This window comes from Papio anubis, chromosome 1 (assembly GCF_008728515.1).
Source record: "Papio anubis isolate 15944 chromosome 1, Panubis1.0, whole genome shotgun sequence".
NCBI lineage: Eukaryota > Metazoa > Chordata > Mammalia > Primates > Cercopithecidae > Papio > Papio anubis.
Window position 1 is genome coordinate 76,625,644 of NC_044976.1, and position 72,089 is coordinate 76,697,732.

Genomic DNA, 72,089 nt, shown 5'->3' on the forward strand with positions numbered 1-72,089 from the left:
TGTCGAGGCACTAGTTCAGCCATTCTCATAATGGATATTTTCACTTTTGTTTTAAAAACCATAGATAATGTCATGTTTTAAATGTCCTATACACTGAGAAATTCTTACTGCTGTAAATCTCTTGGCTCTAAGATGTAAAAGCAGCAGTGTAAGTGAAAATATCATTGCATATCATTTAATGTACTACAGAACAAGCCCTGCACTTAGAATTTCATTTTGGCAAGAAAATGTTATATAACATTTTAAAACTGAAATGTACAACATTTTCAGTTTTAGGAAAAGTCTGGGATTTCCTAAGCCTATCCCTCTTGACACGTTGTGGTGAAGGTTTTGGTATCTTTTTTTTTTTTTTTTTTGAGATGGAGTCTCACTGTCGCCCAGGCTGGAGTGCAGTGGTGCTATCTTGCTCACTGCAACCTCTGTCTCATGGATTCAAGTGATTTTCCTGCCTCAGCCTCCCGAGTAGCTGGGATTACAGGTGTGTGCCACCATGCCTTTCTAATTTTTCTATTTTTAGCAGAGATGGGGTTTCACCATGTTGGCTAGGCTGGTCTTGAACTCATGACCTCAGGTGATCCACCCACCTTGGCCTCCCAAAATGCTGGGATTACAGGTGTGAGCCACTGTTCCTGGCCTGGTTTTTGTATCTTATAGATTCCTCTTTCTGTAGGATCTGTAACATCCTGTAGATCTTATAGATTCCTTTTTCTTCTTTTTCAAGTCAGACTCTTTCACCATCTGTTACAGGTGAGAGAAACATTTGTAAACACATCCAATTAAATAATACAGTGAAGAATGGCAGAGAGAGAAATGGCTCATAATGGGAGACAACATTGCATTACAGGTAAGGGAATAGGTTGAATAAATTACTTAACTCCTCCAATATTCCATTTCCTCAACTCTTAAATGAGACTAATGCCACCTGCTTGTTATGAGGTTGTTGTAAAGGTTACATTAGGTAATGTACCTAAAGCTCTTAGCACAGTATCTGGAACATAGTAAATATTCAATACGTTTATTTATTACTGCTTTTGATACTCTCTGGGCAGACACTGAGTTTTCAAAAGCTGGTGGAGAAATTTCTGAACATGACGGCAGCTACCTAGAAGTGCCTGATTTGTCTTCTCCACTTTCTCACTTAAATAATCTTGAAATACATTGAAAACTAGAATATTCGGCAACAATTCACCTTACTTGAGAAGAAATTTTGACCAATAAACGACAGACAAAAAGCTATAATTTTCAAAAAAAATCCTCAAATTGATTCACTGTGAGTAGAAAACCTGAATTGTTCAATGACCCTGTGGGAATTTCCCCCCAACCTTCCTAATGATGCTGTGTGCAAATAGTTAGAAAAATGGCAATTTTTAAGTTTTGGAAAAAGATAATCTTGTTTTATAGAAGCTGTTGCAGAGCACAGATATGTCATGCTGAAATTTTATCAATTAATTTACAAATGTAGTGTGATGCTGACACAAAACTTGATAAAAAGGGGTTTAGAATACTTGAGCAGAAATTTGGGTCAAAGATGATCACTGGATTAGAATATCACTAAAATACTATGTTTGCAAGACGTTTAATGTCATGAGAAAATGTATTATGTTTAGTGAAAACGGATAACAAAATATCCTTATATTCAACAGGATCCTTTTTGTTAGTAAAAAAAAAAATATTAGCTTGCGCAAAAGTAACCGTGGTCACACATTTTGCACCAACTCAATATTGCCAATAAATAGTAAAACCCGTAGTACAATTGTGAGTGACTTTGTGTTTTCCTCCTTGTGCCTTTGTCTATTTTGAAATTCTATAATGATTGTGCATTATTTCTGTAATTAGAAAAGGAATATTATTTAACAAGAAGACTCTGGCCATATCAAAATGGAGGCAAGAATATAAAATTGAATTGTTTATGAAAAAGATTTTGCTAGACAATTTCATGGCTAACTTTTGTCCTTAGTAAGCTTTTTGGAGGTTTCACTTTTATTTCTTTTCTTCATTTTCGATTTAGTCCCTTAAGACATTTTTTAAAATGGGTGAGTTCTATCTGCTCAAGTTGTGAAGGACACCTAATTTGAATAGTAGCAGGCAGAATATTCCTAACTGGAATATTCCCTAGGTGATGTTTTAGTGATGAGCTTTCTGTTTAATTTTTTGTCTGGTTTCCTGTAATGGATCAAAAATGGAAGAAGCTGGTTTACTGAACATTCAACAAGGCAACTTATAACAAAAGTTTAAGGTATATAAACAGAAATTCAATAAATTAATCAGAAAAACATGGTTGACTTTAAAATAGGAAGCATTCTTACATGCTAACTTGTATTTTACATTAATTCCAAATAACATTGAATTTAGAACTATAGAGGTCTCTCTGCATACAACAGATACTCAATAGTACATGAAAAAATGAATTTGTTTTTAAAACTTTATTAATTGGTACTCCACTTATCTTTCATGTCCCAAAGAGATTTAATAAGGATTCTAGGCATTCCTTCTCCCTTTGTTCTCCTAGCCTTAACAGATAATATTCTTACTGTAAGATCATTGTACCATTCTCCAATGTTTACATCTTCAAAAATCCACTTATATCACCTGAATTTCAAAATAATGTAGTATTTTAAGGATTACTTAAAATTCTATTACTTAATTTGTGAAATAACGCTATCACATATATTAATTAAATATCAGTAATACATACATTTAGATATTGCTTTGTTGAAAGGAGAGAAAATTTAATGTATTAATTAATACAGTATTCAAATTCTGAAAGTATTGTGAAGCCGGAAGAAAAATCACTTTGGAGATTTTAATACCCAAAGATAAAATTAATATTTTGGTGTGCATAATTCTGGTATTATTCCTATCTGTTTGCTTATATATTTAACATATTGGGATCACATTATACATACTTTCATTTTTAGATCCTGATTTTTTCATTTAACCATATAGAAGGCATTTCTAATATAATAAATATTCTTTCTACAGCATGATTTTAATGATTTAATATTACCCCATCTGATGACTGTATCATGATTTATAGTCTTCATTGTCTGGGCTTATTTGTATTATCCTTCTTGGGAAGGATTTCCACATATTTGAAAGAACCTTGAGTGTTGTGATCTAAGCTGTTTCTCCTTTAGGGGCTACCCCAAGCCCAGTAATGCTATGGTTCCTGCAGACGGTAGAGGCCCGCCTTGATGCTCTTTACAAGATCCGGGAGAATTCTCTCTGTGTTGTCAGGCAAAGACTTTTTTCTCCCACCTTTCTCCCAAAACATACAGAGTCTTTCTAAAGCTGGGGATGAAAGTGACACAGCACCTCTGTGGCCACCACTGCTTTGACTGTGCTATCAGACCTTGAAGGCCAGCATAGCACTGGGTCTTGTCCAAGGCTCAAGGTAACCATTTCCCGTGGCCACTGTCTATGCTTCTGTCAAGTCTGGGGGCTCTACAATCAGCAGGTGGCAGTCAGCCTGGTCAAGTGTCCTCTTCTGCATGATGAGGTCCCCCTAAACCCTGGGTGGGTCCAGAAGTGCCATACAGGAGTCAGTGACTAGAGTTAAAACCTTAGAACTTTACCTGGTGTCTATTGTATTGTGGCTGAGCTGGCAGTCAAACGACAGTCCTTGCCACTCTTCCCTCCCCTTTTCCAGCGCGGAGCTCTCACTCCATAGCCACCACTACCCCTGACCATGAGGAGTACTCGTCAGACTATCACCACTGTTCCTTAAAGCCTAAGGTCTCTTAAGTCAGCTTGTCCTGAATCCTGCCTACCCTTAGAGTCACCCCTTGAGGGCAGGGCCCTGCCTGGTGCAGGGTGTGTCTAGAAATTCCATCCAAGAGTCAAGTGTTGAATCAGAGACCTCAAGAGCCTTCTTGGTGCTCTACCCACTGCATGCTGGTACCTGAAGCCAGCAAGACTGAGAGGCTCACCCAAGGCCCGATGTTTTGATGACGAGCGACTCTGGTTTGACTGGATCTGGAGCGCAAGCGATGAACTGAGCTGACGAGTGATTGAGAAGCGCCGCCGCTGCCGCCGCCGCTGCCGCCGCGCGCCGCCGCTGCCGCCACGCCGCAATGCAAGCGTGTTTCCTTTTTCCTTTTCCTGCCGCCGCAAGCCGCCGCGTGCTGCCGCGTCTTCCTTCCTTCCTTCCTTCCTTCCTTCTTTCTTTCCTTTTTTTTGAGACAGAGTCTCATTCTGTTGCCCAGGTTGGAGTGAAGTGGTGTGATCTCATCTCACTGCAACCTCTGTCCCTGGGTTCAAGCAATTCTCCTGCCTCAGCCTCCCAAGTAGCTGGGATTATAGGCACCTGACACCACATCTGGCTATTTTTTGTATTTTTAGTAGAGACAGGGTTTCACCATGTTGGCCAGACTCAGCTTGAACTCCTGACCTCAAGTGATCCACCTGCCTCAGCCTCCCAAAGTGCTGGGATTACAGGCGTGAACCACTACACTCAGCCAATAGGTGTTTTCTCTGTGTAGACAGTTGTTAACTTGGTGTCCTTGTGGGTGGTGGGAGGCATAATGGGTGGAGCCTTTTACTCTGCCTTTGTATCTGCCTCTGTATCATGATTTAGGTACACTGAAAATTTAGGTTTGTAAAAATAACTTGTTGGTATTACAAATGACATCAAAGTTTTTCCTTTTCCCACTAAAGGGATATAAGATTCCTCAGACATATACAACCCCCCAAATCCATCAATTTATCATCATAAAAAGATAATTCTTGAATGATTCATTTTTTCCCAAACTTTGAAGTGTAAAGCAGAACACTTGATTTTTATTGTATTATTTTTATAAATTTATAGACTGTGAAGGAAGGGAAATTGCAGGCTATAAAAGAGGAGGACTGATTCTAAGGTGTATCAGAGAAATGGAAAAAAGGGCTAATTGAAAAGCATGATGTGGTAGGCAGACTTCAAAAATAGTTCCTATCTTCTGGTATTCATGCCCTTGTGTAATCTTCTATCCTTGATTGCAAGCTGGACTTAACGACTTGTGTCTAGCCAAAAGAATATGGTGAAGGTGGTGGAATGTTGCTTCTGTGATTAGGTTATAAAATATAATGCCTTCTGTCTTGCTAGCAGATCCTCCCTGTTGTCTTTTCAGCTTGCATGCTTTGATGAAGCAAGCTGCCATGTGGAAGAGGTGCATTGTTAAGGAAATGAGGGCGACCTCCGGCCACCAGGTAGCCAGGAAGTGAGGTCCTTTGCCCAACAGCCTGTGAAGAACTGACTGCTATGGACAATGACTGCCTGAGCTTGGGAGGTTGCTCCTTCCTCAGCCAGAGCTTCAGATGAGACTGCAGACCCCACATCAACACCTTGACAGAGACTACAACACATAAGACCCTGATAAGCCATGCCTAGACTCATTTCCCATAGAAACTCAGATAGAAAATGTGTGTTGTTTTAAGCTGCTAAGTTTTGGGGGTAAATTGTTATGCAGCAATTCACAATAATACAGACTTAACTAGAAAAAGGAGGCAAGAGCAAATTCAAAGGCCATGAAAAAGATGTATATACTGAAGATTGTAGAAAATACTGAACTTTTACTTTTTCAGGATATCTTTTGCTGACTGGATGATAGTAACTATTTTCTTTATACAATTATTTTAAGTGTAATAAAATAATGTTCTTATAGGAAAGCTAAAAATATGGAAAAGTTCAAAGTAAAAGTAAAAATTACATAATTTCATCACCTAAATATAATTATAATTATTAATTATTATTTTGGTTTATCTTTGTCTTCTCCTTGCCTTTTTTTCCCTACAAAATCAGGATTGTACTCTAATAGAGTTTCTTATCTTGTCTTCTAATCTACCACATATTACAGACAGTTTCAATTTCATATTCTTCCACAACATCTTTTACATGGCTGTGTGGTTGCCCATTGTCTGATGTTTTATAATTTATTTAATCACACTTCTATTATTAGACACAATACTGCATTTAAATACACAAAATTGGACTACCCCAGAAAATCAAGGTTACATGGATGACAGTTGTGTTTTGTTTCAGGCTTTGCTTTATCTCAGAGACATGGTATATTTTCAGAGCTAAAGGAAGACATAATTTTTAAAGCCAGTTCTCCCAGGTAGACTGCACATTACTCTCTAGAAAGTCTCATCAGGGCCATTTCTGTCCTGTGTTAGATGACAGGACTCGATAATTGAACTAAGTGACTGACTAGTGGCAACAAGTTTGGGAAAATATTTAGCATCTATGACCTCATTATTTAAAAAGTCTTAGACTTCGGGGGAAAATATGTCACATTGTGAAATCTAGCTGTTGTAAAGCCATAGAGAAATGTCAGAATAAAATACCTGCCTCTTGTCTGCTTTAGTTGAACTTTAAGACTCAAGCAGCTGACCAGGCCAGTGGGATAGAGATCCCACTAGAATCAGGAGGACACGTGCCTGTGACCATGATTTTCACGCTTTGGCAGAGAAGTAATATTCATGTGATATTTTTCAGTTTTTTCTGATGTTTAATCTTGTCTTTTTCAGTGTTATCTAAAATCAGTTTCAAAACAGATGTTCAAAAATTTAAAAAACATATATCAGAATTTCCCAAATAACTATTTTCCTAAATATCATACTGTACCTCCTTGGTTTTTGGCAAGTAATTTTTGAATTGAAGTTGGATGTAAAATTACCAGCAACTTAACAAATGCTAAATTCAAACTTTCTTTGCTTATCTCCAAATACATTTCATTAAACATAAAAAATTGACAAAACATGGATAGTCAGGCACCTGGTGCAGTGTTTTGCTCTAGAATCTAGCTGATATGTTAATACCTGTCCATTTCTAAATTTCTGTGATTTTATAACTTCATCAGTAAGAGTGGTTAGAAACATTACTGGGTGACACCTAAGGCTCGGGTTAACAGTTTTCATTCATCTCTGACCACACTTCAGTGCTAATGAAGTGTCCCTTTTTATATCTGCTCCTAGTGAGTTGACTTTGTGTCCACGCAATTTGACTTTGATGATTCTTTCAAAAAGAGTAGTGGGATTTGAAGAATCTCAAGGCATTTTTTTCCAGATGCAAAGTTCTGGACCCTGTGTCCTGGGTTAGCAATTGTGCTCTTGTTCTGAAAGCTTTGAGATGAAGACTTTATTTAGTTGATGCGGTACATGTATTGATTGTGAAATTTTTGGGTTTCTTCCCAGGAAATGTACTATATGAAATGGAAAGATTTTTGTATTGCCATAAATATATCTATGTGGGAAGTCTTGTGGCTTTGAAGAGTGTCCGACATCTGATAGCATCGGAATTCCCATAATGCTATACATAAAGTAAAGTAAAGCTGACCTTGCATTTCTAATCAGAGCTGAAAGGAACAGAAATCCTAATATGTGTGTTTTAAAAAATATTTTCAAGCTGAAGACAAAGCCCAAATATTTGAAGGTGGTAGAAAGAAATATCAGAAAAGGACGATTTGAAATGAATATTATTTTCCCCTAATTAACCTAGAAAGGTTACACAGCTTTTTAGGGAAAAAAAAAGCCAGGTGAATGGGAGATGTATGTAGTAGGGGTTCTTAAACATCCAATTTTTGATATATTCTATTGCCATAGGGAAGAATTTAAGTATTTCTTAAACTAAAGAAACATTAGGCTTTGAGAACTTGCCAATTGATAATCCAAAGATAAAATCTTGGAGTCTCAGCTTCTGTGCCTACTAAGCCTGTAACCAAGCCACATGACATGCCTGGACATCACATGCCTTTCTTTTACCTTCTATTCCCTTCTGCCAAAATATCTTTCTAAAAGTATCCATTTTTTTTTCAGCTTAAAAACAATTTAATGAGCACTTATTATGTAGGTTTGCATTATACCTCATGCTGGGATCATAAATGTGTGATCCCTGCTCTCGGGGGAAGCCTAACTCAGACGTAAACTTAACTCTGACTGTTAGGTCTGAATGTAGGATATGGTCGTTTGTTTTAGACATCACTTTTACAACCCTGAAGTTTGATTTCTTTTTTTCACCAGCCATTTTATTTGCTGCTGCTTGTAATTTTGTCAATAATCATCACCACCTGATTTAAGTTGTCCTTTCTGCCTCCTCAGTACTCATTTCCCTCACTCAGGCATTTTTCCCTTGTCTTTGTCAATATAGTAAATGTGAAAAACAATAAACTTAAGTAAGATATTTTATCAGAAAGATTAACTCTGAAAGAATTAATGTCAGATTTATGTCTTAGTAAGTTAGAACATTCCTTGAGGACACAGTAATTGAAAGTCAACATTTAAAGTCTAATTTAAATGTAGACTTTCAATTCCTAACTTTGAAAATAAGACATACAAATGTAAATGACCTCCCTAATTGCTATAAAGGGAATTGTAGGTTCTTAAGAATTTGGGACTATAAAGTACTACTATTAAATTCTAGACAAGTAAAATTATAAGAAAAAGAGTTGAGAGAAAAGTTTATTTTAAAATGTTATGTATGGTGATCTTGGCTCACTGCTACCTCTGACTCCTGGGTTCAAGCAATTATCCTGCCTCAGCCTCCCGAGTAGCTGGGATTACAGGCACATGCCACCACACCCAGCTAATTTTTGTATTTTTAGTACAGATGGGGTTTCACCAGGGATCCATTCCAAGATGGCTGAATAGCTCTGGTCTGCTGTTCCCAGCGTGATCAACACTGAAGACGGGTGATTTCTGCATTTCCAACTGAGGTACCTGGTTCATCTCATTGGGACTGGTTGGACAGTGGGTTCAGCCCACGGAGGGTGAGCTGAAGCAGGACGGGGCATTGCCTCACCTGGGAAGTGCAAGGGGTTGGGGGATTTCCCTTTCCTAGCCAAGAGAAGCCATGACAGACTATACCTGGATAAACCAGGATACTCCCACCCAAATACTGTGTTTTCCCAAGGTCTTAGCAACCAGGAGACAAGGAGATTCTCTCCCATGCCTCGCTTGGTGGGTCCTGTGCCCATGGAGCCTTGCTCACTGCTAGTGCAGTAGTCTGAGATTGAAATGTGAGGCAGCAGCATGGTTGGGGGAGGGGCATCCACCATTGCTGAGGCTTAAGTAGGTAAACAAAGCAGCTGGGAAGCTTGAGCTGGGCAGAGCCCACCAAGCTCAACAAGGCCTACTGTCTCTAGACTCCATCTCTGTGGGCAGGGCTTAGCTGAACAAAAGGCAGCAGACAACTCTGCAGACTTAAACTTCCCTGACAGCTGAAGAGGGCAGTGGTTCTCCCAACATGGTGTTTGAGCTCTGAGAACGGTCAGACTGCCTCCTCAATTGGGTCCCTGACCCCCATGTAGCCTAACTGGGAGACACCCCCCAGTAGACAGACACTTCATATAGGCAAGTGCCCCTCTGGGACAAAGTTTCCAGAGGAAGGATCAGGCAGCAATATTTGCTGTTCTGCAATATTTGCTGTTCTGCAGCCTCCACTGGTGATACACAGGCAAAGAGGGTCTGGAGTGGACCTACAGCAAACTCTAACAGACCTGCAGCTGAGGGACCTGACTGTTAGATGGAAAACTAACAGAAAGGAATAGCATCAACATCAGCAAAAAGGTCATCTAACCAAAACTCCGTGTGTAGGTCACCAACATCAAAGACCAAAGGTAGATAAAACCACAAAGATGGTGAGAAACCAGAGCAGAAAACCTGAAAATTCTAAAAATAAGAGCACCTCTTCTCCAAAGGATCACAGCTCCTCGCCAGCAATGGAACAAAGCTGGATGGAGAATGACTTTGATGAGTTGACAGAAGTAGGCTTCAGAAGGTTGGTAATAAACTTCTCCGAGCTAAAGGAGCATGTTTGAACTCATCGCAAGGAAGCCAGAAATCTTGAAAAAAGATTAGACGAATGGCTAACTAGAATAAACAGTGTATAGAAGACCTTAAATGACCTGAGGGAGCTGAAAACCATGGCATGAGAATTTTGTGATGCATGCACAAGCTTCAATAGCCAATTTGATCTAGTGGAAAAAAGGGTATCAGTGATTGAAGATCAAATTAATGAAATAAAGTGAGAAGAGAAGTTTAGAGAAAAAAGAGTAAAAATAAATGAACAAAGCCTCCAAGAAATATGGGACTATGTGAAAAGACCAAATCTACGTTTGAAAGTGATAGGGAGAGTGGAATCAAGTTGGAAAACACTCTTCAGGATATTATCCAGGAGAACTTCCACAACCTAGCAAGGCAGGCCAACGTTCAAATTCAGGAAATACAGAGAACACCACAAAGATACTCCCTGAGAAGAGCAACCCCAAGACACATAATTGTCAAATTCACCAAGGTTGAAATGAAGGGAAAAATGTTAAGGGAAGCCAGAGAGAAAAGTCGAGTTACCCACAAAGGGAAGCCCATCAGACTAACAGTGGATCTCTTGGCAGAAACTCTACAAGCCAAAAGAGAGTGGGGGGACAATATTCAACATTCTTAAAGAAAAGAACTTTCAACCCAGAATTTCATATCCAACCAAATTAAATTTCATAAGTGAAGGAGAAATAAAATCCTTTACAGACAAGTAAATGCTGAGAGATTTTGTCACCACCAGGCCTGCCTTCCAAGAGTTCCTGAAGGAAGCACTAAACATGGAAAGGAATAACTGGTACCAGCCACTGCAAAAACATGCCAAACTGTAAAGACCATCAATGCTAGGAAGAAACTGCATCAACAAATGAGCAAAATAACCAGCTAACATTATAATGACAGGATCAAATTCACACATAACAATATTAACCTTAAATGTAAGTGGCTAAATGCCCCAATTAAAAGACACAGACTGGCAAATTGGATAGAGAGTCAAGATCCATCAGTGTGCTATATTCAGGAGACCCATCTCACATGCAGAGACACACATAGACTCAAAATAAAGGGATGAAGGAAGATCTACAAAGCAAATAGAAAACAAAAAAAGCAGGGGTTGCAATCCTAGTCTCTGATAAAAACAGACTTTAAACCAACAAAGATCAGAAGAGACAAAGAAGGCCATTACACAATGGTAAAGGGATCAATTCAACAAGAAGAGCTAACTATCCTAAACATATATGCACCCAGTGCAGGAGCACCCAGATTCATAAAGAAAGTCCTTAGAGACCTCCAAAGAGACTTAGACTCCCACACAATAATAATGGGAGACTTTAACACCCCACTGTCAACATTAGACGGATCAACAAGACAGAAGGTTAACAAGGATATCCAGGACTTGAACTCAGCTCTGTACCAAGCAGACCTAATAGACATCCACAGAACTCTCCACCCCAAATCAACAGAATATACATTCTTCTTAGCACCACATTGCACTCATTCTAAAATTAACCACATAATTGGAAGTAAAGCACTACTCAGCAAATGTAAAAAAACAGAAATCACAACAAACTGTCTCTTAGACCACAGTCCAGGACCAGATGTATTCACAGCCGAATTCTACCAGAGGTACAAAGAGGAGCTGGTACCATTCCTTCTGAAACTATTCCAATCAGTATATAGACCGATGGAACAGAACAGAGCCCTCAGAAATAACACCACACATCTACAACCATCTAATCTTTGACAAACCTGACAAAAACAAGAAATGGGGAAAGGATTCCCTATTTGATAAATGGTGCTGGGAAAACTGGCTAGCTATATGCAGAAAACTGAAACTGGACCCCTTCCTTACACCTTATACAAAAATTAATTCAAGATGGATTAAAGACTTAAATGTTAGACCTAAAACCATAAAAACCCTAGAAGAAAACCTAGGCAATACCATTCAGGACATAGGCACAGGCAAGGACTTCATGACTAAAACAACAAAAGCAATGGCAACAAAAGCCAAAATTGACAAATGGGATCTAATTAAACTAAAGAGCTTCTGCACAGCAAAAGAAACTACCATCAGAGTGAACAGGCAACCTATAGAATGGGAGAAAAGTTTTGCAATCTACCCATCTGACAAAGGGCTAATATCCAGAATCTATAAAGAACTCAAACAAATTTACAAGAAAAAAACAACCCCACCAAAAAGTGGGCAAAGGATATGAACAGACACTTCTCAAAAGAAGACATCTTGTAGCCAACAGAAACATGAAAAAATGCTCATCATCACTGGCCATCAGAGAAATGCAAATCAAAACCACAGTGAGATACCATCTCACACCAGTTAGAATGGCAATCATTAAAAAGTCAGGAAACAACAGATGCTGGAGAGGATGTGGAGAAACAGGAATGCTTTTATGCTGTTGGTGGGAGTGTAAATTAATTCAACTATTGTGGAAGACAGTGTGGCAATCCCTCAAGGATCTAGAACTAGAAATACCATTGGACCCAGCAATCCCATTACTGGGTATATACCCAAATGATTATAAATCATGCTACCATAAAGACGCATGTGCATGTATGTTTATTGCAGCACTGTTCACAATTGCAAATACTTGGAAACAACCCAAATGTCCCTCAATGATAGACTGGACTAAGAAAATATGGCACATATACACCATGGAATACTATGCAGCCATAAAAATGTATGAGTTCATGTCCTTTGCAGAGACATGGATGAAGCTGGAAACGATCATTTTGAGCAAACTATCACAAGGACAGAAAACCAAACACTGCATGTTCTCACTCACAGGTGGGAAATGAGCAATGAGAACACCTGGACACAGGGTGGGGAACATCACACACTGGGGCCTGTTGTGGAGTGGAGGGAGGGGAGAGGGATAGCATTAGGAGAAATACCTAATGTAAATGATGAGTTGATGGGTGCAGCAAACCAGCATGGCACATGTATACCTATGTATCAAACCTGTACATTGTTCACATGTACCCTAGAACTTAAACTTTAATAAAAAAAAAGTAAAACGTTTGTAACATTTCCATTTATTACCTGTGTAACATTAGTCAGTTTTGTGCCTCAGTTTCTTCATCTTAATTATTGAGATACTAGGGTTGTTGGGGGATTAAATTAGGTATAGCAAGGAAAGGAAAGCATTAATTTTGATGAAAGCTGTGACTGTTTACACCCATTTTGGGCCTTCCTTGTTGTCAGCATGCTATTCACCCAATAGCATGTGGGGTCGGGATGTAGTAGATGGATGCTCTCCTTAAAGACCATGGCCTGCAGTGGACTCAGCTCAATCTTCCCTCTGATGAGGTTAACAATTTTGTGTTCTTGACATCAACCATAATATGCTAATACTCTGAAAAATAATGGTTCTTAATTCCTTTTTTTTTTTTTGAGTCAGATTCTCGCTCTGTCACCCAGGCTGGAGTGCAATGGCGTGATCTTGGCTCAATGCAACCTCTGCTTCCCAGCCTCAAGCAATTCTCCTGTCTCACCCTCCCAAGTAGCTGGGGTTACAGGCACCTGCCACCACACCCAGCTAATTTTTTGTATTTTTAATAGAGATGAGGTTTTGCTATGTTGACCAGGCTGATCTCAAACTCCTGACCTCAGGTGATCCACCCGCCTTGGCTTCCCAAAGTGCTGGGATTACAGGTGTGAGTCACTGCGCCTGGCCAGTTCTTAATGCTTATAATATGAAAATGTTTTAAAATGTAAACTGTTAAAAATTATTCCATCAACTGAGAAAATAGTGGAAAAAAGCTTCCAAGATTTCAGGAACATTTTAAAGTGAATTTATTTCAGAAACTAAGGCTGAGTGCTGTGGTTCATACCTGGAATCCCAGCCACTGGGTGGGCTAAGGTGGGAGGACTGCTTGAAGCCAGGAGTTTAAGACCAGGCTGGGCAACATAGTAAGACCCTATCTATACAAAAATTAAAAAAATAATTAGCCAGGTGTGGTGGCATGCGTCTGTAGTCCCAGTGACTCAGGAGGCTGAGATCTTGTCTCTTAGACAACAGCTGGGCCTGGTAGCTCACACCTATAATCCCAGCACTTTGGGAGGCTGAGGTGGGTGGATCCCTTGATCCAGGAGTTTGACACCAGCCTAGGCAATATAGTGAGACCCCATCTCTACAAAAAATACAAAAATTAGCCAGGTGTGACAGAGACTGGAGGATTGCTTGACCCTGGGAGGTTGAGGCTACAGTGAGGTGAGATTACATCCCTGCACTCCAGCCTTGTTGACAGAGGGAGAACCTGTCTCAAAAACAAAAGCAACATCAGAGAAACTAAAGTATTACTCAAGGTCCCCATTCACCTCAGGTGAAATTTGGCTTGAACTCCATTTCCAGAGCCTTATAACGTGGTAGCACGCAAAGTGCTATTTGTTTTTCTTTGAGTTTCCCACTCTAATTCCTTATATTTTGCTTTATTCCTACTTTTTTTTTTTGTTGTTGTTGTCTAGGAGGAGCCCTGTGTCAAATCCAGAAGCTCAGCCTTTTAACCATTTTTCACAAAAAATTTAGCCATATGCAGAATTTTGATTGTGGAAATTTTCCTGAAGCCCCGAGACGTTCCATTGCTTCCTATACAGACTTAGTCTGCCTTACTGGCTTTTCCCTCTCTCTTCTACTCAGGGCCTTTCAAAGCCCATGCTCCTACCGTGATCCCTGACATTGATTATGTGCCTGCCCTGGAAAGTAAGGCCCCTCCCTCCCTCTGACAGCTTCTACCATGGAGTGTGTCCCTGGGAGATTAGCTTTGCCTGGCTTCCCTAGCCTGCTGACATTCTGTTACTCATCAGTAAAGTATCCACGTGTTCATGTCAAATGGTAGCACATATGAGTTAGGCATATCATTTGTACAATCCATAGACAAGGCTTGATGTGAGTATGTATTTCCAGGTCTTCTTGTAACAATTGCAGTGGCCTCTAGGCCCTGGAACCTAACCAATTCAGGATCATTCCCCCAAAAGTCTACTTTCAATAATTTTTTATGGAGACATTATGGATTTATCTTTTCATTCTTGTTTGCTCTTGTCTTAGTTAACTAAAACCTAAAGTTTACTCAAATGAGACAAAATTTGTACATATTTTTATGTACCCTAAATTTGTACTCATTTAAACATCAAGTGTATTTCTCCTTCTTTATTATATTCCAGATCTTAGTAAACAAATTTGGTTTACTTCAATATTTTATAAACATTGATCTTTTCTACTTTTGGCTTTGGCCCTTCTCTACTGAGTAATGCTGACTTGTCTATGTTGCAGCTTCCAGCACTCTTAAAGCACCAGTGTGAGAACATTACAGATAGTCAATATTTCTTCCCCATTCAGCTGCCCAAATATTAATACTGTTTGTTAATGGTGTTGATATTAGAAAGGGAGGCATCTGCCCATTTTCTCCTTGCTGGATTTTGTAAGAGAATGCTGACATGATGTTAATAGAGATTCTTTTATAAAAGATTTTTTTTTGCAATAAATAAGACTTGGAGATTTCTATCTCTTTTAATCAATAAGCTAAGATATTGGCTTATTGGATAGTTTTAATTTTTGTTATACAACTACACACTATTTGGAACATGGAGTGTAGCACTATTTTTACTTTCCTTGTGGACCCTCACTTAATTCCCTCATAAAATTGCCCTTCTTCCTTCCCCTGGAAAACATCCTATATCACCCAACAATGAAGCTCTTGGCCAAGGAGAGGGTTGCAGTGTTGTGTGTAGATTCAGTGTCTCCAGTGGCTTTTGAGTTTTACATTCCGACATTCAGAAAATACTTACTGAGCATCCACCATGTACCTACAAATTGCTATACTTGATACCAGAAGTATAAGACAGGAATAGAAACACTCCTGGTCTTCAGAGAGCTTATGGTTTAGCGTAGAGTTCAGACAAGACCAGCAAGTCAGAAAATATGATGCAAAGCAGAAAGTGGTAACTTCCTCAGAGACACAGAGAGAAGAGGAGACTCTAAAGAAGGGAAAAGATACACCCCACTGGAACCAGGGAAGATTTCCTGAATGGAATCTTAGTGGCACTGTAAACAGGGATTAGCGATAGGTCAGGGAGATAATTCGAGGCAGAGAGCAAAGCATGGAAATGCAAAAGTGCAGGATAGGTTTAAGAGCAAGAAACCATGTGAAGAAAAGTAATGGAATTTCAGCCTGAAAAGGTAGGTTGGGTCCGATCAAGAATGATCTTCAGGATCAGGTTAAGAAAGTTCAGTTACCTCGGATTCTCTCCTAACCTCCATGGATCTAGTGAGTCCTATTTTTATAGTAGCATGTGCCCTTATGGTTAACCTGTTTATGTGCCTGCCTCTTGCATTAATCTGGGAGTGATTTGAAGTCCTAGTTGAGCATTTATTTTTCTATCATATGCACCTATCAGAACACCTGTCACACAGAATGAGTTGGGTAAATGTGACCTTAATTGAAGCCCCATTTCAAATTTTGTTTTGTTGCATGAATACCATATATATATATATTTACAGGTAATAAATGGTAATAAATATATATATATATGTATCTCTCTCTCTCTCTCTCACACACACACACACACACACAGAGTTTCATGAAGATGCAAATATTACAAGTTGGGAGTTTTCTCTGATAGTTACTGATTTCTCAATGAATTTGGCAGGACCCATTTGCTACAAGTTGCAGCTTTAACAGACTGCAAAAGCTGTTGTCAGCCTGGCGATTACATTTTTCACATTTTCAATTTTGGGGGGCAATAGTGTGTGAAAGATTTGGATTCTTAATTGCTTTAGAAGAGGCAGATTACTGGCAGCATTTACTATAGCAATTTTAAATTGAAGGAAAAAACCTTTTTTTTTTAGTGGTCCCCATTTTCTGTAGAATAAAGTCCAAATCTTTGCATGGCATTCAAGACCTGCGGCAATTTTCCCAAAGGAATCCTTCAAGCTCATCTTCTGTCACTCTGTTCCTCATGTCTAGAGAAGTCCTCACTCTTCTCAGGCTATGTCATGAATTCCAATCTTCCTGTCTTTGCCCATGCTTTTCCTTCTGCTTGTATATAGATTAGGGTAACCTAGCGATAAACTCCCAAATCTCAGGGGTTTAATATGGTTAAAGCTTATTTATTTTTTGCTCAGATAGTAGTCAAATGCAGTCACTTCTAGAGGGTGGCCTTTCTCCACCCTCAGGGACTCAGGTTTTTAGGGACCCAGATTTCTCCATCTTTGGATCAACCATCTTCACACCAACTCCCAAGATTGTCCTAGTCATTTCCAGTGTAGCCTTTGGAAGAGAACGGGCACAGAAGGTCGTGAGTCAGAGGCTAAATGTACCAGGCCTGGTGCCCACATTTCATTGGTCAGAACAGAGACACATGGCATGGCAGCTGTAAAGAAGCCTGGGAAGCGTAGTGTAGCAGTGGGCCCGGGAGAAAAAGGAAGTGGTTTTTGGAGACTAGCTAACCACTAGACTAACCACTAAGACTGTGTCCTCCACAGTCTTGCCTTCTGTTCACAAATGATCTGTTCTTCCTCTCTTACACAGAACACACTCACACTTTCCCCAGGGAGGCAAACCCAAGACCCAGAGAGGCAACCCCAAAACTCATGAGGTCAGTGCAGCAGCAGCAGCAGCAGCAGCAGCAGCGCAAAGTTCAGGGTCTGCATATGATGCTCAGTCTTCTCCATGGTGTCTGGATGGGGCTTCCGGTGGCAACCTGTGAATAAAAAGGCTGTTCATCCCTTCTTCTCTCAATACACAGTGGTGGAGCAGGGACAGGAGGACTATTGTAAAAACTATCTTTTATTTTTATTTTTAAGACAGGGTCTTGTTCTGCAGCCCAGGCTACAGTGTAGTGTCAAAATCATGACTCATTGCAGCCTTGACCTCCCGGGCTCAAGCCATCCTCCCACTTCAGCCTCCCTAGTAGCTGGGACTACAGGCATGCACCACCACGCTGGCTAAATTTTTTCTATTGTTTTTGTAGAGATAGGGTCTCACTATGTTGCTAGGCTGGTCTTGAATTCCTGTGCTCAAGTGATCCTCCCACCTTGGCCTCCCAAAGTGCTGGGACTCTAGGTGTGAACCACCATGCCCAGCCAAAACTATCTTTTAGAAAAGAGAAGAATGAAAGACACTCAGCAATTACTGGTTGCTGGAACATATGGAATCCTATTAAGCAGGCATTATGAAGGCAGCCTGTCCTGTGGGTGGGGAAGTTCCTTAATTAGATTCTGATTCTGCTTTCTGGGATGGAATCCCTAGCCCACGGCCCTCGGTCCATCCCCTGGGAGGGTCTTCATGTCTTGTTCTCCATGGCCACATCTGAAGAGGCCCTTTGAGAGTGTATTCTTGAGGGCCTTCCTGTTTATGTAAGTGTGGGGTTCTGAGGATTGCTTTAATGCTCAAATAGTCAAAGGCTTTTTCAGGTTGGGATCATATTTATTTGGTGTACAATTTATTCAGAAACTCAGGAAATTTCTGACCTGTTGGCTTCCAGTCAGTTCCTCGTGCTGGTAAATATATCCAAAGTTTGACTGGATGTCCTTCTCAAGTCCCATTTATTTATTTGCTTCCTTACCCCCATGCCCTTCTTTCTCAATTTAATAGTAGCTACCTTGAGGCCGTAGGTTTGGGTGGAAAGGCCACATCTTTAATGTACTATTTGCAACAATGCTGAGGTTTTAAAAAAATTTAAATGATTCTTATTTATTGCTAATCGTATTACAGAGAGTAATGCAATATTAACATATGTTATCAGTAAATTAGTATTTACTTAAAAATCTATTATAGGTAAAATGTAGCATACAGAACGTTCATTAAACATAAATTTTAGGAAAATTTTAAGAGTTTTTGAGAATGGAAACTATAAAAGTTTATGCTAAAGAGAATTCTACTTTTTGATAAGATCTATCTTAAAATATTTATTATTATTATTATTATTATTATACTTTAAGTTCTAGGGTACATGTGCATAACGTGCAGGTTTCTTACATATGTATACTTGTGCCATGTTGCTGTGCTGCACCCATCAACTCGTCAGCACCCAACTACTCGTCATTTACATCAGGTATAACTCCCAATGCAATCCCTCCCCCCTCCCCCTCCCCATAATAGGCCCCGGTGTGTGATGTCCCCCTTCCCGAGTCCAAGTGATCTCATTGTTCAGTTCCCACCTATGAGTGAGAACATGCGGTGTTTGGTTTTCTGTTCTTGTGATAGTTTGCTAAGAATGATGGTTTCCAGCTGCATCCATGTCCCTACAAAGGACACAAACTCATCCTTTTTTATGGCTGCATAGTATTCCATGGTGTATATGTGCCACATTTTCTTAATCCAGTCTGTCACTGATGGACATTTGGGTTGATTCCAAGTCTTTGCTATGGTGAATAGTGCCGCAATAAACATACGTGTGCATGTGTCTTTATAGCAGCATGATTTATAATCCTTTGGGTATATACCCAGTAATGGGATGGCTGGGTCATATGGTACATCTAGTTCTAGATCCTTGAGGAATCGCCATACTGTTTTCCATAATGGTTGAACTAGTTTACAATCCCACCAACAGTGTAAAAGTGTTCCTATTTCTCCACATCCTCTCCAGCACCTGTTGTTTCCTGACTTTTTAATGATTGCCATTCTAACTGGTGTGAGATGGTATCTCATTGTGGTTTTGATTTGCATTTCTCTGATGGCCAGTGATGATGAGCATTTTTTCGTGTGTCTGTTGGCTGTATGAATATTATGAAAAATATTTTTATCCTGAAAACTGTGTCATGGAAGACTACCCAGATTCCTCTAAAACCATGGGTTCTAGTCATCCAGTTGCTGTTTTGGTAGCATTAAGAAGAAAATGGATTTACAATTTTATTCTTCAATCATCTGTTGAGTAATTAGGATAGAATAAATGTTGAAATATACACCAGGCTTACCATTACTTAAAAATTTTAAAAAGTCAATGTGTTTTCATTCATTTATTCTTTAAAAAATGAACAATTAAAATGTACACTTAAATCTTATTCTAATATTCCAAAATGCTTGGAAACATTTTTCTTGCTAAATGTTTCTGAAAATCCAGTCTAATGCTTTTAGTAATAGTCATTGCAAACAAATGAAATTAGTATTTTGTGGGGTTAATAGTTTATAGGACTTAATATATTTGAAAGTGTGATGAAGTGGCCCATCTTTCCATTTGTGTATATAGTCTGAAAATATGGTTCTACACAATGGACATATTTTCTGTTAAACCATAGGGCACTGGACTATTTATAAAATGTTTGTGAACTGATGGGAAGAATAAGCTTCTGAAATTCTGCCTGATGTATTGAACACATCTGAACAAGCCACTCAGTAACTTTGTTGCATAAAAAATATTCACAAAAACCTATTTGAAAGTTCCAGATATCCAAAAAAATCCAAAAACTTTAAAATGAGGTAGAATAAAGCTGGAAATATCCTGAAAATCTATCTAGTTATATTACCAAACTCTCTACAGCCAGTAAGGTAACAAGACCACACTGATGTGGGAACAAAATTCAGTAATACCGCCGTAATTTTTCTAACAGGCATATACCAGTAAACCCTCAGATTTAAAAAGGTATGATGAAATAGGGCATCAATATTACTCTCTCTAATATGATTAGCAATACATAAAAAGAGCGTATAAAAAGAAATTTTGAACGAAGTCTGTAGTTTCAGTAATCCAAAGTACTTCCTAGAAGCTCAAGTGATCCAAAGTAAGATTTAGAAAGATTAAGCTGTCAGAAAGGGACTGGGAATGAAAGAGAACAGAAGGTCCTGCTAAGAATACCAGTAACCAGGCATGCTGAATCTTTGAGCACCTTTCTTTTAGAAAAGGCTGATTTACAGTGCTTTTGTTTGCATGCATAAATGTTGTTAGAAGCCAGTTCCAAGAGAAATTCCTTATATTTCTGGAGCTTGGATTCTCAGTACATTATTTAGATGTGGAGTTTAGCCACATGCAAACGTCTCCAAAACTAAGGCAACAGTTTTACCAAATGTTTCACCTCTGCATAATGTGGGTGTTCATCTTTACAACTCTGTTATAGTATTCTTTGTAAGTCTTGAAATCAAATGGCGAAAACTCCTTCAACTTTGTTCTTTTTCAGTTGTTTTGACTATCACAGGCCCTTTACAGTTCTACAAGGATTTTATTTAGTTTTTATTTTTTTGAGATGGAGTCTCACTCTGTCACCCAGGCTGTTGTGCAGTGGCGCGTTCTCGGCTCACTGCAACCTCTACCTCCCGGGCTCAAGTGATTCTCCTGCCTCAGCCTCGTGAGCAGCTGGGATTACAGGCACCCACCACCACACCTGGCTAATTTTTGTATTTTTAGTAGAGACGGGGTTTCACCATGTTGCCCAAGCTGGTCTTGAACTTCTGACCTCAAATGATCTGCCCACCTTGGCCTCCCAAAATGCGGGGATTACAGGCTACATGGATTTTAGAATATTTTCAATTGCTCTAAAAAAACTCTTCTGGGATTAGGAATGAAGCTGGGAAAGTAGGGGCTCAGAAAGTAGGGTTGCTGATTCAAGGAAGAGTGACAGCCCTCTTGAAATACTGGCCTGGTGCAGTAGTCAGAGCTCCATGAAATCTGCTGGGGAGGGACTGCAAAGGGCCAATGTAGAAGTCTACAGAAGCTTGTGGCCTATCCTAGCTGTTGCCTCTGTCCTGTGTCCTCCACAGTCTTTCCTTCTGTTCACAAATGATCTTTTGTTTGCAGTAGGCATCTGGTCATGAGTTCTGTTGGTCAGTAGGGCTGGCTGATGGGAAGAACAACTTGGTGCAGAGGCAGAAGAGGATGTAGAGTTGAGAGGAAGATCAAGGACAGGTTGATCCCTGCTGGCACCTGTGTTTGTCTTTTATCACCTTTAACAGTGATGACCTTAAGAGTATAATGGCTACTGTTGCACTTCACCTTACAAATCTTGTACAATTTTCTCTTTTGGCCCAACCTAACCCAGATTCAAATAGGGAAGGAGATTCTAAAATGTAGTTCCAACTTAGCCAGACTGTTACAAAATGAAACTACCTTATCTTTGACTGCTGTCTTTGCCTTACTATCTTCACTTAGTCATCAATTCCTGTTGATTCACATCCTTAATATCTCTGGATGATGACTCATTCTCTTCTTTGCCATCACCCTCCCTTAGTTCAAACATTCATGCATTTTATGCTTGACTTACTGTATGCTGAGGTTTGGATTTGGTTTCTTTGTCCCTACTGAAACTCATGTTTTAATTTGGTTCCCAATGTGGCAGTGTTGGGAGGTGGGGCCTAGTGGGATGCATTGGTTATGAAGACAGATCCCTCATTAATAGCATGGTACTGTTCTTTCAGTAGTGAGATCTTGCTCTTAAGAGACCAGATTAGTTCTTGAGGGAAGCATTAGTTCCTTAGAAAGTGGGTTGTTATAAAGCCAGGAGCCCCCTCAGGTCTTCTGCTCTTTGCATGTGTCAGCCTTCTGTTTGACCTTCAATGTTATGTTGTGAAGGAGCACAAAAGCCATTTTCCGAAGCAAGTGCCATGCCCTTGAACTTCTCATCCTACAGAACCATGAGCTAAACAATCCTCTTTTCTTTATAAATTACCCAGTCTCAGGCATTTTGTTATAGCAACATAAAATGGACTAAGACACTGTAATAGCCTCCTAACTTGCAGGTTCATGAAGTATGGCTATGTAGGTTGTGCACTGCACAGCACCAGGAGTTGCCATTCACAGACCACAATTTAATGGCTCTTCCTAGAGGTTTACAGAATACAACATGCAGATGCATAAATAGTGGTCCTGTCTCAGGTCTGTCCCCTCCCCTTACCTCCAGAAGTTTGGACAGTCCTTTAAAAGATAAAATTCACCATGTCATTCTCCTACCTAAAATCCTTCTTGTTCTCTTGTGGCCGTCAAGGTAAAGTTCAAATTCCTTAGTGTAGCATAAAATCTGTTCATGGTTAGCAGATGAGCCTAGGCTCTGGAATCAGAATTTCTAAGTTGTAATACTATCTTATCCACTTGCAAAATATATGACCTTGGGTAAGTCACTTAGTCTCACTGGGCTTTTGTTTCTTTAGCTGTAAAATGGGGAAAGGGAGGATAAGAATAATGCTTTTTCATCATTTTTTGTCAGGATTCAATAATGAATGCACTTTACTAAGTGCATTATATCTGGTACATGCTAAGTTTTCAATAATGTATGTTGAAATAGTATTATTATCCTTTCTATAGTGCAATCTCTCACCATTGTCCATCCCCAGCCCAACTAAGCTTCAGCTAAACCAAACTTCTTGTAGTAGTTCTCCATATTGTGACCCATTCTGCCTCTGTGCCTTCTACCTGAAATACTGTTCTTTTCTTCTCCTGTGTAGAATCTGCTCATTCTCTAGGACCCAGGAACTCATCATCATTTCCTTCTGGAAGACTCCTTTGGTGCTTGGTTTCTTAGCCTCAGTTAATGGCTGCTACCTTGGGCTGTCAGTCAGTGTTTGATGACCATTACAATAAATTATATTTTTCTGTTACCTTCTTAATTCCCCCTACTATGTAAATGTATTAGTCAGGATTCTCCATAGAAACAGAACTAATTGGATATAGATGTATAAGGGGAGATTTATTGTGGGAATTGGCTCATGCACTTATGGAGTCTGAGAAGTCCCGTGATATGCCATCTGCTAGCTAAAGAACTGGGACAGTTATAATTTAGTCTGAGGCCAAAAGCCTGAGAACTGGTGGGCTGCTGGTGTAAGTTCCAGAGTTCAAAGGCCTGAGAACCAGGAGCTCTAATGTCTAAGGGCAGGAGAAGATGGATGTGCCAGCTGAAACAGAGAGAAAATTTGCCCTTCTTCTCCTTTTTATTTTAATCACCCATCAATGTACTGGGTGATGGCTTGCCCACAGTGGTGGGGGCATCTTCTTTACTCAGTCTACTGATTCAAATGCTAATCTCCTTTGAAAACACTTGCAGACACACCCACAAATACTATTTTGCCAGCTGTCTGGGGATACCTTAACCCAGTCAAGTCAATTCCACAAAATTAACCATTACAATAAACTATAGAGTATCTCCTCTACTAGACTATGAACTCTAGACAATGTTTTCCTTGTGGGTTAGACCTCTTTTTGTCTTTGTATCTTTAGCTCCAAAACTACCACAAAGTTCTCCAAAATGTTTGCTAGCAAGTTCTTAAAAATGTTTATTGAATAAATAAATGGTGATAAATGATGAAGAATCTAACAGGCATTGATATACTTGTTGAGAAATATGAAGACAATGTATAATAGCAGGAATTTTTAGAATTCTGAAATGTGGTGATTTAGTAGATTTTGAAATATAATTGTTTTTATTAAGAATGGAAGTTCTCTTAATAGAAAGAATTATTAAGGACTTTTTTTTGGTCAAGGTATTGTTTATATCATTTGTTCAATATCCATTACTTTCAGGCCTCTTACAAAAATATTATTGGATAATCCGTAAACATTTCTCTAAGAATATTCTGTTTGTTAGTGGTCAATTTTAATACTTAAAAATATAAAGTTGCTATCCTTGGCAATCTGGATCAACATCTTGGCAGCGATCTATTAATTATATAATATCTGTATGAGCTCAATATTTTGACAAGTTACCTTACCTCAGTCAGTAGTTTATTCTTGAAGTTTCTGATGATGGTATTTTAATAATAAAAAAAAGCAATTACTTTCTGAGGTATTTTTTCCCTCTCAAATGTCAGATTTCCATGCACTGAATATGCTTGAAATAAAGTACATATGTAAGATTTTTTTATATTAAAAATGTCTGGAGCGAAAATCAGTAACTTAAAATTTGGAATAAAAATGCAAGTGTATAACTTGGTATCAGAAGATATTAAGTCTAAGCACTTTTGTGGGCTGTAAATCTTGACCTCTTCTAATAACCTGTCTTTTCTTCAAATAGGTTCTTGCATTGGTAAATGTTTTAAGAAACATGAATATATATGACTGTGACAATGAGAAAATTAAAAAAATTAAAATAATCACTCTCAACAGCAGTATTGTTTTTTGTTAGGCTCAGTGATTCTAACTGCCACCTAATGCATCAGAATTCTAAGATTAAGAAGAGTGAGTTGCTTAAATATTTTTGCATCTTAAAAACGAATAAGAATAAATGAAAATCTCATTAGAGAAATGGGCAAGGGCATTATCAAAAGAATCAGAAAAGAAGGATAAAAATGGCCCATAAATATATGAAAATATTTTATTTTATTTCTATTTTTATTTTTTAAAATTTATTTTTATTTGAGACAGAGTTGTCTCCTAGGGTGGAGTGCAGTGGTGCAATCTCAGCTCACTGCAACCTCCGCCTCCAGAGTTCAAGCAATTCTCTTGCCTCAGACTCCCAAGTAACTGAGATTACAGACGTGAGCCACCATGCCTGGCTACTTTTTGTATTTTTTTTAGTAGAGATGGGGTTTCTCCATATTGACCAGGCTGGTCTCGAACTTGCACCTCAGATGATCCGCCCGCCTTGGCCTCCCAAAGCGCTGGGATTACAGGTGTGAGCCACCGTGCCCAGCCAATATATGAAAATATTTTAATCTTACTAATAAAGAAATGGAAGCTAAAACAATGTGAGATAACATTTTTAACCAATTGCAATAGCAAAGTGTTAGAAGACATGGACATTTGCATCCATTGCTTTTGGGAGTGTAAATCTGTAGTCTTTCTCTGCAATTTGATAGTATATGTGAAAAGGTTTAGAAATGCTGTTAGCTTTGACTCTGGAATCTTCTAGAAATTTATTCTAAAAAAATAGGACAAATGTACACATGTATACATTATAGGATATTCACTGCAACATTATTTATGGAATGATATTGGGTAAATGACCTCCTTTTGTCTGGCACCCTGTTTCTGTGAGGAAGAACAGCCACTTCGGTAAGGCTTCTGAGCCCTCTCCCACCACACAATCCTCTCCAGGGGAAAAGAAGTAACTTGTTTCGTTGATGAGTCAGGGCTCTGCTCCCTCCATTCTTCCACTTTGGGATCTGTCTGCTTGCAGACAGCTGTGCTCTCATGGACCCCCTGCCAAGTGAAGCTTTATAGGGAAAGCCTCCCTTTATGGGAGAAGCCTGCAGCTTTCCAACTCTGCCTGTGCCTGTGTGGAAAACCCTGTTTCGCTGCAGGTACCATGTTTGGGCTGCACACCTGAGACGTGTCATCCATCCAACTTTTATTTAAGAAAAGGCAGGCCGGGCACGGTGGCTCAAGCCTGTAATCCCAGCACTTTGGGAGGCCGAGGCGGGCGGATCATGAGGTCAGGAGATCGATACCATCCTGGCTAACATGGTGAAACCCCGTCTCTACTAAAAAAATACAAAAAACTAGCTGGGCGAGGTGGCGGGCGCCTGTAGTCCCAGCTACTTGGGAGGCTGAGGCAGGAGAATGGCGTGAACCCGGGAGGCGGAGCTTGCAGTGAGCTGAGATCCGGCCACTGCACTCCAGCCCGGATGACAGAGTGAGACTCCGTCTCAAAAAAAAAAAAAAAAAAAAAAGAAAAGGCAGACGTTTTGATTTCCATTCGTCTGACTCCCCTCTATTGCTCAGTTGGTATTGAACCAGGGCTTCTTGACACCCCAAAAAGTAACCATTATAATAGCAAAACAAAAATTGGATATCCCAAAACATGGAATTGATTAAAATGGTATATCTATAAAATTGAATAGGATGTAGTTATTCAAAATGATCCTGCTGAGGCATATACTGGTAAATAAGGAAAAATAAATTCTAGCAGCACATTTAGCATATGAACACACATATCCATGTATATAGTCTGCTTTTTCCCTCTTTTTCTCCCTTCTTTCTTCACCTATATTTTCTGAAGCTTCTGTAACTACTTTTGCTAAAAGTAAAGTAAAAATGGGTTAATGACATTCTTGCCTCTGGTTGATGGGGGCTGGCACATGCTTTACTTTATTCTTTTGTTTCTCAGGCAGTTTCCTTGGTGGGGTAAGCAGGGTCTTGGTCACAGGCGGGTCTAAAATTGGTTCAGCTTTCCCTAGCCAGTCACCTCCTTTACATGGCCACCTCTCACAGGACAAGAACCCCTGGTCATTTGTGACTACTGACTCCAGCCCCTTACCTTCTCTGCAGAGCCTCACCTGGTCAGAAAGAAGTTCATCTATGGGCCTAAAGGAGGCAACAGTCATCTCATTCCTCCGCTGCCCTGTTTCTTCTCCTTCCCAGAAGGCTGAAGCTTCTGCCTGAGGAGAAAGCCTCAGCTGCCCTGGAGCTATTGAGGAAAGGGAAAATACTCCCACTTAGGAGAATAAACCTGTAGATAATAACAAGATCAGGGTGTGGAGCTGGTGCACAGAGTAACCTCTAATTCATGGAGATGCCTAAATCATCATCATTTGCAATGGCTCCTGGGAAATGGAATTTTCCACGTAACTGAATTCTCTAGATAGCTAGCATTTACTATTTTAAGATCCTATATTACTTTTCTTAATCATTTTTAATGGAAATCTTATGGAAGCCTTTTCAATTTAGTTCAATAAACATTTAACTTTTTCTTGATGACTCAGAGTCCTCCTTATAAAGAGTATTTTATTGTGCTCTACAAGGGTGATGTTCTTTGAGCTCATTAAATCATGGAACCCTGAAGCGCCACTGCTGGTTATTGTTCTTTTAAGGGCACACCTGTGTTTTTTAGACCGTTGGCCTACTTGCCCTGCTGAAAACTGTTGCAGCTGAGAACCTGTGTATTCTGGTTCTTTTGAGACCCTGCCATATTGTGTAAGCATTTGATTGGGAAAGGCTCTGATGGACATCAAGATTCAGCATCTCGTGGCAGATGTATCTCTGCTGATGTGAGGCTGTTTTCATTTGTTTTTGAGTTTTCTGCTGGGTTTTGGCTACTGTGGTTATGGTGGTCAGCAATCTGATCTCTGATTGAATAGGTCGTTCTTACAAGATTCCTATTCATCTTTTCACAACCAAATTAAAACACATTTTCCTTACAAACAGGCTTCCTTATAGATTAATGATCATTTACATTATAATTTTAGAAGGTGTGTTTTAAACAAATGCAGTAAACTTTCTAATCTCATTCACAATTAAACATTAGTGAAGTTCAGAGTCTATTCCTGAAGCTCTACGACTGGAAATCACAAGCTATTTCTAAGAGAATTCCATGGAAACAATTGAATGATCATGCATTCGTTAATTATAACTATTCAACTTAACTAAATGGATTCTTTATTGGTTTTCCATTGCCTTAAGTATAAAGCTCAATATCTTTAACATTGTGTCAGTTAGTTTTGCTGTCTAAAACCACCCAAAACTTAGGAGTTTAAAATAAAACAGTGTCATATTACATTTCATGATTATATGGACCAGTGAGCAGTTCTTTTGGTCTGGGTTGGCTTGGCTGGAATTGGATGCTCTAAGTTGGCCTCACTAACATGCCTGGGGTCTCACCTGGGATGACTGGGATGACTGAGGTCTTTCTCCACGAAGTCTCACGCTCCAGGAGGCTTCTTTGAGTATGTCACATGGCAGCAGGAGGGTTTCCAGCAGCAAGAGAGGGCAAACTCCAATACACATGTACCTCTCAAGTCACTACTTGTGTCACATTTGCTAATGTTCCATTGGCCAAAGCAAGTCACAATGGCTTCCATTTGTGAGGATGGGACTAGGCATGTGCATGGATATGGGAAGGCATGGTTTGCAGGGGCCATTACTGCAACCATGGACCACAGCATGTTCCAAACTATTATTCTAGCCCTGCAGTTCCCAGATTGTGGCTGAGGGGCCCAGGGATGCCACAGTGAATTCACAGGGGTGTTGTGGGATATTTTAAAGTTTCTAGGGACAGATAGTTATACTCAATGACTGCTGGACATCTAAGAAACTAGTGGCTTTATGTAGTATGCAATGTCAACATCATTATATTCCTTTTGGAGTGAGCTGTCATATCTTTGCAAAGCTGGATTTTGATGGTTGCTGTGATAAAAAGCAAGTACTGCATAAAATCAGTGTGGAACAGCAGATAACTGTCATGGTGTCCAATATGATCCTAAGATATCAGAAGTTGTGCAGTGCCTAATGCCTAACAGGTTCTTATATCCCATTATTGTGGTTAAGAGTGAAACAAAATATTGTCTTAAACCATTTGTGTATTTTTTTTTTTTTTTTGAGACAGTCTCACTGTGTCACCCAGGCTGGAGTGCAGTGGTATGATCTCAGCTCAAGGCAACCTTTGCCTCCTGGGTTCAAGTGATTGTCACGCCTCAGCTTCCTAAGTAGCTGGGATTACAGGCATGCGCCATCACACCTGGCTAATTTTTGTATTTTTAGTAGAGACATGGTTTTGCCATGTTGGCCAGCCTGGTCTTAAACTCCTGACCTCAAGTGATCCACCTGCCTTGGCCTCCCTAAGTGCTGGGATTACAGGAATGAGCCACCATACTTGGCCATGTATTATGTTTTAAGTGTTTAAATGTATTATGTCTAAGTTGTTAGAACATACATACTTACTAACTTTTCTGTCTCTAAGCACATAGTAAATGGAGCTATTAAGTATTTCTTTTGGTCTAGGAGTATTGTGAAATAATCAAGACACATGCCATGAACCAAGAAAAGTTGGGAACTTCTATTTTAACCAAATTTTCTACTGCTCATGAAAGAAGAAAGGTAGGAAATAAAGCAAATTTTATGAACAGATGAATGGATTCAGTTTTGGATATATTGAGTCTGAGAATCTTGTGAGCCATTCAGGAAAAGGTACAGGAGTGACGGAGACTCAATAGAATGTCTGGAGTGGAGTGAATTTCATCCTTGAATAATCAATGTGTATGCACTCTTCTTGATTGCTCTGATTCTTGTACATACTCAAGAATTAATTAGAAAGGAAAAAGGCAATTTATTTTCCATATAATCAGTGCTGAATCCCAGAGAGACATTAATAATGTCTGAATAAAATTTATAATATCAGTTGGTAGGGAAGATAAATATTAGGAAAGGAACCTAATATTTATTGTTATCTACTATGTACCAAATGATGCTAGTTGCTTTACATATGTTAATTTGTGAAATTCTCAAAACAAATTTGCCAAAAGGACACTCTTGGTTTACTTTTTTATTGTGGCAAAATATTTACAACATAAAATTCACCATTTTTGCCACTTTTTAATGCACACTTTAGTAGCATTAAGTATATTCACATTGTTGTGCAACCATCACCAGTACCCATCTCCAGGCCTTTTTTTCTCATCCCAAATTGAAACTCTGTACCCATTAAACAATAACGCCCATTTTCCACCTTTTGCTTCTATGAATTTAACTATTTTGGGTACTTTATGTAAGTGCAATCATAAAATATTTGTCCTTTTATGTCTGGCTTGTTTAACTTAGTACAGTATCTTCAAGGTTTATCCATGTTGCAGCAGGTATCAGAATTTCATTCCTTTTGAAAGCTCAGTAATATTCCATTGTATATATATCACCATGTTATGCTCATCTATTCGTCTGTCGGTGGGCATTTGGGATGTTTCTGCCTTTTGGCTTTTGTGAATAATGCTACCATGAACATTGGTGTACAAACATCTCTTCAAGTCTCTGCTTTCAATTCTTTGGGGTATATACCTAGAAGTGGAATTGCTGGATCTTGTGATAGTGCTATGTTTCATTTTGTGAAGAAATGTCATACTATTTTCCACAGAGGCTGTGCCATTTTGCGTTTCCTGCAGCCATGCACAAGTGTTCCAATTTCTCCACATTTTTGCCAAGACTTGTTGTTTTCTGTGTTTTTCATGATAGCCATCTGAGTGGATATGAAGTGATAGCTTCATAGTTTTGATTTTCATTCTGTAATGCTTACTGATGCATCTTTTCATGTAGTTACTAGACATTTGTATTTCTATTTTGGAGAGATGTCCATTCAAGCCCTTTGCCCACTTTTTGGTTGGATTGTTTGTTTTCTGTTGTTGAGTTTGGCTTCAAATTTTTGCAAATGTTAAATAGATGCATTTTAATTTTCCTCTTCTGTCTTTGTGTGTGTGTGTGTGTGTGTGTGTGTGTGTGTGTGTGTGCAAACAGCAGGCCTCTAAGCGGGCAGCATGAGGTTTATTGTCCTGGGGAGAGAGAAGATGAGCTCTTGGCTCTTGACCTCTTAGGTGTTGGGGGGAGAGAGAGAGAGAGAGAGAGAAAGAAAGAGAAAGAGAGTTCGCTAAATTACGTTATTTAGTATTTCACACATTGCTAGCTGAGCTCAGAAAACTCTTATCATAGTTCTCCTCATATGTAGAGAAGACGCCCCTGTGCATAGTAAGGCTTACCTCCCAGATTAGCATCAGGAAGTAGGAGGCTATGATATAGGGAAAGTAAAGAAAAGCCTCACCCATCCCTTGCTTTTTGGCTAAGAAGGTTTTGGAATGGAATAGAGAGAAAAGTAATTTTTTGTAATTAATTTCTGTAATTTTTTCCCACTTGGCTTGGAAAGAGGGAGCTGTGTTACAAAAGTGAGAGGAATAGCAAGGGCAAAGAGGCGAGCTATTGCTCATTTCCAAATTGGGTGTCCTAGAAAGTACATCTCTTGTCCTGCCCACCTGTACCAACTTAGGGTGCGACTACCACATCTTGGCCATGCAGCACGATCAGACAGAAGGAGAAATTGTGGCTTTGTTTTCCTACATTGTTCCCAGTTTCCATGTTTTATGGACACTGACAAGAACCAATAGGCTTTCCAGGTATCCTCTGCCTATCCTGCCTCAACAAGTCAGGGTGGACTACCAGACCAGTAGACTGGGTGAGAGAGAGCAGTCACTCCTCAGTCTGTAGCCAACATAGCAGGAGTGAGACTGATTCATGGATAGGTGCTACTAAGTCCTGACCAAGCAAGAAGCCCTAGTGAATAACTGCCATTGTCCTGGTGACCGGTAGTAACTTCCTGATGCATGTCAATGGCCTGTGTGGGGACAGGAGGCTGTTACTCCAGTGCCATGATGACCTGTCAACACTCCCTCTCCTCAGATATCCAGATGCCATCTTAAGGAAAGGAGCAGGGGAAGGAGGCAGCCGTCTGAGGGCCAGGATTGGCTGGTCCCAGTGCAAAGTGAAAATGCAAGTTCCTGTTCTAAAATTAAAAATTTCAAAACTGTGTCAGCAGAGCATTGAACCAGGTGTGGGGCCCTTCTGAGTGTAAGTCCCTGTGCAACTGCACAGGTCGCATGCCCATGAAGCCAGTTCAGCTGAGAGTCTAAATTCTTTTTTTCCCTAGAGATTGAGATTGTCAACATTACCCAAAAGGATTATTTTAATAATCAGATTGGATTAAATTTAAACTGTGTCGGACATATAGTTAATTATTTTTCCTTTAACCGGTGAGTGAGTTTTTGGGAGAAATGCCAGATTAGATTATGGATAATCAAGACAGTACTGAGTTGAATATGAGTTAAATTTGTAGTCCTGTGGTAAAGACCTAATTTTCTCCCTTTTATAGGAGAACAACTGGAATTGTTCAACGTTGCTCAGGTGAAGCAGTACAGTGAAGTGAAATTGAAATTGAAATCAAAATGTGATTCTAAAACTCAGACTTGTTTCCCCTCTTTTGATGCAGATGATACTAAAACCAAAGCTAAACCTAAAACTTGAACTTTGAAGTGAGATTGCTTTTAAAATATGTTTGTTTTCTGAAGCACAGATAAAAGTAAACCTTGGCCAGGCGTGGTGGCTCACACCTGCAATCCCAGCACTTTGGGAGGCTGAGGCGGGCAGATCACGAGGTCAGGAGATCGAGACCATCCTGGCTAACACGGTGAAACCCCCATCTCTACTAAAAATACAAAAAATTAGCCATGGTGGCACATGCCTGTAGTCCCAGCTACTCGGGAGGCTGAGGCAGGAGAATCACTTGAACCCTGGAGGTGGAGGTTGCAGTGAGCCCAGATCACGTCACTGTACTCCAGCTCTGGGGGACAGAGCGAGACTCCGTCTCAAAAAAACAAAAACAAAAACAAAACAAAAAACAAAATTTAGCCGGGCATGGTGGTGCATGCCTGTAGTCACAGCTACTTGTGAGGCTGAGGCAGGAGAATGGCTTGAACCTGGGAGGCGAAGGTTGCAGTGAGCTGAGATTGTGCCATTGCCCTTGAGCCTGGGGGATAAAGCAAGAATCTGTCTTAAAAAAAGAAAGAAAGACAAAAAGTATACCTTATCATGAATAGAAATGATACTGGAGGGCATTTTGGACAATTGGGGAGATGTTTTTGACTGTTGGAGGGAATGCTTGAGACATTTAGTGAGCAAAGTCTAGGGCTGCTAGAATGTTGCAATTTGCAGGACAATCCTACACCAGGAAGAGTTATTTAATGTTCTGCATAACTTGAATGCATAGCTAGTGGCTCAGGTAAGTGAAAACTTGTTTATAATTATGAATTTGGAATCTAATTACATTTTACATATACATCCATAGTATTTTTTTTGCATGCTTTAAAAACAGGCTGAATTTTCCATGACTACTACTTCGTCAATTGATGGAAGTATACAGTTGACTTGTTTGGAAGTTTACCAAGAGTTGTTCCCTATTTTGGCAACCCATATTACCCAAAGACCATGCTGCTTTTGGCATTCCAATCACCAATGCAACACACCTAAATCAGCATGCATGTGTGGATGACAAATTCCCACTGATTCCACGTGTAGATGCATTGACTGCTTCACTGTGTCTTCTGGAATAGCTGTGCCTGAGCCTCTTGGCATACATATTATTTTATCATAAATTCCATTCTTTTCATTTCTCATTTGTGCTACAGTCAGGGCATTACACTGTTTTGTTAAATTACTTGTATATGCAGGTTACAGTTTTTTTTTCAGATTCCCATTTTAGGACAGTAAAGGGAGCATTAAAAAATTTGCTACAGAAGGGGATGGGGCCTCATTGACTGAGAACCACTGACGTCAGAGACATGAACATTTGGAATCAGTGAAGAGCAGATTTCTTTTTGCAAGAAAACCCGAATTATTGAACTTTCCCCATAGGGCTTATTGGCTATGAGGGTAATATTCTTGGGCTTGATGTGAAAGAGTTACTAGATAGATCTTTCAAGAGATTATATTCTGTGTGTTAGGAGTCAAGATGCCTGACAGAATTTACTCAAGGAATTGGACTTTTCAGGTGACCTCTTTTTTTTATATATATAAGTTAATTTTTGGTCTCTTGGCTGGACAAAAGAACTGTGTTTTTCATTTGAGGGAACAATCTTGGCAGAAAAAAAGAGAAAAACCTCTGAATTAATTTCTTGAGAAAAATATCTCTTGAGAGGTTAAATAACAACTGTGTGAAGCATTCACATTGAAACCCGAAGGGTCTCTGTTATTAATTGTTGTGAGGATACTGAAATCAAAGAGCTTGGGGTAAAATGTCTTAATCTGCTGAGTTTCCTGCAGGACCACTTTGCTTATGTAACCCCAGGATTCTGTACTTTTTGTATAAGGGAGCGTGTTACTGCCTATTATTAACAATGCTACTTTTGCCAGTCAATCATGTAAAAAATTGCTGAAAAGAAGTTTAAAAAAACCCATAGTACTTTACTTTGGGTTTTAGTCACATCTTCCAATTAGGGGTTTAGTCTAACTCTAGAATGACTGCTCTGCTTGATTTGACTTAGCCACCTTCTTAAAGACAGTGAGTGTTACGTTCTAGAAACTTGGGGTCATTCTGGGTAGTGACCTCTGTTATGGTTATGAAGGAAAACTCTTCCTCTCCCTCCTTCGTCCCCTCTGTGTTGGATCTCCCCCTTCCCCACTTGCTGCAATGTCTCTTTGGGCTCTTGAATGCTTCCTTCCCCAGACACTTGTCTGTTAGTCATCTAACAGTGTATTTTTTTCCTCAGACACTGTAGTTTTTCTTAAAAAATAAGCTTTCATGTCTTCACTTAATATGTTCAGTCTTTCCTCTACTTTTCTGGCATATGGAATATGGTTATAAAACTTTAAAACTGCATTTATTTATTACTATTTTTAAAATAAATATTTTATAATTTAATTTTTATCTGAAACAATTTTGATGATTATTTTCTCTCCTTCTAGGTTATATTTTCTAATTCATTTGCATGCTGGGTAATTTTTGGTTAAATGCCAGACATTGTGACTTAGCTTTTTGGGTGCTCTTTTTGTATTCCTATAAATATTCTTGAATTTTGTTCTGGGATGCAGTTGAGTTACTTGGAAACATTTCGATCCTGTAAGTTTTGCTTTTCATCTTTGTTAGATAGGACCATAATAGAGTTCATTTTAGGACTAATTTTTTCCCCTTCCTGAGGCAGGAACTTTCTAACTACTCTACCTGATGCCCTATGAATTATGAGATTGTTTTCCAGTCTGGTTGGTGGAAACAAACAGTATTCCTGGACCTGTGTAAGCACCAGGTATTGTTACGGTTAATTTTATGTATCACATTGGCTGGGCCATGGTGCCCAGATATTTGGCCAAACATTATTCTGGATATTTTTGTGAAGGTGTTTTTTCGGATGAGGTTAAAATTTAAATGGATAGAATTTGAGTAAAGCAGATTACCCTCCATAATATGGGCAGTGATAATCCAATCAGGGAAAGTCCTTAACAGAATAAAGACTGACCTCCCCTGAGCAAGAAAGAATTCTGCCAGCAGCCAACAATAGGACTCAAACTACAAGTCTTCCCTGGGTCTCCAGTCTGTTGGCCTACCCTGCAGATTTTGGGTTTACCAAGTCTCCACAATCACAGGAGTCAATTCTTTAATCAATCTCTCATGCTGTATGTACACAGGTTATATTGGTTCTGTTTCTCTGGAGAACTCTGAGAATATGGTTACCTCTAACAATTTCTGGTGACTCTTTTCTTAGCTTCAGAGGCTGACGGGCAATTGTTGGGCTCACCTTGTTTGTTCTTCATCTTTCAGGGACCACTGTCACTCATTGCCTAGCATCTAGTATCTTGAAAACCATTGTTTAATATATTTGTCTGTTTTATTCAGTTGTTTCAGGTAAGAGGGTAACTGGTCTTTATCACTCCATCCTGACCAGATGTTAAAGTTCTTAGGTGTGTCTTCTTGCTTTTTTTTTTTTTTTTTTAACCAATCTCGCTTGTTCTCTTTCTATGCTAGATTTATATCCACCATAGCTTTTACTTACTCATTGTTTCAGTTTCCTTATAACTGTGAGTTTCTTATTGCTCTTTTCATCTTTCAAAAAAAGTTTTATTTCAAATTGATACATAATTATAGATATTTACGGGGTACAATGTGATGTTTTTATGTGTACATTGTTTAATGATACAATCAGGGTAATTAGCCAATTAATTGGCTCACTACTTCAAACTCTTCTTCTTTGTATGCATCTTTTTAGCTTCAGTTCTTGGAGTCAGTCTACAGATGAGCTGCACTTGTGTTAAATTCCCTTCTCTGACTGGAGCTGCCTGGATGTGGTGGAACAGGTTCATGTGAAATAAAACAAGGCTGAATTTGTTCCATGTACAGCATGATGCCAGACAGTCTTGCTTAGAAGAACTATTGGACATGACAAGCCCTATGCAGAACAAAGCCCATTTTTATTTTATTTTGTTTTATTTTTTGTAGACTGGGTCTGGCTCTGTCATCCAGGGTGGAGTGCAGTGATGTTATCTTGGCTCACTGCAACCCTCACCTCCTGGGCTCAAGTTATCCTCCCTCCTCTAACTCCTCAGTAGCTGGGACTACAGGCGCGCACCACAGTGCCTGGCTAACTTTTGTAACTTTTGTAAAGATGGAGTTTTGCCATGTTGCCTAGGCTGATCTCAAACTCCTGAGCTCAAGCGATCTGCCTGCCTTGGCCTCCCAAAGTATTGGGATTACAGGCGTGAACCACCATGCCCAGGCCCTATTTTTATTTTACAGAAACAAAATAATAGATGAATACTTCAGTTTACCTTTGTCACATCTTATGCCCCTCTACCATACTAGAGTGTAAGCTCCTTGAGAGCAGAGACAGTGTCTGATTTATCACTGCATTCTCATTATCTCCTGTAGTGCTTGGCACTTAGTATCTATTCTGTTACCTATGGAATGAATGAATGGATATATTATACCCTCTGCCTCAAAGTTGTCTTATCATTTATGTTTCTCCTGCCATGAACATAATTCAACATAGTCCTTTTGGTTTTTCTCAGACTTTCTTAGCTTTCTTATAATTATATGCCATTTTTATTTTTCATGTCTTTTTACATTGTGAATTTCACTTAGAAGATGATTATTTTGGGACGGCTCCTTCACCTAAAAGAAGCTAAGGGTAAGGGCATTCAGAGAGAGATTTCTGAGAACCTTTTAGCCCTAATGCATTTATTCAGAGTGCACTGGACTATGTCTTTGCAGAACTTGTCAAATTGTTGTGGTCTTAATGTCCTTTTAAAGGGTTGTTCTTTGCTGATTTGTAGTTTCTAAGCAACATTGTTAGGATTATGGATTTCCAACTCCACTTCACAACTGGTAAAAATGATGAGTGGGATAAACTCTAGTCTAAATTTGTTCTTAGTAGACACGAGTAGCCTCTGGTTCCGCACACTCAGGCTTAGCCTAAAACAGAGTTAAAATAACACTTTGACAACGAGAGCTTTGGGCATGGAGGAATGTTATCCATTGAAATGTTTCCTTGATTTTAATAATCTTGACCCAAATGAGCTCATGTTATTTTTATTTTTAAAGAGCTTAGCACACAATCTGGCACAGAATGAATGTTCGATAAATGTTAGCTATTATTATTGTTGTTATTGTTGACAAAGCACTTTTCTCTGCATCTTCTTCTTTAGGTCTTTCTTTCTTATGATTCTTTGATATCCCATTACATGCAAATACATCTTACTGAAAAGATCTGTAAACAAATGGTTGACTCATGCTTTTTATTTTGTGCACTGTTATCATTTGGTCTGTTTTCCTACATGAAGGCTGGTGTCACTCACTATTGCTATGGGTTGTGTTGCAGCACTTGCCCTTTACACTATTTGTACCATCTTCATCCCAAACCAGCCCTGTCTCTTGTTTATCTTAATATGGTCAATCAGTTGCTACAGCTTCCTCACACGCTCATAGCCAAAGTCTCCCTGTTAGATTAGGGGATTACAAAAAACAACAATCACCACAATAATAACAGCTAATATTTGTTGACTGCTTTCTCTAGGCTAGGCTGTGTAGCACTTAACATCTGTTATGTCATTTAATTAACACAATAAATTGATGAAGTAGAAGTCAGTTTGTAAGTTCCAGTGTTCTGCTAAGGTAATGCTACTCTCATTCCCCAAATTTTGGTCAAGTCTTGTTTAAGTGCTCTAGCCATGTCATAGCTTTGTTACTGGGTATCAGTGCATAGATACATTAATACTAGGTCTGGGGTTGAAAGAGGGAGCCATCAGCTCTCAGTGGCCAGAGGGGACATGACATGATAATGAACAAGAAACACAAGGGAAAGTGTATTAGTTTTCTGTTGCTGTTATAACAAATCACCACAAATTTAGCGGTTTAAAACAACATAAATGTGTTACAGTTCTGTAAGTCAGAGTCTGGTATGGGTTTATTCTGACTAAAATAAAGATGTCAGCAGGGATGCATTAATTTCTGGAAGCTCTGGAAGGGAATCAATTTCCTTGCCTTCTCCAGCTTTCTGGGGCTGCTGGCATTCCTTGTCTTGTTTCCCCTCCTATCTTCAAAGCCAGTAACATTTGAGTGGGCCATTCTCATGCTACCATCACTGTCACTCGTATGCTCTTTTATCTCCCATTTCCACTTATAAAAGCCCTTGTGGTTGCATTGGAGTCACCCAGGTTAACTAGGATGATCTCCCTATATCATACTCAGCTGATTAGCAACCTTAATTCCAATTACAACCTTAACTCCCCTTTACTATGTAACCTAATAGATTCACAGGTTCCAAAGATTAGGACATTTTTGAGAGGTCATTACTTTGTCTGCCATAAGAAGTTGAATCCTTAGGAACAGAGTTGAGACACTATGGAATAACAACTTCTCTCCCATCCCTGGAGATTCTCCTTATAGTGTCAACATTGGTGACCTTTGCTATTCTTTCTTTTTTTACATTTTAAATTAAAAAAAATTTTTTTTTGAGACAGGGTTTTGCTTTGTCATGGCTGGAGCGCAGTGGCACAATCATAGCTCATGGTGGTCTCAAACTCCTGGGCTCAAGCAATCCTCCTACCTCAGCCTTTTAAGTAAGTAGTACTACAGGAGCATGCCACCCACCACACCTGGCTAATTTTTACAAACTTTTTTTTGTAGAGATGGAGTCTGGCTATGTTGCTGGTCTGTAACACCTGGCCTCAAGTGATCCTTCCTCCTTGGCCTCCCAAAGTCTTGGGACTACAGGTGTGAGCCATTGTGCCCAGTTAACTATTCTCATATTAAATAATACAGACTTGGGAGACCTGGCAAGATGGCGGAATAGGAAGAGCTCCAGTCGGTAGCTCCCAGCGAGATCAATGCAGAAGGCAGGTGATATCTGCTTTTCCGACTGAGATACCCAGCTCATCTCATTGGGACTTGTTAGAGAGTGGGTGCAGCCCACAGAGGGCGAGCCAAAGCAGGGTGGGGCATCACCTCACCTGGGAAGTGCAAGGGTTCAGGGAACTCCCTCCCCTAGCCAGGGGAAGCTGTGAGGGACTGTACCATGAGGGATGTTTCACCCCAGCCCAGATACTCGCTTTTCCCACAGTCTTCACAACCCACAGACCAGGAGATTCTCTCGGGTGCCCATGCCACCAGGGACCTGTGTTTCAAGCACAAAACTGGGCGTCCATTTGGGCAGACACTGAGCTAGCTGCAAGAGATTTTTTTCATACCCCAGTGGCACCTGGAATGCCAGCGAGACAGAACCGTTCACTACCCTGGAAAGGGGGCTGAAGTCAGGGAGCCGAGTGGTCTAGCTCTGCAGATCCCACCCCCACAGAGCCCAGCAAGCTAAGATCCACTGGCTTGAAATTCTCGCTGACAGCACAGCAGTCTGAAGTCGACTTGGGATGCTTGAGCTTGGTGGAGGGAGGGGTGTCCACCATTACTGAGGCTTGAGTAGGCAGTTTTTTCCCCTCACAGTGTAAGCAAAGCAGTCGGGAAGTTCGAACTGAAAGGAGCCCACCACAGTACCACAAAGCCGCTGTAGCCAGACTGCCTCTCTAGATCCCTCCTCTCTGGGCAGGTCATCCCTGAAAGAAAGGCAGCAACTCCAGTCAGGGGCTTACAGATAAAACTCCCATCTCCCTGGGACAGAGCACCTCAGGGAAAAGGCGACTGTGGGTTCAGCTTCAGCAGACTTAAATGTTCCTGTCTGCCAGCTCTGTGCAGTGGATCTCCCAGCACAGCGCTAGAGCTCTGCTAAGGGTCAGACTGCCTCCTCAAGTGGGTCCCTGACCCCCCATGTCTCCTGACTGGGAGACACCTTCCAGCAGAGTCTGACAGACACATCATACAGGTGACCTCCAACTGGCATCTGGTGGGTGCCTTTCTGGGATGAAGCTTCCAGAGGAAAAAACAGGCAGCAATCTTTGTTGTTCTGCAGCCTCTGCTGCTGATACTCAGGCAAAAAGGGTCTGGAGTGGACCTCCAGCAAACTCCAGTAGACCTGCAGCAGAGAGGCCTGACTGTTAGAAGAACTAACAAACAGGAAGGAATAGCATTAACATCAATTAAAAAAAGTCCACTCAGAAACCCCATCCGAACATCACCAACATCAAACACCAAAGGTAGATAAATCCATGAAGATGGGTTCAGCGCAAAAAGCCTGAAAATTCCAAAAATCGAATGCCCCTTCTCCTCCAAAGGATCACAACTCCTCTCCAGCAAGGAAACAAAACTGGATGGAGAATGAGTTTGACGTATTGACAGAAATAGGCTTCAGAAGGTGGGTAATAATAAACTCCTCCAAGCTAAAGAAGCATGTTCTAACCCAAAGCAAGGAAGCTAAGAACCTTGAAAAATTGAAAAATGGTTAGAAAAATTGCTAACTAGAATAATCAACTTAGAGAAGAAAATAAATGACTTGATGGAGCTGAAAACTACAGCATGAGAACTTCATGAAGCATACACAAGTATCAATGGCAGAATCAATCAAGTGGAAGAAAGGATATCAGAGATTGAAGATCAACTTAATGAAATAAAGTGTGAAGACAAGAGTAGTGAAAAAAGAATGAAAAGGAACAAAGCATTCAAGAAATATGGGACTATGTGAAAAGACCAAAACTACGTTTGATTGTTGTACATGAAAGTGATGGGGAGAATGGAACCAAGCTGGAAAACACTCTTCAGGATATTATCCAGGAGAACCTCCCCAACCTAGAAAGACAGGCCAATGTTCAAATTCAGGAAATACAGAGAACACCATAAAGATACTCCTTGAGAAGAGCAAGCCCAAGACACATAATTGTCAGATTCACCAAGGTTGAAATGAAGGAAAAAATGTTAAGGGCAGCCAGAGAGAAAGGTTGGGTTACCCACAAAGGTAAGCCCATCAGACTAACAGTGGATCTCTCTGCAGAAACCCTACAAGCCAGAAGAGAGTGGGGGCCAATATTCAACATTCTTAAAGAAAAAAATTTTCAATCCAGAATTTCATATCCAGCAAAACTAAGCTTCATAAGCGAAGGAGAAATAAAATCCTTTACAGACAAGCAAATGCTGAGAGATTTTGTCACCTCCAGGCCTGCCTTCCAAGAGCTCCTGAAGGAAGCACTAAACATGGAAAGGAACAAATGGTTCCAACCACTGCAAAAACATTCCAAATGGTAAAGACCATCAACACTATGAAGAAACTAACAACTAATGGACAAAGTAACCAGCTAGTGTTATAATGACAGGATCAAATTCACACATAACAATATTAACCTTAAATGTAAATGGGCTAAATGCCCCAATTAAAAGACAGACTGGGAAATTGGATAAAGAGTCAAGACCTATCAGTGTGCTGTTTTCAGGAGACCCATCTCCCGTGCAAAAATGCACATAGGCTCAAAGTAAAGGGATGGAGGAAGATCTACCAAGCAAATGGAAAGAAAAAAAAAAAGAAAGCAGGGGTTGCCATCCTAGTTTCTGATAAAACAGACTTTAAACCAGCAAAGATCAAAACAGACAAGGCCATTACATAATGGTAAAGGGGTCAATTCAACAAGAAGAGTTAACTATCCTAAATATCTATGCACCCAATACAGGAGCACTCAGATTCATAAAGCAAGTTCTTAGAGACCTGCAAAGAGACTTAGACTCCCACACAAAAATTTTGGGAGACTTTAACAGCCCACTGTCAATATTAGACAGACCAATGAGACAGAAAATTAACAAGGATATTCAGGATTTGAACTCAGCTCTGGACCGAGAGGACTTAATAGACATCTACAGAGCTCTCCACCCCAAATCAACAGAATATACATTCTTCTCAGCACCACATTGCATTTATTCTAAAATTGACCACATAATTGGAAGTAAAACACTCCTCAGCAAATGCAAAAGAATGGAAATCATAACAAACAGTCTCTCAGACCACAGTGCAATCAAATTAGAACTCAGGATTAAGAAACTCACTCAAAACCACAAAACTACATGGAAACTGAACAACCTGCTCCTGAATGACTACTGGGTAAAAACAAAATTAAGGCAGAAATAAAGATCTTCTTTGAAACCAATGAGAACAAAGACACAACATACCAGAATCTCTGGGACAAAAATAAAGCCGTGTGTAGAGGGAAATTTATAGCATTAAATGCCTAGAAGAGAAAGCAGGAAAGATCTAAAATTGACACTCAAACATCATGATTAAAAGAACTAGAGAAGCAAGAGCAAACAAATTCAAAAGCTAGCAGAAGGCAAGAAATAACTAAGATCAGAGCAGAACTGAAGGAGACAGAGATTCAAAAAATGCTTCAAAAAAATTAATTAATCCAGGCACTGGTTTTTTAAAAAGACCAACAAAATATATAGACCACTAGCCAGACTAATAAAGAAGAAGAGAGAGGAGAATCAAATAGATGCAATAAAATGTGATAAAGGGGATATCACCACTGATCCCACAGAAATACAAACTACCATCAGAGAATACTATGAACACCTCCACGCAAATAAACTAGTAAATCTAGAAGAAATGAATGAATTTGTGGACACATACACCCTCCCAAGTCTAAACCAGGAAGAAGTCGAACCCTTGAATAGACCAATAACAAGTTCTGAAATGGAGGCAGTAATTAATAGCCTACCAACCAAAAAAAGTTCACGACCAGATGGATTCACAGCCAAATTCTACCAGAGGTACAAAGAGGAGCTGGTACCATTCCTTCTGAAACTATTCCAAGCAATAGAAAAAGAGGAACTCCTCCTTAACTCATTTTATGAGGCCAGAATCATCCCGATATCAAAACTTGGCAGAGACACAAGAAAAAAAGAAAATTTCAGGCCAATGTCCCTGATGAATGTTGATGCAAAAATCTTCAATAAAATACTGGCAAACCAAATCCAGCAGCGCATCAAAAAGCTTATCCACCATGATCAAGTTGGCTTCATCCCTGGGACGCAAGGCTCAACATATGCAAATCAATAAACATAATCCATCACATAACAGAACTAATGACAAAAACCACATGATTATCTCAATAGATGCAGAGCCTTTGATAAAATCCAACACCTCTTCATGCTAAAAACTCTCAATAAACTAGGTATTGATGAAATGTATCTCAAAATAGTAAGAGCTATTTATGACAAACCCACAGCCAATACCATACTGAATGGGCAAAAACTTGAAGAATTCTCTTTGAAAACCGGCACAGGACAAGGATGCCATCTCTTATCACTCCTATTCAACATAGTATGGGAAGTTCTGGCCAGAGCAATCAGTCAAGAGAAATAAATAAAGGGTACTCAAATAGGAAGAGAGGAAGTCAAATTGTCTCTCTTTGTAGATGACATGATTGTATATTTAGAAAACTTAGCCCCAAATCTCCTTAAGCTGATAAGCAACTTCAGCAAAGTCTCAGGATACAAAATCAATGTGCACAAATCACAAACATTACTATATAACAATAATAGACAGAGAGCCAAATCATGAGTGAACTCTCATTCACAATTGCTACAAAGAGAATAAAGTACCTAGGAATACAAAGTACAAGAGATGTGCAGGACCTCTTCAAGGAGAACTACAAACCACATTGCTCAAGGAAATAAAAGAGGACGCAAACAAATGGAAAAACATCCCATTCTTATGGATAGGAAGAATCAATATTGTGAATATGGTCATGCTACCCAAAGTAATTTATAGATTCAATGCTATCCCCATCAAGCTTCCATTGACTTTCCTCGCCGAATTAGAAAAAACTACTTTAAAGTTCATGTGGAACCCAAAAAGAGCTGGCATAGCCAAGACACTCCTAAGCAAAAAGAACAAAGCTGGTGGCATCATGCTACCTGACTTCAAACTATACTACAAGGCTACAGTAACCAAAACAGCATGGTACTGGTACCAAAACAGATATATAGACCAGTGGAAGAGAAAGAGGCCTCATAAATAACACCACACATCTACAACCATCTGATCTTTAACAAACCTGACAAAAACAAGCAATGGGGAAAGGATTCCCTATTTAATAATTGCTGTTGGGAAAACTGGCTAGCCATATGCAGAAAACTGAAACTGGACCCCTTCCTTACACCTTATACAAAAATTAACTCAAGATGGACTGAAGACCTAAACATAAGACCTAAAACCATAAAAACCCTAGAAGAAAATCTAGGCAATTCCATTCAGGACATAGCATGGGGAAAGACTTCATGACTAAAACATCAAAGCCATGGCAACAAAAGCCAAAATTGACAAATTGGATCTAATTAAACTAAAGAGCTTCTGCACAGCAAAAGAAAATATCATCAGAGTGAACAGGCAACCTATAGAATGGGAGAAAATTTTTGCAATCTATCCATCTGTCAAAGGTCTAATATCCAGAATCTACAAAGAACTTAAATAAATTTACAAGAAAAAAACAACTCCATCAAAAAGTGGGCAAAGGATATGAATAAACACTTCTCAAAAGAAGACATTTATGCAACCAATAAACATATGAAAAAAAAGTTCATCATCACTGGTCATTAGAGGAATGCGAATCAAAACCACAATATGATACCATCTAATGTCTGTTAGAATGGCGATCATTAAAAAGTCAGGAAGCGACAGATGCTGGAGAGGATGTGGAGAAATAGGAACACTTTTACACTGTTGGTGGGGGTGTAAATTAGTTCAACCATTGTGGAAGACAGTGTGGCGATTCCTCAAGGATCTAGAACCAGAAATACCATTTTACTCAGCAATTCCATTACTGGGTATATACCCAAAGGATTATAAATCATTCTACTATAAAGACACATGTACACGTGTGTTTATTGCAGCACTGTTCACAATAGCAAAGACTTGGAACTAATGCAAATGTGGCACATATACACCATGGAATATTATGGAACCATAAAAAAAAGATGAGTTTCTGTCCTTTGCAGGGACATGGATGAAGCTGGAAACTATCATTCTTAGCAAACTAACACAGGAACAGAAAACCAAACACCACATGTTCTCTCTCACTCATGAGTGGAAGTTGAACAATGAGAACCCATGGACACAGGAAGGGGTACATCATATACTGGTCTTGTCAGGGTGTTGGGGGCTAGGGGAGGGATAGCATTAGGAGAACTACGTAATGTAGATGATGGGTTGATGGGTGCAGCAAACCACCATGGCACATGTATACCTATGTAACAAACCTGCACATTCTGCACATGCGCCCCAGAACTTAAAGTATAATAAAAAAGTACATATAGTTAGCAACTTATCTAAATAATTAAAAATATTAAAAAACAGAACATAGACTTTATTGAGTGTCTATATGCAACATGCCACAGCAGCCATAGCATATGTTTTACTTACATTGCCTCTTTTAGCCTCCATCACAATCTTGCAATGTGGCTACTATGATCCTTTTACATATGAAGGTATATAAGCTTTGAGAGGTTAAGGAGTGGCTTCAAGTTCACTCAGCTATTGTATATTAATTTTCTTTGTTGCATAATGTGTTCCTACAAACATAGCAGCTGAAAATAACACCCATTTGTTAGCTAAGAGTTCTGTAAATTAGAGACTTAGTCATGGTAAGGGCGGTTTTCTGTTCACATTCTTGAAAGTCTGAAATCTAGATGTTGCCCAGGCTGCCATTTCTTTTCTGGAGTCTCTGGAAAAGAATCTGGTCCCAATATCAGTCTTGTTGGACGTATTAAATTCTTCGTGGTTGTAGCTTGCTGTCAGCTGGGGCAACTTGCAAGTCCTATCTTCTGTATTCCTTGCCACATGGCTTCCTCCATCCTCAAAGCCATTAAGAGAGACTCTCCCTTGTGTTGAATCCCTCTCATGCTTCGAATCTCTTGCCAGGGAAAGCTTCACCTTTTTAAGGTTTACCTGATTAGGTTGGGCCCACTGAGGATAATTTCTCTTTTTGAAGGTCAAATGTGGTATATAATATACACCAATTAAAGAGAGGCTATCCTATCATATCCCCAAGTGCCTCCTACACTCAAGGGGACAGGACTATACAACGATGTGAGTCACTAGAGGATCATGTTAGAATTCCACCTACCACAAAGAGGTAAAGTCAGTCTTAAATTCATATATATATTGGATTCCAAGGCCCATGCTGTTTCACTAGGATAGCCTGCATGCAAAAACAAACACCTTTATTTTTTCTCAAAATAATAGTGATATAGTCACAAACATGACTATATCATGTTGCTATTTTAAAACCTCTGAGAGATATCTTCTTTTCTTATTAATGTTTATTTAACATTGAATTCCTGTTGGCATTAGTATTAAAATAATAAATAAAGATGCATACGAATTACCATTTTAAAATTTAACATTGTTTTGGAAGTTATGGTGAATTTAATAAGGCCTGAAACAGAAATTAGGCATGTATATACTGAATTGGATAATATTATTATATTCAGAGGATATTATTGTGCACCCAGAAATTCCAAGAGAAACAAGATTGTAAATAATTGGGATTAGAGAGTAAATAATTGAGATTAGTACAGTAGCTAGACATATCTATCAATAGGTAAAAAATCCAACAGGAAAAAGCATCCCAACTGTAATAATTTTAGAAGACATAAAAACATCTTGATGAATAAATAGAACTTGCATGAAATACATTAAAAACTCTTCTGAGAAAAATGAAAGACAAATAATTAAGAGATATACATTGTTTCTTGACTGGAGTGCCAAAAACTTTGAAGATATAAATTACTTCAAATTGAGAATTTATAGGTTTATTATAATTTAAATCAAATATCACGACTGAAATTTTTAAGGAACCTTAAAAAAACTGATTTGTGGCAAGATGGCTGACTAGATGCAGCTAGGAGGAACATCTGCCACCAAGGACCAGGACACAGGGAAGACTGGTGCAGTCCAAGCAGATATTCAGAAGGGTGGCATTGAGAGTGGATGGAGGCAGGACACAGACACTGGGCTAAAGGGGGAGGAAGGTGTAACCCTGCATGGGGTTACTGTAAACCGGGACTCATTCCTGGCCCTGAGTGACTCCTGGGGTAGGGGTGAGTGGGGCAGACAAAAAGTGATCCACTCTCTCCATGGACCTCTGGAATCCAGGCAGCAGGTGAGCCCCATGACTCACATGGAACACGTGAGCTGGCAAGGAGAGCTGCTTAGAGAGGTGGTAGGGGCAGGGCTCCAGCCTGTGTGGAGTCCAGAGGGTTTGGTGTAGGAACATCTGCAGGATAGTATGGCCAGTGACACTCATCCCCTAAGGCTTGCTTTGCTCACCTACAAGACTTTAGCCTTACGGGAACTGTTGGGACTGAACAGAACAGGATGATCTTGCCTATGAGACAGGGCCAGTCTGACCTGAGTGTGTTTCTGTCTCCTGGCCTCTCCTGGGGCCCCAGCCTGGCTGTGCCTGCTTGCAGTGCATCCTGGGGTGCCTCTCAGGGGCCACCTCATAGCTCCTGTGCTGGTAGACCATGTCTGACTGTCAGAGAGCGCCAGCAGAGTGGACTTTCCTCACATGCACCAGCCTGCTTGTACCCTCCCACAACTACAACTTTCCCTGTGCCATAGCCATCCCGTCATAGCTTTACCAGTGTATGTGTGCATGGGTGGACCTCACCTCCCTTTCTCTGCTGGTGCGTGGGTGTACATACACCCCACTGTGTCATCGCTGCTGGTATGAATGCACCCACCCCCCTCCACCACTATGCTGCAGGATTGCCATTGCCCTGCCCCATGATGACTCTGTGCAGGTGCTTATGTACACACAGACCCCAGCAGTCCCTGCCCTTCAACCCCCACCTGTGCCAACACTGCTACAGCTGCTAATGTCCACACAGAGGTCAGCAGCCCCAAGCCCATCAGTGCCCTGCCCCAGCTGACAAGCATGCACCTTGTTTCATTGCTGTTGCTGCTAGCATGAGATGCTACCATCCAAAAAAGTGCTTTGGAGTGTTGCGACCCCCAGTCCAGGAACACCTCAGCCTCTCCAGCGAAACAGGTTCCCTCCCAGCCTTGAGGGGGCAGAGAACAATGCCAGGGGCCTGATACCAGCTCCCCAAGGTTAGAGCATGCAGCCCAGGAGTGCTGAGCTATGCCCTCAAATATCTACTAGAAATGAAGAAGATAAAAGCAAAAAACCCACAAACCCATCCAAAGGACGGCAACTTCAAAGATGGAAGAAACAGCAGCCCACACAGATGATAAAGAACCAGTGCAAGAACTCTGGCAACTCAGAAAGCCAGAGTGTCTTCTTACTCCAAACAACCACATGAGTTCCCCAACAATGGTTCATAACCAGGCTGAAATGGCTGAAATGACAGAAATAGAATTGAGAATACGGACAAGAATGAAGATCATCAACATGCAGGAGAAAGTCAAAACCCAATCCAAGAATCCTTAAGAGACACAATAAAATGATACAGGAGATGAAAGATGAAATGGCCGTTTTAAGAGAGAACCAAACTGAGCAGATAGAATTGAAAAACTCGCTTCAAGAATTTCAGAATGCAATTGCAACTATTAATAAAATTGACCAAGCTGAGGAAAGAATCTCAGAGCTTAAAGACCTGCTCTCTGAAATAATTCAGACAAGAAAAAAAAAGTTCATTTTTTTCATTTTTACTTGTTCATTTTTATTTGTTCATTTTATTTGTTCATTTTTATTTGTTCATTCTAAATAAGAATGAAAAAATCTCTGAGAAATTTGGGATTATCCAAATCTATGACTCACTGGTATGCCTGAAAGACAGGGAGAGAAAGCAAGCAACTTGGAAAACATGTTTCAGGATATCATCCATGAAAACTTCCCCAACTTTGCTAGTGAGGCCAACATTAAAATTCAGGAAATGCAGAGGACTCTGGTGAAGTACTATACAAGAAGACCATCCCCAAGAAACATAGCCGTCAGATCCTTCAATGTTGAAATGAAAGAAAAATGTTAAAGAGAAAATGTTTAAAATGTTAAGGGAACCCCATCAGGCTAATAGTGAACCCTTCAGTAGAAACCCTGCAGGCCAGAAGAGAACAGGGGCCTATATATGGCATTCTTAAAGAAAAGAATTTCCAACCCAGAGTTTTATATCCAGCCAAACTAAGCTTCATAAGTGAAGGAGAAATAAAATCCTTTTCAGACAAGCAAAGGCCAATGGATTTTGTTACCACCAGACCTGCCTTGTATGAGGTTCTGAAGGGAGTGCTAAACACGGAAAGGAAAGACCATTACTGGCCATTACAAAAACACACTTAAATACATAGACCAGTGACACTATAATGCAATCACACAAACAAGTCTGCATAACAACCAGCTAACAACTTGATGACAGAAAGAAATCCAGATATATCAATATTAACTTTGAATGTAAATGGGCTAAATGCCCCAATTAAAAGGCACATAGTAGGTAAGTTGCGTAAAGATGCAAGACCCAAGATCATGGCAGTTGGGAGGCAGGACTAGATTGCAGCTCTGGACGGAGTAGTGGGAGGTGGCCCACACTGTGAATTTTAGCTCCAGATTGACTGCAAGAACAAACAGCTATCCCGAGAGGAGCCACAGACCCTCTGTAGGAAGTGGACTGATCCTGCAGGACCCAGGACAACCCCCAAAACTGTGAGTGCCCAACTGTGGATGTGGGAAAGGGAGACCCTCCTCTCCCGAACACACACTCGCACTGGGACAGTCAGCAGAGTAAACAGACAACCCACAGAGTGGGAGAAAATCTTCACAATCTATACATCAGGAAATACAGTCTTTTCATGTTTTCAAGAAGAGGTGATGAGGCTCGTGAGCATCTAGCTGGCCTGCCACTGTGCTTTATTACCACTCAGCCACAACTATTAAAACCCTTTTGGAACAAATAGGGATCTTAGAGTTTGGATCTTACCGACCTTCTTTATAGGTTAATATTCCTCCTCTTCTACCTTCTCCCAACTTACTCCTCACGTTCCAACAAAAGGAGCTATGTGCTGTTCCTGAACAATCTTCCAAGTATGTAGGGGTTTGTACTATGCCAATTTAGCTGAACTTTAACTATGAACCTCAGAATTAACTTCTTTATGGTTCTGCATTAGAGTTGGTTCCGAGAGACATTTGTGCAGGATTTAGGAAGTGGAAGCAAAGCAGCAGGCATCATGCTCAGCAGGGCAATGCAGGGCCCAGGGCCGGCTCACCTGGAAGGTGTGGGACAACCGCTGGACCCACAGCTCCTCCAGCTCTTGCCACTCTTTCAACTTCTCTGAGCCCTGGGCCAGGAATAAGTGTGTTTTGTGGTGAAGAATACCAGTTTCTTCCACACGGTACCTGCACTGTTAGTTAGAGACAGATGCTGGTTCCGCTTTGTCTTCGTATGTTCCAACTTGTTTTTAAAGGTCTTCTTTGTCTTTGTAGCTTAAGGTTTGTCATCTGTCGCCCAGGCTGCAGTGCAGTGGCACGGTCTCGGCTCACTGCAAGCTCCGCCTCCTGGGTTCACGCCATTCTCCTGCCTCAGTCTCCTGAGTAGCTGAGACTGCAGACGCCGGCCACCAAGTCCGTCTAATTTTTTTGTATTTTTAATAGAGACGGGGTTTCACTGTGTTAGCCAGGATGGTCTCAATCTCCTGATCTCGTGATCCACCCGCCTTGGCCTCCCAAAGTGCTGGGATTACAGGCGTGAGCGACCGCGCCCAGCTTGTCCTGTTTATTTTTTTTTCTGAAATCTTGCACACCTGATGACCCACAGTGACTTTAGACCAACCACTAGACACAGAGACAACCACCTTCCATTGCTTTTTCCATCAGTTTCCATTTTCGTTTTCTGTGATCAGTGACTTTTCCCTGATCCTCCATTCTTCCCCTTCCAGACTTTTACATTCCTAGCTTCTCCAACAACTGTTAGGTTTAATTTCTACAGCAAATCTCTTATTACATACCTGTCATACAGATTCTGCTTCCCTGATGGAGCCCTATATGAGGGAATGTCTCTGAGTCTTCGCATGTACTGTCTCCTCTATCTGGAATGTCTTTTTTCTTTTCTCTGTTGTGTTGTAATTCATACTTCAAGGTTGAGCACAGATATCACCTCTTTTATTGGTGTGATACTGTTCCTCTTAAGGGACACTATTACTTCTTCCTCTGAAGTTCTACAAGGCTCTGAACATACTTATGTTAGAAACTTCTGCTGTCTTATAATATCTTTATTAGTTCGATTGTATTTTTAAAATAACTCTTTAAAAAATTTCTTAAATTTCTATCCTTGAGAAAAAGCATGTTTAAATAGAGAAAATAAAGAAGTAGCATTGTACCCAGGGCTGTAGAATAGCTCTCACACAGCTCTATCAACTTCCTGAGGTTTGCCTATTTTGTTGTTGCAGATGTCCCTGGAATCCTTGAATTTGGAGTTGTCCAGGAGTGGCATTCCTGACCTTTGATCCCCAGCCTTCCAACAGTGGTGTACATCTCTGTTTCTCTATGTTAAACATTTTCTTATCAAAAAATTGAGTTTGATGGAAGACTGACTTGGTAAAGGATAGGGGGACATTGTGTATTTTGGTTCATTTAGCAGATATTTTTTGAGCTCCTACTAACTGCTAGATACTGTGCTAGATCTTGCATAAACCGTGATGAACAAAATAGCAAGGTACTTATTAGCCTCATGGGGCTAGTGTGGAAGTGAGTTAAGCAAATAAATTCATATGGGATATATCTTTGTAAAGAGTGGCCAATGCTTCGAAGGCAAAGGAAAGGGTGCAGCAGGAGAGCATAGCAAGGGAGATGGGCCTGGCATTAGTGGTCAGGGAAGGCCTCTCTAAGGAAATAACACTCTTAGGTTGGGACCGGATGGATGAGGAGACAGCTGAGCAGGGGATGTGCTGGGGAGACTGAGGCAGATGCAGTGAAGGGTTTGACCTGAGAAAAAACGGGCACATTTGAGGAACCAAAATAAGGTCACTGCAGCTGGAATGTTGGAATGAGTGGTTTTTTTTTTTTTTTTTTTTTTTTTTTTTAGTGGCTTGCAATAAATCAAGGTAGTCAGGTGGTTGGGGAGGGAAGTTGGGGAGAAGAAGCAAGTCATAGGTAGCTTGAAGCTAGATTAAGAAGCATAGATTTATATATTAAAAATCCGACTCTTTCTCAAACATAATTTTCCCCCTCATGTAAATTTTGTTTGTATTACTATCTGTCATTCGATCAAGGAAAATAGTTAAATACTTTCTGTAGGTAAGTATTCAAAGATTATCTGAAGTCAAAATGCTTTCTCTGATTAATCTTGTTCAGCTATCTGATTGTAGGAGAACATTTTGTGTTGCACAGTTATTTGCATGCTAGTCACCTTTGGACTGGGTTATTTAATATTCACAGAAACGAATGCAGGACAGCTTGTGTGCTTGAAAAAAGTAGGTGGGAAAAATGTTACAATTTTATAATTAACTCTTGGTTGTGTAGCATTCTCAAATGAACTATAGAAATGATCCCTGAAAGCATAGTCTTTGTGTAGGATTCTCTTTGATTCAATAGTGTTATATGTATTTTAAAAATACACCAGAGATTTTTATTTATGAAGGCCTGTCTGATGTTCCTAATTATTTTGAATTTATGATTCATTAAAAACTTGCACCATCATTCAACCAGAGTTACAATATTTTGCGTTGCTATGGCTGTCTTAACTGTCATCAAATTCCTTTGGTCAAAGGATTTTTTTCCCCTCATTTTCCAAGGCTTACCTTTTTCTTAGTCTTGCTATCTAGTGTTTTGAAGATATGTTTTTCATTCTTTCAAGTGTATTCTTTAGGTATATGTGGTAGAGCCTAATTTGAGGACCATGTAGTATGGTGAATGGTATAGTGGAAACAGCATTGGCATTGGAGTTAGGCAGACCTGGGTATGAATTTCAACTCCTCTATTTACTTAGCTATATCATATTTGTTTAGTTATATATATTTTGAATCTTAATTTTTTCATCTATAAAATGGAGACAATAATCTCTTTCTCCTAGGGTTGGCAGGATCAAGAGAGACGATGTACGTAAACACAGCACAGTGCCTACCACTTGGCAGGTGCTGGACTGTGTGTGTAGTCTTTGGCAGATCAGATAGCATTTCTTAGAATTATATTTCAAATAGAAGAAATAGATCTGCACTGATTCTTCTGTGTTCTTTTACCTTTTCCTTTATGTCCAAGGACATGTACTTATTTCTCACTTGGGAAAGAGGAAAGGGTTACTGTGTGGAATACAAGGCCGGCTGTGGCCAGGAGGCACAGCAGAATGTCACACTACCTTATTTCAGAAGACTTTATGGCTGGCGTGGGCTGCTATGGGAAGCCCAGGCCAGTGTTTAAGCAAAAGTGTTCCCCAATCTTAGGAGAAGAAAGTGTGGTTAGAAGCCGGCTTAAAAAGCAAAATCCAGGGCTATAGCCAAGAAGCCAGGTTATTCATTAAAAAAACATTGATTGGGAAACTTCCATGTGTCAGGCACTATGCTAAGCACTGGGTTTACTAAGTGGGGCACAGTGTGCCGAAGAGTTTATCATGTAGAGAGGAATCCAGTAATTACAACACAGGGTGGTAAGTGCTATCATAGTTATGCGAAGCAGGGAAAGATTAGGTTCTGCGAATTTGAAGGCGAGAAGGCCATTTTATATTGCCAGGAGAGGGCTGAGAGAAAGGGCTCAAGAAAGCCACACCTGGGCCAAGAATAAAATGAAAAGTTGAACAATAAGAAGGTAAATTGTGGGTCACTTGGTGAAGAATGGTTTCTGAGCCACTCTGGTTTCTGATCCTTAAAGGGGGCAAGAAGTAAAGCAAGCAAGGTAATGAGATTGATTCCAATAGCACCTATGGGATGCTCTCTGGAGGGCTCGACATTACTCAAAGAACAGAGAGATGCTGTCTGGGCCATATGAAACAGAAACCTTGACCTTGCTTTCATTGACTTGAAGTAGAGATTATTTAAACAGTGCCAGTGACCTGAAATAGTTCGTATGTAAGTTCTGTTGGATGTAGCTGAAAAGCAGGAAAACATTTACTTACAGGGTAATCAATAAAAGTTGATATTGATTTTACAGGATGGGAGAAATGGCAGTGAACTACTTCTTATTCTGGAAATTACAGTGCACTGGTGTATTGGGGAACATTTTTGAATCTTGGTTAAGTATTCTAAATCCTAACTGGAATCTCTTCATTAAGGATTTTTTCTTTTTATGGTTGTGGGGGACTCAGAGATGGATTAAATCACTTTATTTCTGTTCACCTTGCCTGGCAATGTCTGGCTGCACAGATGCAGTGTGAATGTGTCCTCCAGATGTTGATGTACGAGAGAATACATACCTCCTCTGTGGGAATGGAAGATTAGTCATTAGTTCAGCGCTGGTTATTGCCATTCTATTTATCTTTTCTTTAAAATGCACTCTCAGGAGACCTATCTCTGTGATTGCCTGAGGAAAGATGCAGCTGAGAGAGTAATGGTATTTATCAGAAACTAGAGACATTTGGCATCGTTCTCTGCAGTCAAAGTTTGTCAGGTTGATTTCCTAGTAAAGATTCACTTGAGAATAAGCAGGAATACTAACTTGTGTTTACATTATGAATTTCAGAATAACTGCATTCCAAAATGTTCTCAGTATCATAATTCTGGGAAAGTGAGGATTTATATAGAAAATACTTGACCTACTTTTTACTACAGTCTATTCCTATAATTCCTATGATTCTCCAGTCTTACCTTTTATAGACACAACTATTTAAGTCAGCAAAAATCTGGAAATTATTTGAGAGGTGAAGCACAGGTAGTAACTAGTTGAATTATTAAAATCTATAAATGTAATTTAAAAACCATTAGGGGATCTAAAAGTCACGATTTCAGCACATCGCTCCTTTCTGATTATTGCGTAGAGAACTCTGTTATCTGGCTTGTTTTAAGCCACCAAGTTTTGGGGTAATTTGTCATGCAACAATAAATAACTGAAACAGTGGATCAAATAGCACCTGGTTTATGATGGGTAGCTGGGGTCTCGTTCAAGCATTTTATTTCAACTCTGCCCAGTAGCAAGCCGGGAGCTATTTCTTAAAAGGTAAAACTGAAGTTATCAGCAGAGGAGAACCCCAGGGGTGTTTGCTGAGATTCCTTTATTAGGAATTGCCAGAGACTCCCTGCCACGTCTTTCTTTACCACAGGCACTTGGAGTTCCCCTGGATTTCCTGGTCATGAGGAGTGGGTAGCAGGATGAAGCACATCCAAACTTGGACCTCCTGCAGAGACTTCTCTAGTTCTGGCCCACTCAAAACTAGCAGCCTTGGGGCTATTTGGTAAATGAGTCAGAGCACCATATCCACATGTGAGATTGGTTGTCTCTAGTACCCAAAACAATGCTGAATTGCTTTCCAGGGCTTATATTTTATTCTCCCACTGGCAGTTTATGAGAACCCCCAGTCTTTCACATCCTTACTCATGCTAGTTATTGTGCTATCTTTTAATGTATGCCAATCTCTTGGGTGTCAAATAAAATCTCATTGTGTTGTTAATGCATTTTGCTGGTTACTAATGAGGTTGAACCTCTTTTTTACATTTTTTATTGGCAGTCTTGTTTCTTGTTGGAAACATCTGTTTATGAATTTTACCCCCCTTTCTATTGGATTATTCATCTTTCTTATAGCTTTTTTGATGTCATTTATATATTTTGGGTAGAATCTGCATTTGCTTACTTTCTCTTGGCTAGAAAAAGTAAACAATGAACTACAGTGAAGAAGATTCCCTTGTCAAGGGATCTGCCATATTTTCCTGGTTGCTACTTCCCTTTTCCATCTACTTATTGCTTCATTGAGGAGATTAGTGAATTTTCCCAGGACTTTGTCACCTCACCTTTTGCCCCATGTATTGCTTGAGAACGGGTTTGGAGGACTGGTGAGGTTGGGAGGGGAGTGTAGCAGGAGGAAACATAGCTTGATTTCTGGAATCTTTCTATTTCTCTTTGTCTAGTTATTGTTTTAAATGTTGCCTTGAAGTTGTGTCCCTTCTTTTGAGTGTGCCTGGTTTTTAACAAGTATTTGGTATTCATTTTGTTAGGTTTGACCGGGCAATGGCCTGTATTCTGGTTTTATTCTTCCATTTGTCCCTGGAAGTCTCTGGGACTACTTTTGAGACTGCCCTTGATGTTAATTTTAAATGGACGTTCTCAGGGTAACAATGTTGGAGAGAAGAAATTCCTTTTACCTTTTGCTCTGTGTTTCTATAGTATGGCCCTGACAGTGGATGCAGGACTCCACTAGAAGATGTTGGGGTGGAGATGGATTTCACATACCATAAACTTGACTGTGTAAAAATGAAACCTCTCCTTCCCTCTCTAACTAAAAATTTCTAGCCTGAACTCCTTTTCTATCTGAGGCAGAAATCTTAATCCAACAACTTAGCAATAGTGTCAAACACTTCTGACATTTTTTCTTACATATTTCAGGTTTAAACCTAGTTAACTTTAACATTTTTAACACTTCTGTCTTCAATTTTCTTGCTTCTGGGGTTGATGCTAAGCTTGGCTTCGGGGGGGTGGGGTGGTGCAAATGCCATCTCAAATAGGTGGGAGATTTCTGTATCTCCTTTAAAAGCATCTAGGTCTCTGTTGCTGTCTTCTGGGAATGTGCTGTCTTGCTGAGCCTTGGGTGTCTCACCCAAGCTACCCATTTCCCATCCAGTGCTTAGCCCTGTGTCCCCATCTCTGCATTCTCATTCTTAGCTGTGTTTATTAATTTTCCATTACTGCATAAGTGACTGCAAATCTAGTGGTTTAAAGTCTCCCCAATATTATTTCACAATTTCTATGGGTTGGAATTCTGGGCACTGTTGAGCTGAGCCCTCTGCTTAATGTCTCACAAGACTGAAATCAAGGGGTCAGCCAGGCTGTGTTCTCACTCAGAAGCTCTGGGGAAGAATCTGCTTCTACGCTCATTAGGCTATTGGCAGAGTGTAGAGGACTACGTGCTTGCAAACGAGAGGTTCCTGATAAGTCCTGCTCTTGCAAACGAAGCAGGGCATTCCTTCCCTGTAAACAGGGAGGACAAAGGAGCCAGCTGCAAACAGCAGACCCTGGGGGCTTGTTTATGTGTAAACATCTTGAAAATCCAGAAAGTCAGGGAAAGGTCAGAAAAACAACAATGTGTCTTGTGACTTGGCAACATTCCACAAACGACTGTATAAAATAAAGCAGAGCATGCCATTCGAGGTGGCCGCCATGTTTGTCTTGTCTTGTGTTGTCTTATGTGTTCATTCCTTTGTTTGGGAAACATGTGGACCCCAACAGCAGAGTTTATTCCCTTGTGGTTGTATGACTGGACTTTTTGTCTTCTTGCTAGCAACCAATAGGGAACATCTCTCAGCTTTAGGATGGCCTTTAGGGCCTTACCTGTGGCCCTCACAGGCTTCCTCACACACCACCTTTGGCTTGTTCCAGGCCAGCAGAATAAATCTCTCTTACCTTCAATTTCAGGGCTCATCTGATTACAACACACCCCCCAAGATAATCTTCCTTTTTGATTAACTCAGTCAACTGATTAGGCACTTTAATTACATCTTCAAATTCCCTTCACTTTTGCCGTGTAAGATAAGCTAATCACACTTGTAAAATCTTGTCACATTCACAAGTTCTACCCACACTCAAAGCCTGACACCAGGGGCTGGGAATCTTGGGCCTGTTTCAGAAGTCTGCCAACCCCACTGTTGAACCCTTGAAGTTATAGTTTTTCTGCTAGCTTTTATATCTCCCTTGGCTCTGGGGCATGGGAATTTCAGACATTGTGCTGTGACACTCAGGGACTTGGAGGAAACTCAGGGCTCTTTACACTCCTGTTGTGTAGTCTACCTTTCTTGTCTGTAACTGAGAGACCTGCAGGGCTGAAGGCCTTCTCACTGAGTCCATCTCATATCCTCAGGCTTACAGGGAGAACCACCTCCTTTTAATCTCACAAGTCTCTGGGTAGGGTGGGCAAAGAACAGGACTCATCTTTTGCTTAATCTCCAAACTCTTGCTACCTCCTCTATAATAAAGGTTTTATTGACTCTTCCCATTGGGGGATGGGGAGGGACAGAAGGCATGGCTAGTTAAATAGTCTTTGAAATGTATTGCTTATGCCAAGTCTTCAGGTCTGGAAGCTTAAAAGCTAAAAATTAACTTCTTTTGCCTCAATTTGCATTTCAACTATGGTTTAGCTTTTCTGGGGGCAGCAGAGGCCAGGATTAGTTTAAAGTGGGGGTGGGAGCTACAGGGTAAACAAAGGGATTGCAAGGCTATCTCATGTCTCCCCGTCCCCTGTTGTTTGTGGGTTAATACTTCATAAGCAACCTGCCACAATAGTTTCGAAAACAGTCTAGGTTTTCTAAATATTTTTGAGAACTTGATTAGTTCCATGTTGATGTTTATGCCTCATCTACTATATTCTTTATCTATGAGCGGTTTTTTCCTTTCTCAGAGCGAATGGAAACCCCAGAGAAGGGCAAACTGAAACACTTCTAGAAATTAACAAAATGTTAATTAAGTTTTCCCTTGCTGAGGGGAGAGCAAAGCTTGGCAGTGTTTCAGAGACGATAAAGGACTCGTGCTTGTACTAATACTTGAGTAATACTAAAAGTATTACTCAAGTGAAATAATTGGAAGTCAATAGAAACTCCAAAGCTTAGTAAATATAGAGAACGGTGTTAGTTTGGAATCAAAATGGGTAAAAGGATATGTCCAAAAAGCAGTTGGTATTTTTCACCAGAATAGTTATGCTAGGGTAATTTTGCACTTAGCTACTAACCAGTACTTCTCTCCATCCCTAACCTCTATACCCAGGCTTGATTGTGACATAAACAACCTGCTAATCTATATCCATGATGGAAGTCATGGAAAAATCTCAAAGGAGCACACTCTAAACTCAGTTGGCTTGTTCCTCAAAGCCACATAGGAACATTCTCAGGCTGTTAATTCACCAGGCAGAGCTTCCGTGGCATTGCTCTTCTTCCTTTCCCATTTTTCTGCCCTCCTGACTACCTTCTTCATGTTCTTTCATCCTATTTCTAAAAGTATAGGTTTATCCCAGGAAAAGTCTATCACATTTCTACATGAATCATTTTAGAACCCCCATAGCTTTCTGATTTGTAAACTACATTTTTTTTCCCTTCTGAATTTTTCTTTGCTTTACCTGGATAGTATTACTTTACTGTTGAGGAGTAAATTTTTATCTTTGTATCCCCAACATCTGATATGAACATCTGGAAAAAAGTGGTTGCTAAAATATTTGTTTAATATGAACTCATCAATGAAAGCCATATCTACTTACTTGTCTGACTCTCTCCCCACTAAACATAACCACTTTGAATGTAAGGACCTGTTTTATTCATTTTTGGATCCCTAGTGCCTAACATAATGCTTGGCATATCATAGATTCTCAAGCAAAGTTTACTGAGAAAATGAGTAATAATCAGGAGTTTATACATGTATCTCAGTATATTTTAAAATAATAATTAACTCTGATGTTATAATTTCAGAATATACTACTGCAGAAGTAGGTAAGGAAAGGTGACTGCATTGGTCTTCAAACAATTGCTGTGAAGTTAGACAGAAAAGGGATGCAATGAGGAATAATTTTAAAGAGATGAGAGTTGAGTGTTCTCTCTCTATGCAGTCTTTACAAAATCAAGCACATTTCTGATCTAAGGCAGAGAACAAATATGTCCTTTACTTTCCTTGAGATGAAATACAAACTTTAAATGCTTCCTTGAAAGTTATGAAATCCTTTCAACCAAATGGCTGCAGGGAGTTGAAATCTGAGCTGACATCTATCTGAGTCAGACAGTTGGAATAATGTTCATGAGTAGTACTACTTGAGCCATTACTGATTTGGTAACCACTTCAGAGCATATCCTATTTATTCCCAGCATGGACCTAAATCCACTTCAGCCAAAAACGAACCAAGAAATGATGAAGAACAGAGCCTGTTTCTTTCTCAGTGGTGTACTCAGGTTTGAAAATAAGATGAGGTGATTGTTTTTTTCTGTTTCCCTCAAGTTTCTGCAAGGTCTTAACTCCTTCCTTCACCTTTTCCTGTAGTTTCCTATACATTTTAATGATCTGGATATAGCCATTTTCCTGCCATGTTGAACTTTGTAGAATTGGATTTTCTCTGATATTTCTAGATAATTAAAGTGGTAGTCAGTTTAATTCCAAATGTGCTATATTTTTATGCTTATCAATCAAGATGTCCAAATTAATAACAACATATCCAAATTTAAATGGTATCTCAATTTCTTTGGAGTAGTGTTACAGGAAGACTATATGTTTTAGAATCATATATATCTTTTTGAATTCTGTCTTGTTACTACAAGGTATGAAGTCTTGAGTACATTTCTTAATATTTCCCAATTGGAAAGGGTGGAAAATAACTATATTGTAGGAATCACTTGAGATTTAAATAAGTTAAAAGGCCTTAATAAATGATACATGGTTTTCCCCCAAGCAAACACTTCAACTAATATTGAAGTTTAATACTGATTCTCTAATCTTACTTTTAAAGGGCATGGTTAATAACCAATATTAGCAAAAGTAAATGCAGGAAAAGTTAGCAATAAGAAATTAAGATTTTGTGACATTTAAAATTAATATTTTAGTGATATAACTATTATCTGTAAATTACTTTGAGTTGTTGCAGAGAAAGTGACAATCCATGTTTAATACAATATTTTATTTTACTAATGAAGAAAGTGTATTGAACAAGGAGTTGATTGACTTGCTCAAGATCACACTGTTAAAGGCAAGCCTACATAGATTAATGGATTGCTAGTTGAGGGCTAACACAGTGTATCGGGGAGTTTCTCACTTCTGTCCTCCTCTTTCAGTTTGCATAGTCTTCATCCTACTTCAAAATCTCTCTGTTACTCTCTTGGACTACATCAAAAGTATCCTAATTGGCACCTCTGATCCAAGTTGTTCTTCTCTCCAGCTCGTCCTCCTTGGTGTGGTCAGATTAATCACACTGTTACATTTACCTGCTCAGAAACCTCTACTGGTTGCCCAGTGTCTACTAAGTCAATTTCAAACTTATTAGCCTGGCACTCAATATCTTTCACACTATAGCCTCAGGTTCATATATTTAGCTAATCAGTACTTATTGAGTGCCTACTATGTGCCAGACTCTGGTCTAGGTGCTGGGATATAACAGATATATAGTCTCTGCCCTTACTGAGCTTATATTCTAGTTCAGCAGTTCTCAAAGTGTAATCGGGGAACCCTGAGGGTCTCTGAGACCCTGCTAGGGTGTCTGCCAAGTCAAAATGATTTGTTATGACGCAATTTGTCATTTTTCTCATTAAAAAAAAATGTACATACATGAAGTTTCCCAGAGGCTACCTGACATGTGATATCACAAACAGACTGAATATAGAAGCAGACATAGGAAACTGGTTGTCTTCTATGAAGCCAGACATTAAGGAGCATCACAAAAATGCAAAGCAATGCCACTCGTCTAATTTTTTTTTTGTTTGAAAGGTAGTTTTTTTTCCCATGAATATATGTGTAATGGTTAATATTAGCTGTCAGTTTGACTGGGTTAAGGAATATCCAAATAGCTGGCAAAGCATTATTTCTGGGCATGTCTGTCAGGGTGTTTCTGGAAGTGATTGGCATTTGAATCAGTGAGCTGAGTAGGGAAGATCTGCCCTCACTAAATGTGTGCAGGTATCATCCAATCCACTGAGGGCCCACATAGATCAAAAGGGCAGAGGAAAGGCAAATTTACCTTCTGGAGCTGGGGCATCCATCTCCTCCTGCCTTTGACATCAGAACTCCAGGTGTCTGGGCCTTGGGAGTTTGGGACTTACACCCTCCACTCCCTTGACTATTGGGCCGTTCGACTTAGAATGAATCACACCACCAGCTTCCCTTGTTTTCTAACTTGCAGATGGCATAAGATGGGACTTGTTGGGCTCCATAATCATGTGAGCCAATTCCCATAATAAATCCCCTCTTATGCGTGCACACACACACACACACACACAATGGGTTCTGTTTCTCCAGAGAACTCTGACCCATACAATATGGTAAACATGTAATGGGTTTATTTTAAAAATGAATAAATATTTAAATATTTAAAATTTCCTCAATTTAAATGTCTGATACTGTAAGTATTTATAGATATAACTCACATAAACAAAAGCTCTTTGGGGCTTTTAATAATTTTTGATAATGATCAAAAAGTTTGAGAACTTTTATTTTAGTAACTCTAGAAAAATAAACAGACAATATAAAGTCAATATAATAATATGCTATCAGCTAGTGGCAAAGGTCATGAAATAAAATGCAGCAGATTGAAGAAATAAGTCCATTGGGTGGTCAGTAACAATCACTATCTACAACCTGTGCTCTTGTTAAACTCAATCATCTAACATTTCCAGAACACAATTCATGCTTTTCTACTTCCATGCCTTTATAACGCTGTTCATTCTGCCTAGTTTGCCTTTCATCTCCTATTTCAATGCCTCCTCATTTCATCTATCACAATTCTATTCTTCTTTCAGGACTTGTCTCAAATATCACCTGAGGCATGATTCCTTCTCTTATGCTCTTCTAACAGAAGTGATTTGTTTCCCTTTTATTTTTTCCGTCTTCAATGATATTTTGTTCGATCTCTCTTGTGAAACTCATAATTTTCTGCTTCGTGAAAAGTATACTACTCACATCCTTCTCAAGTTTATGATATTTCTTAAAGTTGAGAACTATTTCCTATTTCCTCTGAATATGGTGTCTTTTCTGTATCAATGAACCTTAGGTTCAGCAGTAACAGAAAACCTCCAAAAATAATAGTGGTTTCATCTAAATAGAAGTGTGTTGTTTCTCATATAAAAGTTGGAAGGTAGGCAGGACAGGTTGGTCATGACTCTTGCTCTAAAAGTCCTCAGGGCTGCAGTCTCCTTCCATCTCACTGCTCCTCCATCCTAAGAGTGTGGTTGTCCTTAGCTTCAAGATGGCAGCATCTTTGTTTCAGGAAGAAGAAAGGAGGGAGAGACAAAGGAGTTAATCGTATGGACCAGCTCTCTCCAAAGGAAAGTTCGTGGAAGCTGCTGATATGACATGTCTTTGATATCCTGTTGATAGAACAGTCACATTTGCATACCTAGCTTCAGGGGTGGTTGGGAAATGCAGTCTTTATTTGTTAAACTTAATCATCTAACATTCTCAGCTGTGAACAAAGGGGAGAATAGATATTGGGGGACAACTTTCAGGCTCTGTTATACTCCCCAAAGTGTCTATCATAGGCACTTATCCTAGGTAAATGCTTAAAATTAACTTACAGCAAATAAGTAATACTGAGTTTCATTCTTACAATTATTTGTTGAATAACAAATACACTGGAAATTTTATTCATCATGTAATTGCTTGTTGTATTTATTGAGGTGTTGGAAATGATTAAGAAATTCTAAAATCTCTTTTTCAGACTTAACTACTGCAGGGTTCAATACCTGATCAATTGCTTCTAGCATATCAAAAAGAGAAGGCTTTTCTGTTAGACCGCCCAGCTTGCTGTTTTCATCATTTTCCCTTCTCCTGTTCACTCTTCTCCGTAGTGGTAAAGACATCACTCAACTCTTCCCTGTTAGAAGTGTTCCCAAACTTCCCTGTTTTATGTGATGTCTTTGTTCTTAGCTCCTCTGTAGATCCAGACAAAAATATCCCACAAAAGAAACCCTCAGTGACTTGCTCAAGTTATTAGGTTAGTTTGCATATTTGTTCCACCTAAAAGCAGTTAAAAGAACATTTGTAATTTTAAAGTACTAAAAATATTGGGGCATTGAACTTCTGCCGTGTGTTGGCTTTCCAGTTCTTCTCATCGCATGAAAATCTTAGTAAATGATAGAGCCTACCTTTAAGTTTGAATCTGACTCTTTAGTTCCACAAAATGTTTCACCAGAATCTATAGAAGCAACCTCAACACCCCCCCCACCACACTTCCTGTCTCGACATACTGTCTATCTCACATATTGTCTACTTCTGGTTCTCAGAGCTTTGAGGAAGTCATTCCTCCACAAAGAAAACTCTGGAATTTCTACATGATTGAATTTATATTTAAAATAGTCCACCTGGTTATACTAGGTCCATGGCCTATAAATATGGAAACTTACAGTTTTAGGATATTGGCAATTACCCCAGAAATTGTCTTTGAAAAAAGTTGAAATAAAAAGGGGAATCTGTCAGAAATGGCATTTGCTCTGTTTGCTACTATTTGATTTTTTGTTTGTACATGCCTTACTCCCTGTGTATTATATACTTCTTGAGCACCACAGCTGTGTCTGATGAATGGTTTTAGTTATAGAGTGAAATAAAGTTGGAAGTAACTGAGATAAATTAAGACAGTGATGATGACACGGGGTTTGTTCTTACCATGCCATGAGATTTTCATAAAAGAAATGAACACTGTAGAGGACTACATTCATTCACTCATTCATTCATTCATTCATTCATTCATCTTGCAAATATTTACTGAGCATCAACCAAGTGTCCAGTACTGTCATAGATACTGGGAGACAGTGGTGAGAAATATTGATCTAGTCTCTGTCTTTATGGTATGTATAGCCTAGAAGATAAAGACAGACAAAAAAGTAATAACTGTAAAGTATGATAAATGCTTGTTAAGGAAGCAGAGATTGCTATGGGAGCAGTCAAGGGAATATTTATAGTCTTTATAGAGTGTTCATATACAAATACCTCATTTGAGCCTTATTAAGCCATGTGCAATGAGTAGTGCAGGGATTATTCTTCTCATTTTACAGATGAGGAATTAGAAAGGTTAGCAAGATGCAAAGTCCCCATAGACCCAGACTTGGGCTTTTGACTCCAAACCGAATGCACTCACCAATACTCCAGACAGCAGCTGGAGTGCCAGGGAGTGTGAGGTCTGTGGCTCTGCTGCATCTGCTTCCTGTCTTTATGATGCTCTAGTCCCAAGCTTATATAATAACTCCCATTGGCTCTTGCTCTAAAAGTCCTCAGGGCTAATTAATTAATTCTTGGCATCCAATGAAGCTGCCTGGAAGCCATGAGGGTGTTCTGCCTAGCATGCCTCCAAGCTGTGGGCAGCTTATCCAGTGTTCATGCTAGGAACAGCCTCTGCAATTAGGAGAGGGGCCAAGGGATCTTTCAGGCTGATACAGAACCTACAGAAGCTCAGCCATAAAGTCTTATTAGAAGGGGCCCCCATGCTTCATTCTGCTCAGTGGTCTGTTTTCCTGTCCTGTGAAGTAGAAGTCAGATTCTCCAATAAGAAAACAACATTAAAATGTCCAGAGTTTGTTTTGCTTTATGTTTAGTACCACAAAATTGAGCAGAGGAATAAGCACTGTTGTTGGGCAGAAAAACTTCCCTTCTTGCTTTGTACACCTAACTGCGTGTTATTCCCTAATTATTCTAGGAAAATGCTTTTTCTTTCTTATACATTTTTGAACTTGTTGGAAATTTCCAAGGGACATGAGAGCTTTTTAGGGACTAGGAGGCTCTGGCAAAATAGAAGAGCTGGTGATACTTGTTTCCTTGATTTGTAGTGTAGTGGAAAGACCATGGTACTTTGGACCATGCAGTAAGAACATGGGCTGAGTCATTATCTCAACGCTTTCATTTTTTTGGCTGTATAAACTTCGGAAATATAAGGACTTCCTTGAACCTCAGTTTCTTCAAAGGATGGTTGTGAGGATTAGAGGAAAGACAGGTAATACAGCAGGCATAGCCTGGCCCATTTTTGGCCCTCAATAAATGGGAAATATGATGATGATGGTTAAAATACCCTTTCTTCTGGGGAGTCAATACAAACTGTAGTATCTCTTCAAAGCCTGACTTTTCTGGCAACGCTAGTTCCTCTAGACCTTTACCGTTATCATACATTTCTTGTTTTTTTTTTTTTTTCCTCCAGGCTAGGGCATTTATGATTATTTAATCTACAAATACTAATTTACAGTCTAGCTGGAGAGATAGGATATAGGTAACAGGACAAAGTATAACAAGTGTCAATGAGTGACATAGACAATTGGTGCTGTAGTATTTCAGATGAATTAAATATGACCATGGGCTGGGATTTTTGATGATTTGAGCAGGCACAGTTGATAATTTACACTTGAATGGAGTAGTTGGGAAGGGCTAGAACCGGAATGAAACCTATCTAGGTAGGGATGGTGGACAGGGGGATGAAAGAATAACAGAATTTTAGATGTTAGTTCGCAAAACATGGTGTCTCAGTGGTAATGGAAATAGATCAGAGCCCTAGCAAGGAACTGGCAAAAAGGTCAAGATAAAGCATGAGGACAGTGACCAATGGCGGGGAGTTGGGAATGGTAATATTCAAAAGTTGAGGCAGTCATGCGCAGTGGGTCCTTGTTGTTTAAATTATACTTCCTTTGGCAGGAGACTTGGAGGATTAGCCCAGCCAGTGAAGGTTTTTAGGGTCCAAGTCTACGGTGGTGGTGGTGGGGAAGGGTAAGATACAGTGTAGATTTTTCCAAGACTCAGTGCACTTGTGGATCTTAAGATGGTGTTTTGCAAAGTTCCTGGACCACCTACTTCAAAATCACCTGGGAGACTTGCAATAAATACAGATTGCTAGAAATATCTGGGAATAGACTCTGAGGACATCCATTTTAAATAGGATTTTAGAGAATCTTATATATGTTAAAGTTAAAGAACACTGGATAATTCATATTACATTCCAGACTTCAGAGACATGCTAGAGAGTCCTGAAACAAAAAATCCTGTGAAGAAATAGGCTTTTCCTTACTCCATAAAGAATAGTCTGTAGGAAGTCTGGTTATACTGAAGACAAATTTGGGACAGGGCTTTTGTCCTGGTAATGAGATTGCAAGATTTGTCTGAAAAGAAAATTGGGGTTTCTGAAACAGGAATCAAGGCAAAAAGAATCCCAAGAACAAGAAATGGAGCAGAGAGACGGGGAATTGGGCAAGATATGATAAAGGATTTGCAACAGAGTTGTTTATCTCTCACCCTCCTCAACTAGACTGTGGGCTCCCTAAGAGCAGGGCTCTTCACTTCCTTGTCCTTATTTCTTTTGCACCTGATATAGGGTCTGGTGCAAAGTAGGCTTTCAGATGTTTTTAAATAAGTTAACAAGTAAATGTGAGATTGGCAAGGGTGATTTGATGCTAAACTCTGGAATGTGGGCTGGAGTTACTTAGTCTGGGTGACTTGGTTCATACTGGGTCCTGGGATTTGGATCTGGAGCTGCACTTGTAGATTGGACTTAAGAGAGGGAGGAATCAGACTGCTTCAAGACATTGGCTGAGGCTACAGTTAGGATAGTTTAGGGTGACTTCTGAAAGAAGGTGTGATTTGAATCTGGCTTGAAGCAAGACAGATATTGAATAATTCAATCCAACTCAATGGATATTAGTTGGGCATCTACTCTGCACAATGGCTGGCAACCCAATGGTGAGTAAAATACAGTTCTTGCCTTGTAGGAGACCAAAAGGCAAAGAAATGACTGAAACATAATGTTATATTTGTATGGGGAGGAATGGAATGTGAAAAGGAAAACTATGGAGGAAAATTGAGAGAAGGGATAAAGTTTACCTGGGCCTTAAAAATGGGTCAAGCTTTGTTCTACAGTTAAGGCAGGGAAGGACTCTCAGTGGAGAAAACAGCCAGAATAAGAATAGTAGGCGTGAAAGTGAAGGTGACCTGGGAGGTGGCCTCTGTGGTTTGGTGGATGAGAGCACAGGATGAATTATGGTTAGGGGATCTGGACCTCAAACAAAGGTTAATGGGTTAAAACGGGGGGGGGGGGGGGGGGGTTATTGGGTGTTAATGGGTGTTAACGAGAGGGGATTTATTATACGAACATTTAAATTTGTCAAAGTGTTTGTTTTAAGCAGAAGAATCACACAATTCAACTTACATTAGAAAGAGAATTTGGGCCAGAGGGTTAAAGAAGGCCTGCAGGAGAGGAAGGCCTGCAGAAAAGGAAGGGCAGAGGGAGGAATCCGGGCAGGGCAGTCAGGCGAGAGCCACACTTCAGCTAAACTAATTCCTGCTGAGATACTAAAGTAAATAATGGCTTAAGACACACTTCCTCTGAGTGAGCTGTTTGCCTTTGAATTGGCCCCTCCTCACCTGGAGGAGGTGTGACTTCTAGTGGATAGATTTGCCAGGCCACTGGGAAGATTTGCCAATTTTTGATTCATTCTTCCCAAGCCCATAACTGGCTCTTACTAGCTGTTTGGCCCTGAATGTGAAATGCAGTTTTGTGACCTGACTGAGAGTTCACAGGTCCTAGAGCCTGGGTTGCTTTATGATTTATTTAAAAAAAAAAAAAAAGTTATGGTAAGAACACTTAACATGAGATCTGTCCTTGGAACACTTTTAAAGTGTGTAATACAGGACCGTTAACCACAGGCACAATTTTGTACCGTGGATCTCTAGAGCTTCTTCATGCTACACAGCTGAAACTTCATGCCTGTTGACTAGCAACTCCCCATTTCCCCTTCTCCCCAACCTCTGATAACCACCATTCTATTCTCTGCTTCTATGAGTTTGACTATTTTAGATACCTCATGTGAGTGGAATCATACCGTATTTATCCTTTAATAGAACTACTTTATGATTCAGCAATCCTACTTCTGAGTGTTTATCCAAAAGAGTTGAAATCAGGATCTCAGAGAGATATTTGCACGCTCATATTTCTTGCAGCACTATTCACAATAGCTAAAATGTGGAAACAAACTAACTGTGCATCAACGAATGAATGGATAAAGAAAATGTGGTATATACAGCCAGCTCTCTGTATCCACAGGTTCAAGTAATCACAGATAAAAAATGTAGTATGAAAAAATCCCCAAACAATAAAAATAATACAAATAAAAAATACAGTATAACAACTATTTATATAGCATTTACCTTGTATTAGCTATTAAAAGTAATCTAGAGGTGATTTAAAGTGTATCAGAAGATGTATGTAGGTTATATGCAAATATTATGCCATTTTATATAAGGGTCTTGTACAACCTTGGATTTTGGTATCCTTGAGGGTCCTAGAACCAATCTGGGGTAGATACCAAGTGACAACTGTAAACACAATATTATTCAACCTTGAAAAAGAAGGAAATACTGCCATATATGACAACATAGATGAAGACATATGCTCTGTGATTTTAAAAAATTGACCAACATGTGGTGGGAATGTAAATTAGTTCAACCATTGCAGGTGACAGTGTGGCGATTCCTCAAGGATCTAGAAGCAGAAATACCATTTCAACCAGTAATCCCATTACTGGGTATATACCCAAAATAACATAAATCATTTTACTATAAAGGCACGTGCATACGTATATTTATTGCAGCACTATTTACAACCCAAATGCCCATCAATGGAACCAACCCAAATGCTCATCAATGGAACCAACCCAAATGCTCATCAATGATAGACTGGATAAAGAAAATGTGGTACATATACATCATGGAATACTATGCAGCCACAAAAAGGAATGAGATCATGTCCTTTGCAGTGACATAGATGAAGCCGGAAGTCATCATCCTCAGCAAACTAACACAGGAAAAGAAAACCAAACACCGCATGTCCTCACTCATAAGTGGGAGTTGAACAATGAGAACACATGGACACAGGGAGGGGAACAACACACACTGGGGCCAGCTGGGGGGTCGGGGGCGAGGGGAGGGAGAGCATTAGGATAAACAGCTAATGCATGCGGGGCTTAAAATCTAAATGATGGGTTGATAGGTGCAGCAAACCACTATGGCACACATATACCTATGTAACAAACCTACACGTTCTGCATTTGTATTCCAGAACTTAAACTAAAATTTAAAAAAAAAGATTAAAGAAAATTGACCAACACGAGTGTTTACTCTCTGTACCCTGAAGAGTGCCTCCTCATATCAAAACCATTCCAAATGAGGATCCCCTAGAAGATTTCAAGCACACCAGTGCTGAGGGCAGAGTCAACAACTTGTCTTTTCCCTCAGTGGTGTTCAGCCTGGGAACCAGGACTTATAAGCCCAATTATTGTTACTATATGGATTCTTATTATCAAAGTTCTGGATGTCACATTTTCTCAACTGTAAGAAAAGCTGTTGCTTTAAGTGTTAGTAAATGCGTTAGAAAGTTCTGTGAATTTACAATAGCAAAGACATGGACTCCACCTAGGTGCCCAATCAACAGCGGATTGGATTAAGAAAATGTGGTCCATATACACCACGGAATACTATGCAGCCATAGAAAAGGATGAAATCATGTCTTTTGCAGCAACGTGGATGCAACTGGAGGCCATTATCCTAAGTGAGTTAACAGGAACAGAAAACCACATACTGAGAGAGGGAGGAGGCCAAGGGTTGAAAAATTACCTATCAGGTACTATGTTCACTATTTGGGTGACAGATTCAATTGAAACACAAATCTCAGCATTATGTAATATATCCAGATAACCTGCAGATCTAACTCCTGAGTCTAAAATAAACATATAAAATAAAATATAAAAAAGAAAGTTATGAATTAAAACAAAATTAAAATGATATTAAAACTGCTCTCTTTTTCCATTCTTTCATTCTTTTCTACCTACTCCCTTCCTTACAAATCCAACAAACATACTCTCTCTGCCAATAAACTATATTTTAGAATAACAATCGATAAATCCTATGGTTTGATTCTGTCCTGGTTGTGAAGTAATGACATACTAGAAGGAGTGTGTCAACTCAGAAATAAAAACAATTAGATATTATTCTTTTCAAGGGCACTAACTGGGGTAATTACTTCACTTTTCTATGCCTTAATTGCTGTAACATAAGGGGTTAGACTGGGCTCTGTCTCCACAGTTCTGTCTGAGTCTAAGCTTCAGTTTCTCTAAGCAATGCAGGAGTGATAGAGTACTTTTTCACATGGTGGAAAAACTTGAACACTGCTTTGGAAAGTTGATTAACCTTTAAAATGGGTATTTGTTGATTACTTTCTTGGTGTCTATTTCTTCATTTCTTTAACAGACTTGGGTTTTTGTCTCTAGGGTCTTGTTCTGCTTTGCTCAGCTACGCATCTGGCATGGACTGGATACCATGGATACCACATCTGGCTCCAGCGGTGGAACCTGCCCGGCTTAAACCAACCAGTATATCCCTTTCTGGCGAATGGTGAGAAACAGCCAGGCAAGGAATCAGATTCTGCCTGCCTTTGTGGGCCACGTGAAGGAGTTTGGGCTTTACTTAAAGCAGAGTGGGCGGCCTCTGCAGGGTTTTAAACAAGGAGCAGCTTGGTCAAATCCGCATTCCATTTGGTCTGGCTCAGGGTCATGAGGCCCCCACCCCAGTTTCATTCCTCTGTGTGTTTGCACTGTTCCCTCAGCTTCCTCTCTAACTGCTGCCTCTTTGCTTTTAAAACACCCTGAAATTGACCGGAGAAAAGAATGAAATGGGCACTGTGTGTTCCTAGTACTTGTTCCAGCACTCCCTTTGTGGCAATTTGTTTTTCCCGGTAAATACAATTCGTCCTTTCTTAATTATGATTTGAGTTTTTGGTAGCTCTGACTTGTAAATTGGCACTAATATTCAGCTTTTTCAATATTAAAAATGGGATCCAGCAGTGGAGGTGTGGGCTTTAATAACCTTGTCTGTGACTGGTTTCCCTGTGGCAAGCAGCTGCCAGTGGGGCTCATACTGTGGCCCTTCTCTGGGGTCTTGTTTTGTGCAGCCGGAGCGCAGTCTCACCCAGCACTTATCCCAGCAGCGAGGA

At 39.8% G+C, this 72,089-nt stretch overlaps 1 long non-coding RNA gene across 1 annotated transcript; it reads left to right on the forward strand.

Moving 5' to 3' along the window:
* The first annotated feature begins 541 nt into the window (after positions 1-541).
* Positions 542-32,577, forward strand: LOC110744110. The gene is made up of 3 exons (XR_002524286.2): positions 542-844; positions 8,580-8,690; positions 29,378-32,577. It is a non-coding gene; the product is annotated as an uncharacterized LOC110744110 (long non-coding RNA).
* The last annotated feature ends 39,512 nt before the right edge of the window (positions 32,578-72,089 follow it).